Below are 61,461 nucleotides of genomic sequence, written 5' to 3'. Positions count from 1 at the left end.
GTATGGCCATGCTGAGTCAGAGCAATGATCCACCTAGCCCAGCGTTCTGTCTTCCAACAGTGGCCAGTGCAAGATGCTGCAGAGGGAATGAACAGAACAGGGCAATTTATCAAGTGATCCATCCCATCATCTAGTCCCAGCTTCTGGTAAAGATTTAAGGACATGCAGAACATGAGGTTGTGTCCCTGGCCGTCCTGGCTAATAGCTATTGATGAACCTGTCCTCCTTGAACTAATCTAATTCTTTTTTGAACTCAGTTATACTTTTGGCCTTTGCAACATCCCCTTCTACAGGTTGACTTCTGCCCTGTGTGAAGAAGTGCTTCCATATGTTTGTTTTAAACTTGCTGCTTATTAATTTCATTGGGTGACCCCGCATTCGGGTGTTATGCGAAGTGCTAAATAACACTTCCTTATTCACTTTCTCTGCACCAGTTATGATTTTATAAACCTCTATCATAGCCCCCTTAGTCATCTCTTTTCTAAGATGAACCGTACTAGTCTTTTTAATGTTTCCTCAGATGGAAGCTGTTCCATATTCCAAATAATTTTTGTTGTCCTTCTCTGTCCATTTTCCAAGTCTAAAATATCGTTTTTGAGATGGGGCGACCAGAAATGCACACAGTATTCAAGATGTGGGCCTATCATGGATTTGTACAGTGGCATTATATTTTCTGTTCTATTATCTATCCCTTTCCTAACAGTTCCTAACATTCTGTTCGCTTTTTTGACTGCTGCTGCACATTGAGTGGATGATTTCAGAGAACTAGCCACGATGACTCCAAGATCTCTCTCTTGAGTGGCAACAGCTAATTTAGACCCCCTCATTTTATATGTATAGTTGGGATTATGTTTTCCAATGTGCGCTAATTTGCATTTATCAACACTGAATTTCATCTGCCATTTTCTTACCCAGTCACCTAGTTTTGTGAGATCTCTTTGTAACTCTTCGCAGTCTGCTTTGGACTTAACTATCTTGAGACATTTTGTATCATCTACAAACTTTGAAATCTCACTATTTACCCCTTTTTCCAGATTATTTATGAATGTGTTGAACAGCACTGCTCCCAGTGCAGACCATTGGGGGACACGCAATTTACCTCTCTCCACTGTGAAATTCTCATTCAATTGCAGCAAGGTCTGGCTAAACCTCTTCTAAGGACACATCTGCCTAGGGAAATTGGACCATTCCATAACACATTTGAGGCATGTACATTTTATGTCCCAGTCTCCCAGTGCAGCTAGTCTGCCTGTGAAGAGAACCCAGAAGTCAACTCTGCCTCCTTGTTGCTACAGATCAGTGGCACTTGGCCTTGGAAGCTCAGTCTGACAGGGCCTTCAGTTTTCCTGAATGTAGGGAGGGTGGTCCTGGAGCAGAACCATACCTAGCAACTGCAAAAGCAATTCGAAAGACAAATTCCAATGTCTGATTTCCCACCCCTCACTCCTCCTTGTAGAAATCTGCTTGTTCTAGTCAGGTTTTCAGAAGAAACCTGCAGGTGCAAATGAGCCCATAACCCAATGCCATGTTAATTAGCACACGGCCACAGCAAAGCCCCTCTCTGGGAATGGGAGAGCTGAAAGCAAGGTGAGGCATGATGCTCTCCTGGCTTGATCATTGGGCGATTTAAATGGAAGAGAAGAGGCCTGTATGTTTCTCATTTCCACCCCATCTTGTTTTCACAAGATGCAGCCTCCAGACCCTGAATGGACTCGAGTGAGGTCAATTTTGTGATCATTGGTTTTCACTTGCAGGTGTGCATCAGCAGGGAGCGAAGACCCTAGATTCCTGGCCAAAGCCTCCAAACTGCCAGTGTTTTGTTGGAACCAAACCCAGATACTGAAGATCTGAAGTGCTCAGGCGCTAAAGTGATGGGAAAGCTATAGAAACCAAGAGAGAGTGGAACAGAAACCCTTTTCATGGGCACCATGAAGGGCAGAAACTGAGGCTGGAATCTAGGTCTCTCCTGACATCAAAATCCCTCTCACTCTCTGTTCCTTGACACTCTGAAGGACTCTACCAAATATAAACACCTGTGCTGTGTCTTCCCACAGAGCAGCTCTCCCAGTCCCCTTTAGCCAACCCTTCCAAGGAGCTCACCTTGCGCGGTTAAGAATAGAGTGTCATGCTTGCTCCCTGCATCTCTTGGTTGAGTTCCAGCTCGGTTGTGAAATCCCCGTGAAGTGTCCTTGCAGAAGGATTGAGGCTGTCATTGATACAGGAACCTGTTCATAGCCTCAGTCCTTATTAGGCACAGAGGATTTATCTCGCAGATCAGATTTTCTACTCTGCCCTGTTGCGCCCAGTGGTTGGTACCCAGAATACACTTGTGCAATGCTGCAAATGGAGCAATACATTCCTTCTGACCCCTGTGAAGGTCAACTGAGATCATGTGGGGAGAGCTTTGATTCATTGTCTTAAACAGCATAGCCACAAATGAGATTAGCAGCTAGAAAATTATCCAGCCCTTTTGATTTAAACTGCACCGGTGGTATCTGACTCTCTGACCTCCTGCTGCCATGAATTGCATTGCCTGGCTTCAAGCTGCAAGAAGTAGTATTTCCTCTGAATGGCTCTGAATGTACTGCCCTTTAATTATATGAGATGACCTCTGCTACAGCAATACAAGAAAGAGATGGTCACTTCTCGTTAGGCCCTTTGTGACCCTAAATGCCAGTTTATCCCTTCCCCAGGAGAAATAATCCTCATTTTGGCAGTTGCTCATTTTAAGAGATCTATCAGCAGAGCTGTGTGGGGAGCCCAGGACTGGATTAGAAGAGGGGCTGCAGGTTGGGCTTGGGGACATTGTCAGAGCTGGGGATCCCAACACTGGAATAGAAGTGGGTTAAGATTGTGGGGCATCATCAGAGCTGTGTGCAGGGAGCTAAATTCCCTCTAAGCTGCATGGCTGTGCGGCCACGCAGCAGCCTATTAAGCTCCGCACAGGCATTCAGGCTGTGGCGGGGGAAGATGCCTGCTGCAGCCGGGGAAGATGTGCCTCTCCCCGCAGGCCCCAGCTCAGCCCTGGCCCGGACCTGCTGTGGCGAGAGGTCTGGGAGGAGTCCTCTCTCCCTGCCGTAGCCCCAGGGCAGCTGCACCCCAAACCCCTCCTCCCCGACCCACCCCAGAGCCCGCCCCCCCAGTTGGAGCCCTCAACCCCTCACCCCAACCCTCTACCCCAGCCCTAAGCCCCTCATCCCTGGCCCCAGCCGGAGCCCCCATACATCACTTCCGTATTGGTGCACATAACACAATTCATTCCGCACATGTGTGGGAACACTGGTGTGGAGCCCAGCAGTAGAAAAGCGGCTGGCGCTAAATGTCTGGCTTGTGGCATCCTAGCAGAGCTATCAGTATCGCCCAGGTGGCACAGCCCTCCATTTCCGTCTTGCTCTCCTTTTCTCTCCCTGCCCCTTGACACTTTTTGCCCCTGTTCCTTTGATTAAATGAGTTGTCTCTGAACTCTATGATGATCCCAAACCCTCCTGTCCTTACCCATTTACCATCAGCCCGTTACCTCTCTGTTCAGAGGGCACTTCATTCCTAGCCAGTTAACTCCCACCTGTCTGCTGGCTCCAGTAGCGTCCTGGTATCACACAGACCAACGAGCTTGCTGCTGCTTCTGTGGCAGAGGGTGTGTGGATGGCACAGTTACTGCAGGCAAAGGAACTCCTTCCTCCTGCCTTCCCTGACTGCTGAGGGGCCTGGGCTGGAGCATCCCTGACAGAGACATAGGGTTCTCTTCTGCAAAAGTCTTCATGCTCTGCTTCGGCCCACCTTCCTACCCATGCTCCTGACCCATTCGCTGCATTTCTCCCTCCAGCCTGGCCCCTTGCCCCTCCCACTACTGTACCTGAGTCTGCCCCACTGCTCGCAGGGAATGCATCTCTCTGAAGTCTTCACTCTGTGATATACAAAGGTTTATACTGCCATGACTTCCTCCCTGCTATAATCCAACTCCCAGACAGTGCCTGGAGCAAAGCACAACTGTGTTACAGGGGAATGGTGTTCCTGGTGTGGGTTCAGAATGGTTGAAGGGTGAAATTTGTAGCAGGGCTGGCAAGAGAAATCACAAACAGGCTGTCCGTTTCAAAATACTGAGAGTTTTACACTGACCGCTGTCCAATAGACGTACCCCATATCTGAGAAACAGAGGTGTCAGAGCTTGTAATGTTTCTATGCCATACAGTACGGTACAGTGTCCCAACTGTACGGTATGCCATACAGTATGGTACAGTGTTCTTCCAACACTTACTAATTGGTTTCATATTGTCACTGTAGCAATTATTCAGACATTTGTTCAAATTAGAGAAAACTGTCACAGTTCCTAGACACATGTCTCAGATTTTGCCAGACAAATCTGCTCTCCTACATTGTCCATCAGGAATAAGACGCTGATCATTTCTGCCCAAGCGACTCAATGCAGCGTCTGGGAGATCACAACCTCTTAAGTCACCAGTGAGCTGCTGCCGAGCAGGTAAAACAGTCGGCAATCCCCATGTCATGGTGTATTCCTTGCTCTCTCACAAACTCATGCAACCTCATGACCCAGGAATTGCCCAGAATCCACGTTGGCAATTCTAGCAGTGCACGTGTTCCTTTTCCTTCAGCCGTCCAGGTACCTGCGCTGTCTGGTCCAAACCCCCATGCTGTGCATCTTGGGAAACACCACATTCATCTGCCCTCAGATCAGGAAGTAACAACTTGTGTTCCCCCCTCCAGGGACTAGTAAAATACACATTTTCTCCAACAACCAATCCAAGGTTTGATTACCATAGGCGCTGACTCTGTGGGTGTTCCAGCCCATGGAAAAAAATTAGTGAGTGCTTAGCACCCACCAGCAGCGAATCTCCCTGCCCTCTCCCTCCCCCTCCAGCACTTCCCGCCCACCAGCAGCCCCACTGATCAATTCCTTCTTCCCAGCGCCTCCTGACCACCATGGATTAGCTGTTCTGTGGCATGCAGAAGGCACTGGGAGGGAGGGCAAGGAGCGGGGGAGGGGGTGGAACTGAAGTGGGAAGAGGTGGGGATGAGGCAGAGCAGGTATGGGGACTTGGGGGGATGGGTGGGGTGGGGGCAGGGCCTGAGGTGGAGTTGGGACAGGAAGTGGCGGGGTGGAGGTGAGGGCTTGGGGGAAGGGGTGGAGTGGGGGCGGGGCCTGGGATGGGGATGGGGCATGCTCAGGGGAGGGGTGGAACTGGGTGGGAAGAGGTGGGATAGGGGCAGAGCAGGTGCAGGAAGAGGCAGGGCGAGGGTGGGGGTTGGAGGAGGAGGTGGAATAGGGGTGGGGCCGGGCATTGAGCACTCCCGGGAAAAGGAGGAAGCTGGTGCCTGTGGTGGGGGGAGCTGGCTGGTGGTGGGTGCTAAGCACTCACTAATTTTTTTCTGTGGTATGCTCACATCTTGAATACTGTGTGCAGATGAGGTCGCCCCATCTCAAAAAAGATATATTGGAATTGGAAATGGTTCAGAAGAGGGCAACAAAAATGATTAGGAATATGGAACAGTTTCCATATGAGGAGAGATTAATAAGACTGGGACTTTTCAGCTTGGAAAAGAGACGACTAAGGGGGAATATGACAGAGGTCTGTAAAATCATAACTGGTGTGGAGATAGTAAATAAGGAAGTGTTATTTACTCCTTCTCATAACACAAGAACTAGGGGACACCAAATGAAATTAAGAGGGAGCAGTTGAAAACCTTTAAAACGAACATAAGAAAGTCTTCTTCACTCAATGCACAGTCAACCTGTGGAACTCGCTGCCAGAGGATGTTGTGAAGGCCAAGACTATAACAGGGTTAAAAGACACCTCACTTGTTTACCCCTTTTTCCAGATCATTTATGAATATGTTGAATAACACTGGTCCCTGTACAGCCCCATGGAGGACACCACTATTTACCTCTCTCCATTCTGAAAACTGACCATTTATTCCTACCCTTTGTTTCCTGTCTTTTAACCAGTTACTGATCCATGAGAGGACTTTCCCTCTTATCCCATTACAGCTTACTTTGCTTAAGAGTCTTGGGTGAGGGACCTTGTCAAAGGCTTTCTGAAAATCTAACCACACTATATCCACTGGATCCCCCTTGTCCACATGCTTGTTGACGCCCTCAAAACATTCTAGTAGATTGGTGAGGCATGATTTCCCTTTACAAAAAACATTTTGGTGCTTCCTCTTCAAATCATGTTCAGTTATGTGTCTGATAATTCTGTTCTTTACTATAGTTTCAACCAGTTTGCCCAGTAGTGAAATTAAGCTTACCAGCCTGTAATTGCCAGGATTGCCTCTGGAGCCTTTTTTAACACAAGCTGTGTAAACGTTCCCACTTAGGCTGGTGCTTGGGGTCTGACACCTCATCCAGCTAGGTTTCAGAGCACAAACAGTAACCTCTACCCGCTATTTTCAGCCCCAAGTGTGAGTCCCAGTCTGTAGGCCCAGGCTCTGAGACTTGTTGCCGCTGGGTTTTTGCAGTGTAGCTGTACCCTCAATTCCCAGCCCTGGGTCTTAAACACTATTCCCTACCGCTTTCCAGAGAAATGAGGTGAAAGCTGGCTAGTCAGGGCCCCAGGCAGGGTGAGTGGGGTGTGTTCAAAGTTCCATCCCTGTTTCCTACAGCCATTGCTGGAGAGCACCCTGTCACTTGGCTGCTCACAAGGCAGAGCTCGTGGGCTCTGGAGGGGGCACTGATGCGTATGTGGGCTTTTGAGAGAGGGGGAGATACAGGGGAACTATTTGAGCATGCCCCAAAATCCCATGGCAGTAAGCCCTGAAATGAGAGGAATTCAGCTATGGTGAGCCATGCACCAAGGAGTCCTGGGGGGTCTCCTGGGAGTTGGAATTGGAAAAGACAGACCAGTCTGTTCCACCCTCAGGAGGATGGGACATGAATTGATATCATAATGGTGATGTGGCCAGATCCTATACAAACTCTGGCTCAGATCTGAAAGCAGGCTTGCACCAACTTTACAAGGCCAAAGAATAGTTTGCACCTAAATTCTAAGATTTTAAGAGGAGAAGGAACTGCTGTGAGTATCTAGTGAGTCTGCTTGTCCTCCTGCATAACACAGGCCAGAGAACTTCCCTGCACCTGGTTTGCTCGCACCCAGCTTGCCAAGCTATCCAGATCACTCTGTATCAATGACTGTCCACAGCGAGATTTACCCCTCCCCCAATTCTGATGTCATCTGCACCGACAATATTACACCTTCCTCCCAAGGATCCCAAAGCATGTTACAAGCATGAATTAGTCCTCTGGTGAGGCTGGTCAGCACCATTACCAACATTTTACAGGCAAGGAAACTGAGGTGCAGGGCGGGGACAGGATTTGCCCATCGTCACATGGTAAGGAAATGCTAGTGTTGGAAATAGAATCCAGGGCTCCTGGTCTATCTGCTAGAGTCCAGACACACCATCCCTGCTCCTCAGCTCACCCTCTGGCACTCCCTTCCAGCGCGGGGAACAGAATTCGCCAAGCTCCCTGCTCTAGCCACAGCCTGAGTCCAGAGTCTCTGTTTCATTGGCAAGAGCTGGAGATCATAATGCCACCAAGTGCAGAACTCAGTCAGAACAGCTTCATGCCCTACCCTGTGCCTGCTGAGCAGACTAGTCCCATAGCCCTGTGTCCAGGCCTCTCCAGGTCTCCTCCACTCCTCTCACAGGGGGCTTTGTCTCCTCCCAAGAGTCTGTTACTTGTTTGGGATCTGAGATGGCGCTTTCCGCAGTACTTTAACCCAAACTGCTACACTTTGCCTGCAGTGAGCTTTGTCTGGGGCCAGATCTACAGGTCTTGAGCTAAGCCACAATCTTTGGGGCTGCTCATAGCCTTTGGCACTCCCTGGGCTCCCTGAGCTAGGCACTGGTAGAGGGAGATGGGGTGCATGGGCTTTGAGGGCAGCTCTGGCGCAGTGGAGGGCACTGTCCCAGAACTGGGGAACCCCCCTCCCTCCACACCGTCCTTGGTGAGAGAACCCTCCACCCCTCTGTATGGTCTGGAGAGGAGGCTGGTACCGGTGCTCTGGGGTCCCCTTTATATGGGCCTGTCCAGTGTGTACTGGCAGGAGCTGGGGCTTGTGGCTGGGCGTGGCAGGACCTCGAGGCCAAGGGGCTGGGGCTGCTTTGCCTGGAGTCTCACCCCTGCCAGTCTTGCATTGCAGGGGTCCCTGTACATGTCAGGCAAAGCTTCAGGTCCACAAGTGGGGGTGGGAGACCTGGCAGGGCCGGCCAGGCTGTTGAAGTTCTCCAGGGCCGGGATCCTGGGCATGGAGGCTGTTGACACCCCCGGGAACATGGCTTGTGGGGAGAAGGAATTGAAATCCACTGCACTGAAGAGCTGGAAGCCTTTGCCGGGGAGGGGGCTGGCCTGGAAGTCCTTGGGGGCCCAGCTGTTGTAGGAGTAGCTGGGGTAGAGGTCTTCATACGGGCCCCTGGGCAGAGCATTCAGCTGGGGGCCAAAGCCCCCCTTGCACAGCTCGGTCTGCAGGTGCCGCTCCTTCTTCCGCCACTTGGCTCTGCGGTTCTTAAACCAGACCTTCAGAGAGAGAGAGTGGGGAGGGGAGAAAAACCTGCTTTGAGCTCAGTGTCACAGCAGCCAGCATTGCAGCTAGTCAACCTGCCTCCCACTTCTCAGCAGCTTGTGCCGTCCCTGCCTCAGCCAGGAGAGACTCACGGGCATCCCCAGCTGGGGGCTGTTTGGTGGGACTCGGCCCAGCTGCTAGCAGGTGAGCCCAGATCCCCCAAAGCACCCTCCTTCCCCAGTTAGCAGAGGGACCAGGGACTAAATGACCCCTGGAGGCTGAATCCCTGTCTCCAGTACAAGCATGGGGCTTGCCCGGGCATTGCAGACATGGTCCCTGCTCGGTGAATAAGGCTCTAGGGATGCCAAGCTGGCATCTTCGCAGCACTATGTGGCCCCATCCAATCTGGTACCACCTTTCAGAGCTCAGTGGAGCTGCACCGGCTCACACCAGGTCTGAATCTGGCCCAAACAGCAGCCGTAGTCATCCCAGCACCTGGAATGACCCAGACAGTTTTGTCTCCCTCTGTGACGAATTCCTATGCCCCAGTACGGGGGTCTGTCCCGAACCCACAGACTCACTCAGCCCCTGTGATGAGCTTTGCCAGTCTCTGCCCATGCAAGCCCTCCAAGCTGCACACAGGGCTGGGAAAGCCCAAGATCTGTGGCACCAGAGGGATTATGGCAGCATGGCAGGAGTCAAAGGGCTGCCCCTGCATTCCACTCGAGCCCCAGGAGACATGGATAGGAATTGCTTCCTGACTCGACAGGAGTTGCTGAGAGATGTCCTCTTCCCACTGTTACCAGGCCTGTCCATCAAAGGGTTCCTGGCCCTGCTGTTGGCACTTGTAACATACTGGCACAATGTGCACTGTATGCTTCTGTAGTGGAGGACCTCCCAGAGGACAATGGTCTACTACTGCTACCAGCTAATGGAGCAACTCCTTCAGCATATGACTGGAATTCTGTGCTGCCATGCTTCTCTGGAGGCTCTCACACAAACCCCACTCATCTGAAGGCCCCGCTCTGTAAAAGCTACATTTGGAGGGGAAGGCAGACCGTAGGCTGAGCCATTTCAGCCCATCAGGCCTGGACTGCCCCCTGCTGGAGTATCTGAGGAGGCACCTGCTTACCCTGATCCTGGGTTCCGCCAGGTTGGTCCAGCCTGCGATCTTCTCTCTGGTGCTCATGTCTGGGTAGCGGTTGCGCTGGAAGGTGGCCTCCAGCTCCTGCAGCTGCTGGCTGGTGAAGTGAGTCCTTTGCCTCCTCAGCTTCTTCTTGCCCGGGTTCAGCTCCTCTTCGCCACTGGAGCCAGATGACTTGTACCGCGAGTTCTCTCCATTCTCTGCTGCAGAAAGCCAGAGGGAGAAGGGGTTCAGTGGGAGAACCACAATGTGGGCGAGCCCAAAGCTAAACACAGGAGGCCCTGCAGCATGAGCCAAGGAGCCTGGGGTGCTGTCACAGACCCCAGGCCCCTGAGGATGGGCCCACAGGGGACGTGTCACGCATCCCTGGGTTCCATTAGCACATACAGCACTGGAGTGTCCTTCTCTGCCATGACAGCAGGGCTCACTCAGGCCAGCAGAGGCTTCGGAGAAGAGGTCGGGGCTTGTGGTTATGGAATGAGTCTGAGAGCTGGGTTGAGCCTTCTACTGGGTCAACCTCCCACTCCCAGAGGCAGGGGCAGGCACACCCCCCCCCCCCGAAAGAAGTTATAGCCAGGTCTGTCAATTAATCGCAGTTACCTCAAGCAATTAACGCAAAACCAATTAACTAGATTTAAAACATAGTCACGATTAATAGCGGTTTTCATCGCACTGTTAAACAAAAATACGACACCAATTGAAATGAATTATTAATATTTTGGGATGTTTTTCTACCTTTTCAAATATATTGATTTTAATTGCAACAGAGGATGCAAAGTGTGTAGCATTCACTTTATATTAATTATAAACATTTGCACAGTAAAAAAAAGATACGGTATTTTTCAATTCACCTCATGCAAGTACTGTAGTGCAATCTCTTTATCATGACCCTGCAACTTACAAATGTAGAATTATTATTTTTTTACATAGGTGCACTCAAAAACAAAACAACTTAAAACTTTAGAGTCTGCAAGTCCACTCAGTCCTACTTCTTGTTCAGCCAATTGCTCAGACAAACTAGTTTGTTTACATTTATGGGAGATAATGCTGCCTGCTTCTTAGTTACAATGTCACCTGAAAGTCAGAACAGGCCTTCACATGGCACTGTTATAGCCGTTGTTGCAAGGTATTTATGAGCCAGATATGCTAAACATTCACATGCCCTGTCATGCTTCGATCCCCATTCCAGAAGACGTGTTCCATGCTGAATTGGAATTGATGTTCTGTTATTGTTTAACAGTGCGATTAAAACTGTGATTAACTGTGACTGTTTTTTTAAGTTTGCAATTAATTGGGATTCCTTTTTAAAATCATTTGACAGCCCTAGTTTTAACCACAACCCCATGGCCAGCTCTCTAACGCACAGAGGACACAGGGCAGAAGAGCTTGGAAGCCAGCAGCTTCAAAATCGAACACTGCAGGGATGGAAGAATTGTATCAAAAAGAAGATTGAGAGGTGACTTGATTACAGCGTATGTAGATGGCAGGTTTATATAATTTTTGGTGGTGCCCAAAATGGTGGTGCCCTCCCACCCGCTCCTGCCCTGTAAGCCGATATAAAATGAAGCTACAACGCATCAGCACCACAAGATTACAAGGGTCAATTTAAAGTGAAAAGTCAGAAGCAGCACTTGCCTGCTTCAACATACGGTATTATATTTTGTTGCACCTGTTGTGACAAAGTGGGAATGTTCTTAATGTTTTCTCTGAATACTGTGTGGGTGCCTCAGTTTCCCCTGCAAGGTGCCAACTGAAGGCGTTGGGGACAAAGAGATCAGGTGGCCTCCTTGTCCAGAAGAGACACAAAGGCTAGAGGAGGGAGTGTCAGTTTGGAGCTGGCTGGGGAAATGGGGAGAGGCCCAGAACTTGGGTCTAGGCTCCGCACCCTCCAAGATGGACCTGACTGAGGGGTCCTGTTTTCTGTACCTACAAGCTCTGTTTTAGACTGTGATCCTGTCATCTAATAAACCTTCTGTTTTCCCAGCTGGCTGAGAGTCACGTCTGACTGCAGAGTTGGGTGCAGGGACCTCTGGTTGCCCCAGGACCTGCCTGGGCAGGCTCGCTGCGGAAAGCGCACAGTGTGGAAGGGCATGTTGAATGCTCTGAGGTCAGACCCAGGAAGGTGTAAGCTTCTTGCCCTGGAGACAGTATGCTCAGAGAGAGGACGCTCCCCCAAAGTCCTGACTGGCTTTGTATGGAGTAGTTCCAAAGCATCCCAGCATCCCCTTCCACACCATGCGCTGCCTGGAAGTCCGCACAGGCACTGACACTCTCTCCTCTGGCTTGTCTCTTTTCCAGGCATTAGGAGGTGACCTGATCTCTTTGTTCTCCAACTCCTTCAGTTGGTACCTTGCAGGAGGGCGGCCCAGGCCATCAGCTGCCCGGAGACAGGGTTTCGGCCATTCTCTGTGCAGACGGCATCACACTGGCACTCAAGGGTTCTACAACAATCACACTTCCTTATCCCACCATCTAGATCCTTGAGAAATGCATAGGGGAAACTGAGGCACCCACACAGTATTCAGAGAAAACATTAAGAACATTCCCACTTTATAACACCTGTATATGACTATATACTTTAAAGGGTATAAAATAATCAAGTATTGTGCTAAACACAATGTGTCACAGAGTCACCGGGTGATGCTCTGGAACTCCTCCCTACCAAGCCAGGCAGGACTTTGGGGAGCCTCCTCTCCCTTGGAGCAGACTTGTTCAGGGCAAGAAGCTCACACAGCTTCACCTCCTGGGTCTCTCCTTGGAGCATTCAGCATCCTCTGCCCCTCCGTGCGCTTCCCACAGCGAGTCCACCCCAGCGGGGTCCTGGGGAAGCCACCGGGTCCTGCACCCCCACTTTGCAGTCAGACGTGACTCTCAACCAGCCAGTAAAACAGAGGTTTATTCGATGACAGGAACAGGGTCTAAAACAGAGCTTGTAGATACAGCGAACCGGACCCCTCGGCTGGGTCCATTCTGGGGGGCAGTGAGCCAGACCCCCAGGTCTGCCCTCCACCCTTGACCCCAGCCAGCTCCAGACCAACAACCCCTCCCAGCCCCTCCTCTCTCCTCAGCCCCTTTCCCGGGCCAGGAGGTCACCTGATCCCTTTGTCTCCAACACCTTCAGCTGGCACCTTTGCAGAGGAGGGGCCCAGGCCATGAGTTGCTAGGAGACAGAGGGTCAGGCATTTAGGTGCACTGGCCCTTTGCTCTGCCAGATACTTAAGAACTGCCATGGGAACACTGAGGCACCAACACAGTACTCAGAGAAAACATTAGGAACTTTCCCAGTTCGTCACATCTCTCCCCCCTTCGAGACCGAACTGAGCGAGGTCACTCCTGCCAGTGACCTGGGGAAGTTCGAACCCACCAGCGTTCCCATGGATGCCCCAGCATCTCTCCCATTCCTCGGTGTGAGTTACACCAGGACAGTCCAGTCTCACGCCCTCCCTTAGGTCGGGTGTGCTTGATGGCACTTGCAGGCCGCATGTGGGAAGGTTTATGCGGCTTGAACCCTTTTGCTACCCCAATACCTCTGGGGTCCAAACTGGGACGGGGTCTTCTCCCAGCACTTAAGAGCCCCCATCTTGGCCTTGGCAAGCTCTGGGCTTGGGCAGCCGCTTCCCACTTTGTGGCCCAGACACAACACCTCTGCCGTCCCCCCTTACACTTTCCAGCTTTTAATGTCAGTCCCACCTCCTTGAGGCAGCCCAGCCCCCTCTTCACCTGGGACACCTGTTCCTCCCAGGTCTAGCTAAAGATGCACATGTTATCAGTGTCTGCCAGGGCCAAGTTCTCCATCTCCCTCTGCTTGTCTAGAATCTCCCCAGGCCTAGGCATGGGGTAGGCATCGGACACTGTGATGGCTTTAAGCTTCTGATAGCCCCCATAAAACCAGATCTTCCTGTCTCCCTTGGGGATCAGCCCCATGGGTGAGGCCCATGGGCTATAAAACGGCTGGATCCCATCTAAAGCCAGCATGTCCCTGACCTCTATCTCCAGGTTCTGGGCTGCTTTCCCAGTGACTCTGAACGGGGAACACCTGATGGGGAGATTGGCTCCCACCTCAGGGAAGAGATCCCCCTGGGGGTCTTCCCCCTTCTCCATCCACTCCTCCCTCTTCAGGTCCAGGGGTCCCCTCACTCTCCTCCCATCCAGCAGCTCAAATGGGAAGAGCCCTGTGGATTCCTGGAGCACCACCAGCTGCCGCCCGATTCCCCCCAGTTCTACTTCCCCTTGGGGAGCCCATTCCCAGTACAGGAATCCCTCCTCCTGCAGGACTCTGTCCCTGCAGCCTTCCCCACGGAGGTTTGCAGCGCTGTGGCCAGCAAGTTCCCTCAGCTTCTCCAAGGAGGGATCCTTTTGCAGCTCGGTCTGGGATTCAGCAGCTGGGGCAGGGAGTGGGACCTGCTCCCTCTTGCTGGCTGGGCCTGGGGTCACAGCCCCCCTGAGCCCTGTCCCTGGTAGCTCCCTTCCTGCTGTGTAATCACTTCCCAGCAGCACGTCTGGACCAGGCAAACCTGTTTGGCAGCTGACCTGCCCTGCCTGGGTGTCCCTGCACTCAGCTGGGGTCTCAGCTCCCCCCGTGCTCAGCACTGCCCTTGCTGTCCCACTGGGGGCAGGCTGCGAGCTCTCTGCTCTGGTCACAGCATCAGAGCCAGCCTGAGCCCCGTCTCCGGTGTGCAGGGGGGCGGGGAGCATCTCTCCCTCCCACTCAGCCCCAGGGGGCTGGTTATAGGTAGGCAGGTATCCTGAGCCCAGCAGCCCCTCCCCCCTGCCAGCCAGGTTATTTGCATTTTCACTGACCATTTCCATCCTAGCCAATTGGTTCCCTGGATTTGAATTCAAATCCTCGGCCGTTACAGGAGCGGGGCCTGGATCCTGTCCCACGGGGAGATAGTCATCCCCCAACAAGGCCTCCCAGCCGATATCCTGGAGAACCCCAACTACCAGCCAGCCCGACCCCTTCTGGGACTGCACAGGGATCTGGGCCATAGGCAGGGTGAGGGGCTTCACCCCAGGGAACTTCACCCAGGTTCCACAGTCCCTCAGCATCTGGGGCTGCACCACCACAGTTCTCTCTGTCCCAGGGTCTCGCCCCCGCAGGCGTGTTTTCCCACTGACCCCTGGGCAGCCCCCTATGTCTCTCTGCTCCACCATCACCAGTCCATGCTGCTGCTGCTTCTCATGCAGCTTTTCCTCGGGCTCTTGCTTTCTCTCACGGTCCTCTCGCTCTCTTGGGCTCTGCTCCCATCCCATCCGTCTCCAATCTCCTGATGGGGAACCCAATCGTGAAGACCCTCGTCTGATTGGGGACCAGACTCCTGGGGATGCCTGGCTGATGCTCCAGCTGCTCTCAGATCCTCTTGTAGCCCCATCTGGGCCAGGAATCTGCTCCTCAGAGCGGTGCGTCTCCTCCAACTGCACGATTAACTGTGCCTTGGTGAACGTCCCCATGCGTAACCCTCTCTTTGTGCACAGGATCACAATGTCCTTCTCAAGGAGATGGTGATAGGCCATCACTTCACCGTTCCCAAGTGGCTCTGGACTCACAGGCCTGTGTGCTCTTGGCTCCCCCATGGTTTCCAGGAAGAACCCCTGGTGTGCCAGCCCTTCTCGTGATCACCACCTCTTTGCCAGGGTCGAGCTGCAGACTCCTCCGCCCCTGGGACTGCTCCTGCAATCCCTAGGGGAATCCTGCTACTGCAAAAATCCTTCTCTCTCCCAGGGTCGAGCGGCAAGCTCCTCCGCCCCTGAGACTGCTCGCTGCAATTCTCAGGGGGACCCCGTTACTCCAACAGTCCTTCTCGCTGGTCACACACTCCCAGAGGTTAACTGCCCCCTGAAACCGTGCCTCTCTGAGCCTTCAGCACACCTGGTCCTCATTATCCCTCCTTTGTTTTACTGCTCCCCAGTCACTTACTGCAAGCAGCGCCATTCATGGGGTGCAGTTTGTCCCACCACTGCCACCAGTTGTCACGGAGTCACCGGGTGATGCTCTGGAACTCCTCCCTACCAAGCCAGGCAGGACTTTGGGGAGCCTCCTCTCCCTTGGAGCAGACTTGTTCAGGGCAAGAAGCTCACACGGCTTCACCTCCTGGGTCTCTCCTTGGAGCATTCAGCATCCTCTGCCCCTCCGTGCGCTTCCCACAGCGAGTCCACCCCAGCGGGGTCCTGGGGAAGCCACCGGGTCCTGCACCCCCACTTTGCAGTCAGACGTGACTCTCAACCAGCCAGTAAAACAGAGGTTTATTCGATGACAGGAACAGGGTCTAAAACAGAGCTTGTAGATACAGCGAACCGGACCCCTCGGCTGGGTCCATTCTGGGGGGCAGTGAGCCAGACCCCCAGGTCTGCCCTCCACCCTTGACCCCAGCCAGCTCCAGACCAACAACCCCTCCCAGCCCCTCCTCTCTCCTCAGCCCCTTTCCCGGGCCAGGAGGTCACCTGATCCCTTTGTCTCCAACACCTTCAGCTGGCACCTTTGCAGAGGAGGGGCCCAGGCCATCAGTTGCTAGGAGACAGAGTGCCAGGCATTTAGGTGCACTGGCCCTTTGCTCTGCCAGATACTTAAGAACTGCCATGGGGACACTGAGGCACCAACACAGTACTCAGAGAAAACATTAAGAACTTTCCCAGTTCGTCACACAATGATACTCCAAACTGACCACCAAATTTAAGTTGCACGTTTTTCCCCTCAAGTGAGGGCTCTGGGGTGGGGCTGGGGATGAGGGGTTCACAGTGCAGGAGGGTGCTCAGGGTTGGGGTGCTGGGGGTGCAGGCTCTGGGGTGGGGCAGGGCTGGGGATAAGGAACTTGGAGTGCAGACAGGCTGCCGGGGCTAGGGCCAGAGAGGACTCCCCCCCCTTACTGGCAGCAGCAAGCTCCAGGGGAGGGACCCCTTATCTCTCCCCTCTCCTACCCGGCAGCACACTCACTCTGCACCGTGGTCACTGCCCATGCTCCTAAGGACTCTCTCAGGTCCAAAAAGTCCACTCGCCTCCCCTATAGTGGGTACTGCGGGGGAGGGGGTTGCCATCATGTGTGGCCTCCCCTGCTGCTGCCCCTCACCATAGCCTCACTGGGGATGGGGGATGGTACTGCCCCTTGCCCAGCATGGGGCAGGAGTGGGGACTGGAGGGTGGTGGCTGGGGGGGAGTAGGGTGTCACAAAATTCACCCAAGCCCCAACTGCTCAGGTCTAGGACGCTCCCCTCCCCCATCTCCCCCGTGGTGGGTGGGTGGGTGCTGAGGGGCAGGGGAACTGCCAGCACAGGTGGCTTCCTTCCTCCCCTGCTGCAGCCTGCTGCCCCTCACCCTTGTCTCACTGGGGGTGGGGCTGCCCCTTGCCCAGCATCAGGCAGGAGTGGGGGCTAGAAGGGGAGGGGGTGGATCACAGGGTCAGACCTCCCCGAAGCCCCAGCAGCTGCTCAGGTGAGTGAGGTCCACCCCAGATGTCCATCTCCTGGCCGGAATCCTCCTTGGCGTCTGTTCCAGGTGGGTGCCAGGGGGGCGGGAGAGAGAGCTCCCAACCACATGGGTGCCTCCTCCCCCCTTCTCTCTCCCCCTCCCCCTCCTGAGGTGCTCCAACAGGCTGCCGGCTGCTGATCTCTATAGCCTTTAAAGCAGCAGGCAGCACAAGGAAGGGAGAGAAGCACAGGCTGTTTGTTTTAATTCAGTTAGGGAAGCTCCGAGGCAGGGGGAGGGTGGGGCAGGGCCTGCTCCAGACAGGGCCAGGAGAGAAACCCAGCTCCAAATATTGGCGGAGCACAGCCCTCAGCCTTGAATATTCCTGGTGCTCGAGCACTTTGAGCCCGTATAACCTGCCACCCCTGACAGTGTATATGTAGATGGGGAGGAAATACCAGGCACTAAAAGGCTCTTTCGTTGAGCTGAGAAAGGCAGAGCAAGACCCAGTAGGTGGAAGCTGAAGCCAGACACATTCCAATTAGAAAAAGCACCAATTGTTAAGAGTGAGAGGGAATGAACTCCAGCTCCTAATGGAAGCCTGGCTGCCTTTCTGCAAGATGTGTCAGTCAAACACATGTCATTGGGCTGAGTGCAGGGGGACATTGTCTGGCCTGTGCTATATGGGGGCAGACAGGATGATTTAATGGTCCCTTTGGAGCAAGCCTCACCCTGGCACTGGCACCTGCTGCAGCAGTGATGCAGTAGCACCAGTGTGCTGCCCTGAGGAGAGAGATGGCCAGTGAGGGCAGCTTGAGCTGAAGAGGGGGCGAAGAATCAAACTGGTGAGCTAGTGGATGAACCAGAGTGTGGATTGGAAGTGAAGTGATCAAATAAAAGACAAGCAGGAGACTAGAGTAGGGCATGGGAAGTGAAAAGGAGGAAAGAAGGCAAATAGGGAAAGTTTCAGGTCAGGAGAAGCAGAAAAAAACTGACCTGGGCATGTGAGCAGACACGGTGAGAGAAAGGAGGTAGAAGAAAATAAAATCTACAGACTCACCGGGGAGAATATCCAGGAAAAACCCTGAAATTGGTGAAAAAGGAAATTGATCAAAAAGCTGTTAGATATAAACAGGTCCTAAAACCAGTAAAAAAGATGCCCACCCAGAGAGGACCTAAGTCCATGAACAGAGAGAACGACCATTTGAACAGCTATTGACAGACCAAAGGTGCCTAGTGGACAAACGAGCGCGCAGCAGATGACAAAGCCCTGCTCATGGATGAACTCACTGCAAAGAGGTACAACCCCAGGACCTTCGAATCTAAGGAGCACGTCAAGGCAAAGAGAAGCAAAGTGCAGGATGGCAAGAGTGGCGCTGGAGCTACGGCCAAGGAGGGGAAAAGCTGATTCTTCTCTGAAGTGATACAGTCTATTTTGTTGAGTAATCTCTTGTTTGTTAGTACCAGTGTGTTTGGCACTAGCTGCTCAGTCAAAGGTTACTGAGTTGGTAACCGAGAGTTTATTATTTTATGTAGTAAGTCATTGGGAATGTCCTACATTATTTATCCTCCTCATACAACTTGGGGGTTTTCCCTTATAAAGTTCGACAACTTTAAAATCACCCCTTTTGTCTTGGTTTGCCTCTGCCTTGCCTCCCTGTTAGCACCGCCGAGCCTAGCTGGGTCACTGCACCTGCTGGCCTTAAATGCTATTAATCTAGACAGAGAAAGAGATTCCCTACCAATAGAATGGATGGATCTAGCTTTGCAGGGACTTGGGGTTTCCTCCAGCTCTTAACCTACTGGCTTCCCCACATGCTCCACAGACTGATCATTTCCTTCCTCCAGGATGAGGGTGGTTTGAAGCCATGAAGTGGCCCTTCTCCGGCTGAGTGACAGGGCAGGTGAGCCAGCCGTCCTGCAGGCAGGATGCTCACATGTGCGAAGGCTCCTAGTGTAGTGGAATGCTAAACTGTGTTATACTGTTCAACCACTAGGTGGCAATGTGCATAAAAGACCTCATTTAAATGAACCTCAGACATGCCTGGCAGAGCATTAAAGGATCTTATGATGAACACATGTAGTGTGTACAAGCAAGCTCTGTAGCCAGTCCATATCTGGTACAGGACTATGACATGGTGTCAGGAGTAAACTAAGAACAGAAATAGCAGGAATACAGCAAAAAAGGTTGCAAACAGAAGGAACAAAGCAACAAAGGTTGCAGGATCTCATCAGCATGCCTTCAACGCCCCTCTTCAGTGCCCCCAAGAACATCAGCTTCAACAAACCTTCAGAAGAGACAGACTGGAAACAATGTTTTGCAAGATTTAGCACTGCTATTCAACTCCACAAAGAAACTGGATATAGAGATATCATCTTTAATATATGCTATGGGGAAGCAGGCAGACCCTATCTTTAAATGGTTTGACTTTACTGAGGACACAAGTCACAAAGATGACTGTGAAAAAGTTCTGGCTATGTATGATGCATAATTTATACCTCAGATAAATGGGGTTTGTGAACGTGCATGTTTTCACCAGAGAATTCAAGAATGAGGGGGAAATGTTGAATGTTTTATAAGAGCTCTGCATACATTGGCTGAAAACTGTGATTCTGGGGATGCAAAACATGAAAATATTGGTGACAGGCTGGGTATTTCACAGCAGTTACAGTTGAAGAGAGATTTAACCCTACATACAGCTATGCCGGTAGCAAAGCCGTCAGAATTAGTCAAACAGAACAAAGGGCAGGAGCAACTTGAAAAATCTGAAATTAGCTGAAAAACTACAAACAGACACTTGAATGTTAAAAGTCAAGATCATAAAACCCCTGAGGCAAGGAGGGAGAACTTCCAGGCTAAGAGGGACCAATTCCAGCCTACATGCACAAGGTGTGGAAAAAGTTATATCCCAAGAGATGATACATGTTTAGCCAGAGGCAAACAGTGTAATAAATACATGAAACATGGACATTTTGTAGTTGTTTGCTGTGTGAAAGCAGTCACAGAGTTGATTCATATTACAGACAATCAAGAGCCATTATTTCTGGGATTTGTCTCTGGTGATGCCATAGAGCCTGCCTGGAGAGTGAAATTGAATAATGATGGCAAGACTATTGACTTTAAAACTGATTCAGGAGTTGATGTCACAGTCAGCTCCCAGAGCTGAAGTCACCTAACACAGCCCTGACTTGCCCTGGACGGATTCTGAATTGCATGGACTAGTTGATCACAGAAACAACCTACAAAGACAAAAACTATGAATTCAGAGTGTATATGATCAAGGAATCACAGACCAACAGCCTTCTGAGAGCCACAGCATGGACATCATGATGGGCCTAGTGAGAAAGGTGGAAGAACTTGAGAGAGGATTTCATGATATTGGACTTTTGAAAGGAGATCCAGTACAACTCCACTTAAGAGACAATGCTGTACTATGCAGTGTACAGACACCTCTACCGGAGAGACTTTGGAAGAGCCTAGCTGCAGATTCATGTGAATTCAGAGAATCAAAGGATTTTATGATGAACACAGGTGGGGTTTATAAGCAAGCTTTGTAGCCAGTCCACATCTGGTACAGGAGCATGACACTTAGGGAGGCCAAATTTTCTCATGGAAACAGGGTCCTGGGAATCGGGATTGTAGGCCCACCTCAGCACGCTGTGATTCAGAATTCCTGGGTTCTGTCTGCAGTTCTGCTACTGCCTCACTCCATGACCTCAGGCATGTCCCTGCCCTTCTCTGTGCCTCGGTTTCCCCAGTTGTGAAATGGCTGATGATAATCCAGCAAATCACAGGGCTTGGATTGTCTGTGGCTTTCTTTGTGGGATTTGTTACTCTCCCATCCCAAGTCTAGGGCTCAAATGATCCTCAAAGCAAACATGGCAGAGTTGCCCACTGCAGAAAGATATCCCCCTCTGAGAAGCCTAGTGGGGGGGGTGAGTTTGCTCTCAAGTTAGCCCAAGCTGAGGGGCTTGCAAACTACAGGCAATCTTTCAGCCCAGCCAGGACAAGGGTGGAACCCTAATGATACCCCTATCTCCCAGGCCAGTGTAGAATGAACGTATCTGTTGTCGGCTGGGAGAGCTTGAGTGCTTTGGGATCCCCAGATGAGAGGGCTAGGATGGAGATGGGCAAAGTGCTGCTTGAAATGTCCACCCAGCCTCTGCTGGGGGTCCCTTGGCCATATCTCAGGGCAAACAGGATGTCTTCTCTTATACCAGCCTTACCGTCAGCAGGTGCAACCCCACTGGCTCCAGAGGGGTGACACTCCATCTCACCAAGCTGGGTCTCAGCACAGGGCTGTGTTGGGCTGCAAGCACTGGGCACAATGCCCACAGGCAGAACATTTCTCCCACACTTCGTGCAGCTGCCCTCATCTCCTGGCCTGGCTCTGCAGGGCTCAGGCCATGTCCTTGAGTAGGCATTGGGTGGTGGATGGCAAGAGCAGGGAGGAGTAGGAAGCCAGGGGAACCCACATTAGCTTGGCACCTATGCCTTGATCAGCTAGAGAGCGGATCTCCGACCACCGTCTGGGCAGGCGAGAACACTGGTACTTGGCACTGCAAAGGGCAGCACCTTTACTAAAGTGGTTCAGAGGAGCGACCCTACAGAGTTTGCTTGCCTGTGTCCAAGGGGCTGCGGTAGGGCTTATTGGCAGCAGGAGGCCTAGCCAGGTATCCTCAGGGAGAATTACAGTGAGGGGCAGGGCCCAAGAGAAAGGAGAAGAAAAGGGTGAAGGGGGCAGCATCGGCCCGTTTGTTGGCTTGTCCCAAGGGTTTTGCATGGGGAGTTTCTAACAATTAGTGTTACTGGTCCCAGTTCTGAAACGCTCACTCCAGCCAACCAGTCACTGACTCCAGGAGAGGATTCTACACAAAGGGAGATATCAGGATTGGGCCAGTTAACAATACAGTCTCTGTTAATACCCAGCTGGTTCCGTGCTCCATTTCTAGGATGTGGTCCTGCTTGCTCGTACCACCAAGGAGAACACATGCTACCACCGGTAACCCTCACAGGTGGAGCTGCTCCCAGTTGGTGTAACAGTCTCTGGGAAGAACTACCAGGATCGGGCTGTGCCCCAAGGACCTCTGGATGCCAGTGGGCACGGGAGTACATGGCGGGACAAGTATCGGGGGTAGCCATGTTAGTCTGTATCCACAAAAAGAACAAGGAGTCTGGTGGTACATTAAAGACTAACAGATTTATTTGGGCATAAGCTTTCATGGTTAAAAAACTCACTTCTTCAAATGCAAACCTTATGCCCAAATAAATCTGTTAGTCTTTAAAGTGCTGCCAGTCTCCTCATTGTTTTTATGGGGGGACAGGGATCCCTAGGTTCACCAAAAGAATGTTATGTAAGGTCTCTACGGAAAGCATGTGTCACACTGATCATCCTACCCACTGCAGGATGTACATATGGATGTTATGTAAGGAGTTATGGATATACCCAAAAATCGTGTTCTTCAAATCTATGACTAAGGACTGGTCACCAGAAAGATGTAAAGCAGGTTTTCTGTCAGGCAAGAAACATTTCTCTGTCCATCTGTTCACATGTAAATCCAGGGTTATGTGGCTCAGAACAGGCCTCCTTTGGCAGTCTATGCTGGGGCTAATGAAGGCAATTTGCAGAGAGATTTAAGGAAAAAGTGAACCAGCAGAGGAGAGCCCGATTGGGAAGGACATAAGGACCTAAGAACATAAGAACAGCTGTACCGGGTCAGACCAAAGGTCCATCTAGCCCAGTATCTGTCTACCGACAGTGGCCAATGCCAGGTGCCCCAGAGGGAGTGAAGCCAACAGGCAATGATCAAGTGATCTCTCTCCTGCCATCCATCTCCATCCTCTGATGAACAGAGGCTAGGGACACCATTCTTTACCCTTCCTGGCTAATAGCCATTTATGGACTTAGCCACCATGAATTTATCCAGTTCCCTTTTAAACATTGTTATAGTCCCAGCCTTCACAACCTCCTCAGGTAAGGAGTTCCACAGGTTGACTGTGCTCTGTGTGAAGAACTTCTTTTTATTTTTTTTAAACCTGCTACCTATTAATTTCATTTGGTGACCCCTAGTTCTTGTATTATGGGAATAAGTAAATAACTTTTCCTTATCCACTTTCTCCACATCACTCATGATTTTATATACCTCTATCATATCCCCCCTTAGTCTCCTCTTTTCCAAGCTGAAGAGGCCTAGCCTCTTTCAGCTTTCCTCGTATGGGACCCTCTCCAAACCCCTAATCATTTTAGTTGCCCTTTTCTGAACCTTTTCTAGTGCTAGAATATCTTTTTTGAGGAGAGGAGACCACATCTGTACACAGTATTCGAGATGTGGGCGTACCATGGATTTATATAAGGGCAATAATATATTCTCAGTCTTATTCTCTATCCCCTTTTTAATGATTTCTAACATCCTGTTTGCTTTTTTGACCGCCTCTGCGCACTGCATGGACATCTTCAGAGAACTATCCATGATGATGCCAAGATCTTTTTCTTGATTGGTTGTAGCTAAATTAGCCCCCATCATATTGTCTGTATAGTTGGGGTTATTTTTTCCAATGTGCATTACTTTACATTTATCCACATTAAATTTCATTTGCCATTTTGTTGCCCAAGCACTTAGTTTTGTGAGATCTTTTTGAAGTTCTTCACAATCTGCTTTGGTCTTAACTATCTTGAGTAGTTTAGTTTCATCTGCAAACTTTGCCACCTCACTGTTCACCCCTTTCTCCAGATCATTTATGAATAAATTGAATAGGATTGGTCCTAGGACTGACCCTTGGGGAACACCACTAGTTACCCCTCTCCATTCTGAGAATTTACCATTAATTCCTACCCTTTGTTCCCTGTCTTTTAACCAGTTCTCAATCCATGACAGGACCTTCCCTTTTATCCCATGACAGCTTAATTTACATAAGAGCCTTTGGTAAGGGACCTTGTCAAAGGCTTTCTGGAAATCTAAGTACACTATGTCCACTGGATCCCCCTTGTCCACATGTTTGTTGACCCCTTCAAAGAACTGTAATAGATTAGTAAGACATGATTTCCCTTTACAGAAACCATGTTGACTATTGCTCCACAGTTTGTTTTTCTATGTGTCTGACAATTTTATTCTTAACTATTGTTTCAACTAATTTGCCCGGTACCGACGTTAGACTTACCAGTCTGTAATTGTCGGGATTACCTCTAGAGCCCTTTTTAAATATTGGCGTTACATTAGCTAACTTCCAGTCATTGGGTACCGAAGCCGATTTAAAGGACAGGTTACAAACCTTAGTTAATAGTTCCACAACTTCACATTTGAGTTCTTTCAGAACTCTTGGGTGAATGCCATCTGGTCCCGGTGACTTGTTAATGTTGAGTTTATCAATTAATTCCAAAACCTCCTCTAGTGACACTTCAATCTGTGACAGTTCCTCAGATTTGTCAGCTACAAAAGCCAGCTCAGGTTTGGGAATCTCCCTAACATCCTCAGCCGTGAAGACTGAAGCAAAGAATCCATTTAGTTTCTCTGCAATGACTTTATCGTCTTTAAGCACTCCTTTTGTATTTCGATCGTGAAGGGGCCCCACTTGTTGTTTAGCAGGCTTCCTGCTTCTGATGTACTTTAAAAACATTTTGTTATTACCTTTGGAGTTTTTGGCTAGCCGTTCTTCAAACTCCTCTTTGGCTTTTCTTATTACACTCTTGCACTTAAGCTGGTAGTGTTTGTGCTCCTTTCTATTTGCCTCACTAGGATTTGACTTCCACTTTTTAAAGGAAGTCTTTTTATCTCTCACTGATTCTTTTAGATGGTTGTTAAGCCACGGTGGCTCTTTTTTAGTTCTTTTACTGTGTTTCTTAATTTGGGGTATACATTGAAGTTGGGCCTTTATTATGGTGTCTTTAAAAAGGGCCCATGCAACTTGCAGGGCTTTCACTTTAGTCACTGTACCTTTTAACTTTTGTTTAACTAACCCCCTCATTTTTGTATAGTTCCCTCTTTTGAAATTAAATGCCACAGTGTTGGGCTGTTGAGGTGTTCTTCCCCCCACAGGGATGTTGAATGTTATTGTATTATGGTCACTATTTCCAAGTGGTCCTGCTATAGTTACCTCCTGGACCAGCTCCTGCACTCCACTCAGGATTAAATCTAGAGTTGCCTCTCCCCTTGTGGGTTCCCGTACCAGCTGCTCCATGAAGCAGTCATTTAAAGTATCGAGAAATTTTATCTCTGCATTTTGTCCTGAAGTGAAATGTTCCCAGTCAATATGGGGATAATTGAAATCCCCCACTATTATTGGGTTCTTAAATTTGATAGCATCTCTAATTTCCCTTAGCATTTCATCATCACTATTACTGTCCTGGTCAGGTGGTCGATAATAGATCCCTAATATTATATTTTTATTAGAGCATGACATTTCTATCCATAGCAATTTTATGGAACGTGGTTTCGCTTAAGATTTGTACTTCATTTGAATCTACATTTTCTTTCACATACAGTGCCACTCCTCCCCCTGCACGACCTGTTCTGTCCTTCCGATATGTTTTGTACCCCAGAATGATTGTGTCCCATTGATTGCTCTCAGTCCACCAGGTTTCTGTGATGCCTATTATATCAATCTCCTCCTTTATCACAAGGCACTCTAGTTCACCCATCTTATTATTTAGACTTCTAGCATTTGTGTACATGCACTTTAAAAACTTGTCCCTGTTTATTTGTCTGCCCTTTTCTGAGGTGCCAGATTCTTTTTTATGTCACCGTTTATCATCTGATCTGGCCCTTACATTATCCTCTTCCATCCTCTGTTCCTGACTATAACCTGGAGATTCCCTATCATCAGACTCTCCCCTAAGAGAAGTCTGTGTCCGATCTACATGCTCCTCTGCAACAGTCGGCTTTCCTCCATCTCCTAGTTTAAAAACTGCTCTACAACCTTTTTAATGTTTAGTGCCAACAGTCTGGTTCCACTTTGGTTTAGGTGGAGCCCATCTTTCCTGTATAGGCTCCCCCCATCCCAAAAGTTTCCCCAGTTCCTAATGAACGTAAACCCCTCCTCTCTACACCATCGTCTCATCCACGCATTGAGACTCTGAAGCTCTGCTTGCCTACCTGGCCCTGCGCGTTGAACTGGGACCATTTCTGAGAATGCCCCCATAGAGGTCCTGGATTTCAGTCTCTTCCCTAGCAGCCTAAATTTGGCCTCCAGGACATCTCTCTTTCCCTTCCCTATGTCATTGGTACCTACATGTACCACGACCACCGGCTCCTCCCCAGCACTACACATAAGTCTGTCTAGATGTCTCAAGAGATCCGCAACCTTCACACCAGGCAGGCAAGTCACCATACGGTTCTCTCAGTCATCACAAACCCAGCTGTCTATGTTTCTAATGATCGAATCTCCCATTACTAACACCTGCCTTTTCCTAGCAACTGGAGTTCCCTCCCCCAGAGAGGTAACCTCAGTGCGAGAGGCAACCTCAGCACCATCTGGAAGGAGGGTCCCAACTATGAGAAGGTTTCCCTCTGCTCCCATTGACTGCTCTGCTTCCCTGGGCGTCTCTTCCTCCTCAATAGCACAGAGGCTGTCTGAGCGGAGGTGGGACAATTCTACAGTGTCCCAGAAAGCCTCATCAACATACCTCTCTGTCTCCCTTAGCTCCTCCAGTTCCGCCACCCTGGCTTCCAAAGTCTGTACGTGGTCTCTGAGGGCCAGGAGCTCCTTGCACCGACTGCACACATACGCCACCCTCCCACAAGGCAGGTAATCATACATGCTACACTCAGCGCAATAAACTGGATAGCCCCCACTCTGCTGCTGGGCTTCTGCCTGCATTGTCTCCTAGTTTATGAAAGGGTGGTTTAAAGAAAGGGGTTTTGGAATATGGTTTGGATTATAGGTTTTAAGGGGACTACAGGGGAACAGGTAGGACCGACAAGGGACCCCCCCCCTTCCCAACTCCCTTGCAAAACTCCCTGTTAGCAGCCCCTGGTCGCAAGCTCCCTGGTCGCTTGTGCGCAGCTTTATAAAGCCCTGGCCTGAGTTAATGCCCCGTCTACTGATTAAGGCTCAGCCAATTACCAGAGGCTTCGAGCTTTCAAACCTTCCTTTGAAGCTCACGGCCTTCAACTGCCAGCCACAGTTGAAGGACAATGAGAATTTGGGGGTATCACTAGGGGGTATGGTGGTACACCCTCCTTCCTTCCATCTGAGAGGACAAGCTGTCAGCGCGCTTGATCTTATGAAGGGGGGATCTCAGCCAAAGTGGTGGAAAATGCTGGGGAAAGCACGTGGGGTAAACTGTCCTGTAGGAGTCAGGGGACTGTCTTGTCAGTTAGGCCCTAGGAAGCATGTGATGATTTTGTGTTCTATGTTTCCCACATTCTTACTCACAACCACTTGAATCTCTGCTCTTTGCTAATACATGTATTTGTGGTTTCACTAAACCTGGCTCTCCGTGCTGTATGTTAAGTAGAGCTGGGGTCCCGAGCTGAGTCTTGCAAGCTGGAGTGTGCTGTTCCTGTGGGAAGAGCGGATCTGAGAGTTCTGCAGTAGCTCGGGGCCTGGGCACTTTGGAGGCATGCTCAAGAGACTCAGGGTTTGTGATGTGCCTATCATTACCCGTACGGAGAGTGGGAGGCCTGGGAGGCTGTACTTGTGCTGCCGGAGGCTGGTGGGGACAGGCGCTGAACCTGACGTCTGCTCACAGCCGGCGAGGAGACTCCTGTTAGGAGTGTGTTGCTATCTGCAGCCCTAAAGTAAAAGGGCCAGACTACACAACCAGCTTGAAAATGGATTGCGATGCTTAAATATGAGGTGGTGTGATATGTACAGATACACACTATACCCGTATACACTGCACCATGTCCATATATATTACCTGGGAGTGCCCCCAAGGCTCAATCATAAAACTATATTCCTCAGTCAAAGTTCCAGACCTAACATAAGAACATAAAAACGGCCGTACTGGGTCAGAGCAAAGGTCCATCTAGCCCAGTATCCTGTCTTCCAACAGAGGCCAATGCCAGGTGCCCCAGAGGGAGTGAACCTAAGTGATCTCTCTCCTGCCATCCATCTCCGCCCTCTGACAAACAGAGTCTAGCGACACCATTCCTTACCTATCCTGGCTAATAGCCATTAATGGACTTAACCTCCATGAATTTATCCAGTTCTCTTTTAAATGCTGTTATAGTCCCAGCCTTCACAACCTCCTTAGGCAAGGAGTTCCACAAGTTGACTGTGCGCTGCGTGAAGAAGAACTTCCTTTTATATGTTTTAAACCTGCTGCCTATTAATTTCATTTGGTGGCCCCTAGTTCTTGTATTATGGGAACAAATAAATAACTTTTCCTTATTTACTTTCTCCACAGCACTCATGATTTTATATACCTCCATCATATCTCCTCCCCTCCCCCCTTCGTCTCCTCTTTTCCAAACTGAAAAATCCTAGCCTCTTTAATCTCTCCTCATAGGGGACCCATTCCAAACCCCTAATCGTTTTAGTTGCCCTTCTCTGAACCTTTTCTAGTGTCAGTATATCTTTTTTGAGATGAGGAGACCACATCTGTATGCAGTATTCAAGATGTGGGTGTACCATGGATTTATATAAGGGCAATAATATATTCTCAGTCTTATTCTCTATCCCCTTTTTTATGATTCCTAACATCCTGTTTGCTTTTTTGACCGCCTCTGCACACTGCGTGGACATCTTCAGAGAACTATCCATGATGATGCCAAGATCTTTTTCTTGATTGGTTGTAGCTAAATTAGCCCCCATCATATTGTCTGTATAGTTGGGGTTATTTTTTCCAATGTGCATTACTTTACATTTATCCACATTAAATTTCATTTGCCATTTTGTTGCCCAAGCACTTAGTTTTGTGAGATCTTTTTGAAGTTCTTCACAGTCTGCTTTGGTCTTAACTATCTTGAGCAGTTTAGGATCATCTGCAAACTTTGCCACCTCGCTGTTTACTCCTTTCTCCAGATCATTTATGAATAAGTTGAATAGGACTGGTCCTAGGACTGATCCTTGGGGAACACCACTAGTTACCCCTCTTCATTCTGAGAATTTACCATTAATACCTACCCTTTGTTCCTTGTCTTTTAACCAGTTCTCAATCCATGAAAGGACCTTCCCTCTTATCTCATGACAACTTAAGAGGCAACATTCCCAGGCCCGGCATAAGGGACTAAAAACAATTGGAAAATAAAATCTGTCCACCAGTCGTAAGCGGGAATTGCAGACTAAGGGACAGATGGGGTATGAATGTGCGGATGGTAAAGTAAGGTGACCACATAACAGGGTTTAGCCCACTGGGTCATCTTCAGTCCATGCGTTATGGCGGGATGACGGGCAAATATCCTCCCCATGAAAAGAAAAGGTGGGGACATATAGTAGAAAAAGAGCCTGAGACATGATGAGGCCTTGTATCAGAGGCCCGATGTGAGGCCTGAGGCCTGAACTAAAGTAGTGGTCAGGTCCTGCTAATATAAAGCAAAGTGAGGAGAAGTCAGGCTGGGAGCGGAGTCAGGCTCACAGAACCTGGCAAGCACAGGGCTGGCATTGCAAACACACACACGCTCCTGAGACGTGCTAGGCACAGGACACTCACGCAAACACATTCCACAAGAACACCCCGATACAGGGTCATGATGTAAACAGACTCCCTGAAGATGATACAAAGACACGCCACCCCCACCCCCTCCCAGGTCTGGATGACAGCATGATGGATGGAGATGTTTTGAGCAAACCAACATGTACAAGGTAAAGGGTGGTAACGAACCATGTCAGAGGGGCAACACGTAACTTGTTTGTGTCGGGGTATAAAAAGGAGTGTCAGAGGGAGTAGCAGGGAAGGGAAACTCCTGCCATTCACTAAGCTGTGTCCATTGCAACAAACATACTTGTGCTAGTGTAACTGCAGACATTGATCTGGGGAGCTAGGACCATGCTTCGCTGACAATAAACCTGGTCGGGTGCCTTCACTACAAAACCATGTCTTGTGGTCTTATTGGGCAGTGTGTTTGGAGCCTGCTATCCAGGCTATCTGGCCAGAGCCATTGCAGCACGCAGAGAGAACAAACACACGCAGCCAACAACTAACAACAGCGAGGTGCCCCACAACCCTGGACACCCCCGGGAAGCATCACACCAGCCCTGATCCTGGAAGGAGTGGAGCCTTTTTATCTGCATGCTGTCTGCTTGAGTTGTGATGGACTTAGAGAGGGAGGAATGTGGTTTAAACCAGAATGAAAGCATCCCAGCAGCCGCTAAGGGAACTCCTGGCTTATGCAGCACATTTGCCTTCGGGGAGGGCATCCGGAGGAAAAGCCTGCCTTTTCCAGACCTCGCTTTGAAAAGAAAAGTAAAAAATGTGCAGAGATCAGAAAAATGTGCAGAAATTGGGGCCTTAGGATGAACTTCCCAAGGAGTTTGTGTTCTGCTATTTCTCTGTTAAAACTATTACTAATTGCCAGGACTGCTGCAAAATGAGCAAAAGAACGAAAAACATTTTTTTCCCAAATATGTTCCTAAATTTTAAAAAAATTCTCAAAATTAAAATGAAACTAAAATGTTCCACAATGAATGTCATTTAGAAAAGGGACTCGTTTTCAGCCAGAAAGAAATGAAGGAAAATGTTGAAGCTTCTCTAATAATAACGCCTGGCTTTCCCGGGGGAGCGACATTAACCCTGTGCCTTTTCTCCCGACCGACTCCAGCCTGAGCACTGCTCACAGCCCATCACAGTAGCACCGAAATGGGGGATTCATGCTGAACCCGCAGCTTTTGGGATCAAAGGCAAAGTGCGGCCTGGGGGGAGCCTTTGCCTTTGCCATTCTGCTTGCCTGTACCAAGTTGACAGTTTCCATTAGGGATGGGATTTTATAGTGCTGTGGGTACCCATACAGCCCCTGGTGTGGGCACAATTATCCTGGCCTACGGTGCTGTCCCCCACCCTCAATGTAGAGGAACGAGTCTCCTAGCATAACCCCTTGCTAACAGCGTGCACTAGGAGTTGTGTGTCTTCACAGCCATACAGATTTTGTGTCTGCACAGGCCTAATGGCGCCATTGAAATCTCAGCCTCAGGGGCCAGAGCTTCAGCTGGTGTAAATGGAGCGATGCTGATTTGCACCCTCTGGTCAAGCTATGCAGTGAACCTGCAGTTTCGCAGGTTTCCTTGGCCCCCTTGCCTGCCTCATCAGCATTAAATGAAACCTGGAGGGGTTGGGCTTCTCCTAGAGTGGGGTTGGGGCTTTCGAGACAACCCACTGGGTTCTGGCCAAGGGAAGGCAGCAGGAGCTCTGCGGTGCAAACCAAACACTCCACGTTACCGGCAGGAGGGAATTCGGCCCAGCAAGGAAAGTGCTGGTGACTTGACCTCCCTGCGGGAGGGGTGGGGACAAGTGTTCTGTGCACTGAAACACAGACGGCTCCCGTCGATGTTTCCACACACACCCGCACACTGCTCCTCGAGCCTGGAGAGAGCACCCCCAAACCCAGGAGCTCTCGCTCCAGCCCCAGTCCCCCATCCCTGAGTGCATCCCTTAGCTCACCCTGTTGTTCCTTACCTCCACGCTCAGTGCCGGGGAGCCCCGCTGAGGGCAGCAGCGCCGACATGCTCCCCGGTCCGGGGCAGTACCCTTACAGAACTCCCAGAGCTTGGGAGAGGAATCCAGCGGGCTGGCTGCCGGTCCAGGAGGGCCTCAGGCGCTGAGCTGATGTGCCGGGCTGAGGGGATTAGCAGTCGACTGACATGGCACGGATGGTGTGAGCCGTCCACAGGGATCTCTCCATGCCTGCCAGTTATCTGACAGACAGAGCTGCTCCTCTCCAGCAAATAAATAAACCGTGTGTCACCAACCACTGGCCAGAGGGATCGGGTTCCCTGACCCCACGCGCCCCCCAGCACCACGTGAGGCTTGTTAGAAGGTAACTGGCTCCCTGGACCTGGCAATTTAGCCTGCGCCCCCCTTGTCCATTGATTTCCCCTTTCCAGGCAAGCGGGAGCGCTTGGGAAGGAGGCGGGATGGGGAGGTGTGTCGAGTGTCAGGGACAGCTGAGTGCGAACAAACCAGGTGCCAATCAGGGAGGCTCTTGGCATGCCGGGGAAGTGGGACATGAGGACAGACAGCAGCTGGGAGTTGGCTACTTGCCAGTGCTCAGCCCTGTGGTGAGACGGGGCAGAAACTCACCAACAAAGGGAACGTCCCCTGCCTTTACTGCTGGTGTGGGAGCACGGGGTGCACCTCGGAGCACCCTCAAATTCCTTTGGCTGTAGTGAAAGCAGAGTGTATCCAGCCCTGGGCAGGACCAGGCCCCTCGTCTGATCTGTGCAGCTGCTGCTCCAGGCAGGAGTCAGATTCGCTCCCTCCAGCATCCTGCTGTGCTGATAAACTGGATAGTCGGTTGCTTGACAGCACTTTGGTTCATTATTTCGTTATGAAATACACTCCAGAGACCAAATGCCCCGTGTCAGTCAGGTTTATGAATCTGGCCCAGACGTTCTGTACAATCCCAGACTCGGAAGAGCAGTTCCATGCACTGGCATGCAGTGCTGTTCCATTTACCTTCTGCAGAAGGTGGCTCCTGCAAGTGACACCTTGAAAGCCAGCCCTTTATCCCCTCCCTGTTCACCCAGAAAAGGTCCCAGGTACGTTGTTTGAAATGGAACGTAATTAATCACTTTTGTACCTTGTCTATTTCTAGTACTGAGGGCACCCCTTTCTCTTTGGCTCTGAATCCAGCATGCAGACAGGTCATGATGCCCCCTTACCTGTGTTCTGAGACACGCATGCCAGTGCATGGACATGCCTCGGTTTCTGTGGGCAGCTGCTTGCTTGCAGCCCTGAGGAAATAAAATCGTCTGTCCTGTTACGGACAGTTTTCCATCTACTCAGGCCAAGGCTGACTGCAGCTACAACAAGGTGTTCTGGAGGACTTGCCATAAGCACACAGGGTTATAACAAAGGTACAGGCCAATCCGGGCTATAGAACTGCTATGCTAATACTTCATAACATACACGCTTAAACACATGGAGTACCTATATTGTGGGCAGTATTACCAGCATACTATGTGTATGCTAGCCAGCGTCTATTAGCCAACACGTTGTCCCCCCAGGGGTTATCAGTCCATTTTGGGGACACCCACAGCCTGAGCACCCAGGGCAGCTTGCCCACCCCCATAGAGCTCAGCCTGATGTCCCATGGATCTCTGCAGCAGCCCTGAGGCTGGGTCTCCCTTGAAGGATGAACAGAAACTGCCCCATTTGCTCCCAGGGATTCAGACCTGCCCCCAACTGGCCAAGATGTCACCCGGGGGTGTAGGGAGAGCTTAGATGGGGAAGATCACATGCAGACCCCCAAATCCGACCTGCTCCACTAGGACATCCCTTGGCACCTTATATCATGGGCTTCCCCACACTGCTATTCGACATGCTATGTTCTGTCCGGCTGCTGCTGCCCCACCCAAGAGGTGGCTACATTTCACAGATGCTGGGGGAGAGAATCTGCAAAGCACCATGAAAACTCAGGGCAGGAGGTTCTAGGAGACATTGCAGATGATGGATTGTGGGGTCCCTGGAGGTGGAGCTCTGGGGCTCTTGCTGTTCATGAATAAGGCCCATTCCATTGAGGGTGAAGCAGGAAGGATGCTTGTCCCAAAGATGGGTTTATGGAAATAAACTGGCAAATTGCTGCTTCTCCAGCATGGGCCCACATTGTCTGCAGAGAGCCCCTGGCATTCTGCAGGAGAACCCTAGCAGGTACCGAAAGGGTCCGGTCTCTTCACTGCGCCTGATGACTGACCATTCTGTCCTGGAGGCTGCAAGAATCACCCAGCTCTTGGGGGATTGACTATAACCTCGAGAGTGTTTGCAAAGGAGGGTGCAGTGGTCTGGGCACGAGCCTGGGCCTCGGGACACCCCAGGTGCAGTGCAGGATTCCCTTGGCCACAGCCTTTCTTGGGCAACTTCTGAGGGTCTGTCTGCACTGCAGAAAGTGGTGTTCTGATCTGAGCTAAGAGCCAAGCTGCTGGGGCCGCCTGCTATTCTAACCCAAGTGAGATCACCCCTTTTCTGGCTGTGCAGCCAGACCTCTCATCATGGCCTGAGCGCCGATTCGCACCAAGGGTGTGAGGGGCTCAGTTACTAGAAGGGTTTGGCTGGAAGAAAGGCAGGCCAGTGGAGGTGGCTGAAAGGCTTAGCCAGGCATGGCTGGCTGCTGTGAAATGAGCTTGCTGGATCTCGGTCCTGTGTCTAATGGGCAAGGGTCCAGGTCAACACCCACCCCCACACCTGGCCCCAGCTCTTCCCTCAGCAGGCAGGACAAGGACTGATGGGTCCTCTCGCTCCCTGAGGGTTCCTGCGCTGGAAAACACTGGGGTAGGGGGGCTGTGCCTGCTTCGTGGAGAGCTGGAAGATGTCACCCCCAGCTGTCAGGCCAGGACCAGGGAAAAAACCTTGGAACCCTGTAGGGAAATCCCTGAAACTGACCCACAAGATGAGCGAGCCCCTTGCAGATTTCCTGCGGTCCCCTCCAAGTTCTGGGGGCACAGGCTGCACCCCACTTAGTGCACTGACTGGCTTTGCGCAGCTGGGGGCTAGGGATGGCAGAGGAGCTGGGCTGGACTCCCTCATCCCCTGTGTCAGGGGTTGGGGTGCAGGAAGGGGTGTGGGCTTTGGCTGGGGGTGTGGGTTCTGAGATGGGGCCAGGATGAGAGGTTTGGGGTGCAGAAGGGGGCTCAGGGCTGGGTCAGGGAGTTGGGGTGTGGGCGTAGAGCAGGCTCCAGGAGGGAGTTTGGGTGTGGGAGGGGACTCCGGCCTGGGGTAGGGGGTTGGGGTGCAGGAGGGGGTTGGGGTGCGGGATCGCGGCAGCGCTTACTATGGGTCCCAGGAAATGGCCACCAGTGCCCTGCAGCCCCTAGGCACATGGGTGGCCAGAGAGACTCTGCACACTGCCTGCAGGTGCCGCCCCCACAGCTTCCATTGGTCATGGTTCCCAGCCAGTGGGAGCTGTGCAGCCGGCTCTTGGGGTGGGGACAATGCATGGAGCCTCCCTGGCCACCCATGCGCCATGGGGCCGCAAGGACCTGGTGGCTGCTTCTGGGAGCTGCGCGGAGCTAGGGCAAGTAGGGAGCCTGCCTTCGCCCCAGGCTCCCACTGGATGCCTGGCAACCCTAGGGGCACAGCTATAGAGAAAGACTTTGAGGAGCGGGGGCAGCTCAGGGAGGAGCAGCACGAATGAGCAGAGTCTGAGGGACCAACCAGCCCAGTTTGGCTGAGGGACTGAGGTGGGGGGGAGCAGGCAAAGAGCCTGTGAGTGCCTCACATGGGGGCACCAGGAGGGATTATTGAGGGGATTGGCAGCAGGAGGGGCTTACACAGGGAACATTGAGGCGGTACTCAGGGCCAGTGAGATCAGTTTGACTGTGGAATCGCCTTCCAGGCTGGGCAAAGCTCTGGAGACAATCCTGCAGGGTCCCTGGGGACTGCACTAAGCCTGGGGCGGTTCACAGGCCCTGGCCGCCAGTCAGCTACAGACACCCCCTTCCCCCACCGCACACACACATTGTCTCAGACACGGGCTGCTTCACGTCTTGCCTCCACAGAGGAGCCAGTGGGAATGGCCATCTTTAGAGCTCTGGCCCTGGAGCCTGTTTTGTGGCGGGTTCCCAGCAGGTTGCAGCTGTCTGTAGATTCCAGCTCGGAGTCTGCCTCAGCACAGCTGCTGGGGTGGGAGGCTCCGAGACAGCTGTGGGGATGTCAGGATGTCATTGATATCCTGTGGACACTTGGCAAATGGAGGGGCATGACAGGAGAGGGCAGGGGAAGGGTAAAACTCGGGGTGGGGGGAAAGGGTGAGGGGTAAGTATTAACAATCAAATAATAACTCAATGCACTTCAATCTGAGGGTCCCGAAGCAGGGCACAAATGTTCATGAACACAGCTGCACAGGTTTCCCAGCAGGAAACCAGTGTCCAATGGTATGACCTGTTTCTGAGTCACTGATAAGCTGGAGGAAAATGAACTTGAATGCTTATGGATCAATGTTCTAATTGGTAAAGCACAAGATGTGATATTAGCTGGTGTCTGCTACCAACCGCCAAATCCCACTAGGGAACAGGATAACTGGAATAAACAATCCAGGAAGTTTTTGCAAAGTGTAGGGGACAATTTCCTGGTGCAAGTGCTGGAGGAACCAACTAGTGGTAGAACTCTTCTTGACCTGCTGCTCACAAACTGGGAAGAATTAGTAGGGGAAGCAAAAGTGGATGAGAACCTGGGAGGCAGTGACCATGAGATGGTCGAATTCAGGATCCTGACACAAGGAAGAAAGGAAAGCAGCAGAATATGGACCCTGGATTTCAGAAAAGCAGACTTTGACTCCCTCAGGGAACTGATGGGCAGGATTCCTTGGGAGAATAACATGAGGAGGAAAGGAGTCCAGAAGAGCTGGCTGTATTTTAAAGAATCCTTATTGAGATTGCAGGAACAAACCATCCCAATGTGTAGAAAGAACAGTAAATATGGCAGGTGACCAGCTTGGCTTAACAGTGAAATCCTTGCTGATCTTAAACACAATAAAGAAGCTTACAAGAAGTGGAAGATTGGACAAATGACCAGGGGGAGGTATAAAAATATTGCTTAGGCATGCAGGAGTGAAATCAGGAAGGCCAAATCACACTCAGAGTTGCAGCTAGCAAGAGATGTTAAGAGTAACAAGAAGGGTTTCTACAGATATGTTAGCAACAAGAAGGTGGTCAGGGTAAGTGTGGCCCCCTTACTGAATGGGGGAGGCAAAGTAGTGACAGAGGATGTGGAAAAAGCTAATGTACTCAATGCTTTTTTTTGCTTCTGTCTTCATGAACAAGGTCAGCTCCCAGACTATTGCACTGGGCAGCACAGTATGGGGAGGAGGTGACCAGCCCTCTGTGGAGAAAAGTGGTTCAGGACTATTTAGAAAAGCTGAACGAGTGCAAGTCCATGGGGCCAGATGCACTGCATCTGAGAGTGCTAAAGGAGTTGGCGGATGTGATTACAGAGCCATTGGCCATTATCTTTGAAAACTCCTGGCGATCGGAGGAGGTCCCGGATGACTGGAAAAAGGCTACTGTAGTGCCCATCTTTAAAAAAGGGAAGGAGGAGGATCCAGGGAACTACAGGCCAGTCAGCCTCACCTCAGTACCTGGAAAAATCATGGAGCAGGTCCTCAAGGAATCAATTCTGAAGCACTTAGAGGAGAGGAAAGTGATCAGGAACAGTCAGCATGGATTCACCAAGAGCAAGTCATGCCTGACTAACCTAATTGCCTTCTATGAGGAGATAACTGGCTCTGTGGATGAGGGGAAAGCAGTGGGACATGTTGTTATTCCTTGACTTTAGCAAAGCTTTTGTTACGGTCTCCCACAGTATTCTTGCCAGCAAGTTAAAGAAGTATGGGCTGGATGAATGGACTATAAGGTGGATAGAAAGCTGGCTAGATCGTCGGGCTCAACGGGTAGTAATAAATGGCTCCATGTTTAGTTGGCAACCGGTTTCAAGCGGAGTGCCACAAGGGTCGGTCCTGGGGCTGGTTTTGTTCAATATCTTCATTAATGATCTAGAGGATGGCGTGGACTGCACCCTCAGCAAGTTGGCAGATGACACTAAACTGGGAGGAGTGGTAGATACGCTGGAGGATAGGGATAGGATACAGAAGGACCTAGACAAATTGGAGGATTGATTCAAAAGAAATCTGATGGGGTTCAATAAGGACAAGTGCAGAGTCCTGCACTTAGGACGGAGGATCCCATGCACTGCTACAGACTAGGAACCGAGTGGCTAGGCTAGTTCTGCAGAAAAGGACCTAGGAGTTACAATAGACGAGAAGCTAGATATGAGTCAACAGTGTGCCTTTGTTGCCAAGAAGGCTAACGGCATTTTGGGCTGTATAAGTAGGGGCATTGCCAGCAGATCGAGGGATGTGATCATTCCCCTCTATTCGGCATTGGTGAGGCCTCATCTGGAGTACTGTGTCCAGCTTTGGGCCCCACTCTACAAGAAGGATGTGGAAAAATTGGAAAGAGTCCAGTGGAGGGCAACAAAAATGAGTAGGGGGCTGGAGCACATGACTTATGAGGAGAAACTGAGGGAACTGGGATTGTTTAGTCTGCAGAAGAAAGAATGAGGCGGGATTTGATAGCTGCTTTCAACTACCTGAAAGGGGGTTCCAAAGAGGATGGATCTAGACCAAGAGTGGGCAAACTTTTTGGCCTAAGGGCCACGTCGGGTTCCAAAACTGTATAGCGGGCCGGGTAGGGAAGGTTGTGCCTCACCAAACCCTAACCCTATCCGCCCTGTCCCACTTCCCGCCCCCTGACTGCCCCCCTCAGAACTCCCAGCCCATCCAACCCCCCCACTCCTTGTCCCCTGACCATGCCCTCCTGGGATCCCCTGCCCCTATCTGTCCTCTTGGAACCCCACCCCCTATCCAACCCCCCCGCTTCCTGACTGCCCCAACCCCTATCCACACCCCCACCTCCTATCCAACCCCCCCTGCTCCCTGACTGCCCAACCCCTATCCACACCCCCACCTCCTATCCAACTCCCCCTCTAAAGCCCCTTTCAGAATGTGACCCTGTGAACGCGGGCGGAGGGCTCAGGAGGAGCAGGGGCAGCCCCTCAGCTGGAGAGAAACGGCCATTTCCCCTTCAAAGCGCTGCTTCTCGCCGGCTGTGCAGCTGCCCACTGCTCCTCGTGAGTCCTCCTCCTGCATTCTCCGTGTTGCCACCACCCACACTGCCCGCCTGTTCCCCTGAGACTGCAGGTGAGCCTCCCTCCCTGCTCTCCCCTGCCCCCACAGTGCAGCCCCCTGCCCCGCTGATATTCTATTCTATGATTCTATTAACTGCTTCCTTATGCATCTGCTACAATGTGTAGCAGGAAAAAAAACAACGTTATTCTGGTGGACTTCAATGTGAGTCATGTATGATGGGATCTCATGCCGCCAGTACTAGAGCATCCTTGGAATGGCTAAACACGATAGATGACAATTTCCTAACTCAAAAAGTGCTACATCCCACATGGGGGAATTCGCTATGAGTCATAGACTCTAAGGGCAGAGGGACTATTCTGATCATTTCATCTGACCTGCACATTGCAGAACACAGAACCTGGCCCACCCACTCCTGTAACTGACCCCTAACCTCTGGCTGAGTTACTGACGTCCTCAAATCTTGCTTTAAAGACTTCAAGTTACAGAGAATCAATCATTTACTCTAGTGTAAACCAGCAAGTGACCCTTGCCAACGCTGCAGAGGAAGCAAAAAATGACCAGGGTCTCTGCCAATCTGACCCAGGGGAAAATTCCTGCCCGACCCCAAATATGGGGATCAGGTTAGATCCTGAGCATGTGTGCAAGACCCACCAGCCAGACACCTGGGAAAGAATTCATTGTAGTAACTCAGAGCCATGCCCATCAAGTGTCTGATCTCTGGCTATTGGAGATATGTGCTAATATCAGTCGAGGATGGGCCATTACAGGCAGTACCACTATCCCATTCCCGTCCATACATTTATCAAGCTCAGTCTTGAATCCAGTCAGGATTTTTGCCCCCACTGCTCCCCTTGGGAGGCTGTTCCAGAACTTCACTCCTCAGATGGTTAGAAACCTTCATCTAATTTCAAGACTAAACTTGTTGATGGTCAGTTTATAGCAATTTGTTCTTGTGCCAATGTTGACCCTTAACTTAAATAACACCTCACTCTCCCTGTTGCTTATCTCTCTGATGTATTTATAGAGAGCAATTTTATTTCCCCTGTTAGGCTACACAAGACAAGCTCTTTGAGTCTCCTCATAAGACAGGTTTTCTGTTCCTTGGATCATCCTAGTAGCCCTTCTCTGCACCTGTTCCAGTTTGAATTCATCCTTCTTAAATACGGATACCAGAATTACACACATTATTCCAGATGAGGTCTCACCAGTGCTTTGTCTAATGGTACTAACACTTCCCTGTCTCTACAGGAAATACCTCATCTGATGCAACCTAGGACTGAATTAGTCTTTCTCATGGCCACATCACATTGGAGACTCATAGTCATCCTGTGATCAACCAGTACACCCAGCTTTTTCTCCCCTCTGTCACTTCCAATTGATACGTCCCCAGTTTATAGCAATAATTCCCGTTGTTAGTCCCCAAGTGCATGACCTTGCACTTTGCACTATTAAATTTCATCCCATTTCTATTATTCCAGTGTTCAAGGTTGTCCAAATCAGGGCTGCCCGGGGGGGGTGGGGGGGGAGTGAGGCAATTTGCTCCTGGCCCCGGGCCCTGCAGGGGCCCCAATGAGAATATAGTATTCTATAGTATTGCAACTTTTTTTTATGGAAGGGGCCCCCAAAATTGCTTTGCCCCAGCCCCCCTGAATCCTCTGGGAAGCCCTGGTCCAAATCTTGTATGATATTGCAGTCCTCCTCTGGACTGGCAATACCTTCCAATTTTGTGTCATCTTCAAATTTTATTAGCACACTCCTAGTTTTTGTGCTAAGGTCATGAATGAAAATAAGTAAGATTGGTCCCAAGACTGATCCTTGAGGAAGTCCCCTAGGACCTCCTTCCAGCCTGACAGTTCCCCTTTTATTATGACCTGTTTAAGTCTCCCCTTTAATCAGTTCATTACCCACCTTTCGATTCTTGTATTAATCCCCATTTTCTTCAATTTAACTAATATTTTCCCATGTGGAATTATATCAAATGCTTTACTGAAATCCAGGTAGATTAGATCTACTGCATTTCCTTGCTCTAGAAAACCAGTTATCTTCTCAAAGAAAGAGATCAGTCTGGTCTGGTACCTTTTGTAAAACCAGATTGGATTTTATCCCAATTAATGATTATCTCTCTGTTCTTAATGATGCCCTCTTTCTAAATTTGTTCTAAAACCTTGCATACAATTGAGGCTTGTAGTTCCCCAGATCACATTTTTCCCTCTTTCTTAAATATAGATGCTGTATTTACAATTCTCCAGTCATAGGTACGACACCCGAGTTTATGGATTCATTAGAAATCATTGCTATTTGGCTTGCAATTTCACATGCTAGTTTCTTGTTTCTTTAGCAGGGGCAGCTCCAGACCCCAGCACGCCAAGCACGTGCTTGGGGCTGCATGCTGCGGGGGGGCACTTCTGCCGGTCGCCGGGAGAGCGGCAGGCAGGCAGCCTTCGGCGGCTTGCCTGCGGTGGGTCCGCTGGTCCTGCGGCTTTGGTGGAGCCGCGGGACCAGCTGACCCTCCGCAGGGAGGCCTGCAGGAGGTCCACTGGAGCCGCGGGACCTGCGATGGGCAGAGCGCCCCCCGCATCATGCCGCCGTGCTTGGGGCGGTGAAATGTCTAGAGTTGCCCCTGTTTAGTATTGTTGGATGGAGACTATCCAGGACTCCAGTTTGGCCCTATTATGCTGTTTGAGTTTGGATATGGTAATTTCTACTTCCCTATCCTTTTCCCCATTAGCCACCCTGCTACTGGCCCCAAGTTCCTCATTACATAAAAAATGAGGCAAAGTATTTGTTTAGGCATTGGGTCATAATTAGATTATCTTTAATCTCCACTCCACCACTTCTTCCTTTCCTATATTATACCTTGTCCTAACAGATGAGGAGGAACTGATCCCAAAGCTAAAAGTTACTGCTATCTTACTGTGATGTGTCATTCCATATTCTGTATGAAAACATGCTTATGATAGAATATGACATAACAGAGATACTTTATGCAAGATGGCTCATGTGTAGATATCATTGGAAAGGTTCTGATTTATTGAATGTGATTATCCAATTTGTGTGCCTGTATCATTTCTGTATCTGAAGTTAGGAATAGTGACTATGTATCTGTATTTCAGCTATGCTACTTTGGGTGACACCCACTGCCAACACTTCAAGTATAAAATGTAAAAGCCAGACAGGGTGGAAGGCCCATCAGCGAGGACAATGATCTGTGAAAAGGTTTGGCCTTCCTGCAGACCCTCCATGCTGCCACTGACTCATGGATGCTGTGATACTACAGAGTCAGGTGGTCTGTCACCTGATATTAAACCTTACCTGGGACTTCTTGTAACTTTCCACTGTAAGGGAAGGGGGATCAAACTAGGGAAACAAAGGATTCCCGCCTTATGCACATCCTATTTAAATATAGGGAGTGAGGAAATCCTGGTTGTCAGAGGTCTCCTGCTGCCCCACCCAAGATGACTGCTGGAAACAACTAAGACTGACCAGGGGGAAAGAACTGGGCCCAGGCTGGAAGGGCGTCTGGCCTGTGAAGAAGATGATTAGAACCACATTTAGGGTGCAAACTCACATGTAACCAGTTTCTTTAGTGTATTAAGCTTAGTTTGCATGCTCTCTTTTATTTTCTTAGTAATCTGCCTTGTTCTGTCTGCTACCTCCTTAACTACCTAAAATACACCTGTTATAGCTAATACATTGATTTCTGGTTCATAATATAACCCATTTTATGTGATTTCTTCCACATTGAGAGAGGGGGCAAATTTCATACTATACCTTTGGGTCTGCACTCCAAGGGATGGGGACGTCTGAGTGCTGGAGCAAGTCCCTTAAACGGAGTCTTCCCAGAGCTGATCTGCAGCTGGGTATGGCCCTGCCTGTGTGTGTTAGAGGAGGTTTTAAGAGCTTGGCTCAGCAAGACAGGTTAAAGAGACCCGTGCTGGCAGAACAGGTAGACTCAGTGGTATCTCAGCACATCAGGTGACTTCCCTAGGGGTCCAACTCATCACACTTACATACAAATGATCATGACTTGATCACATATATAATGTGCAAGCAGAATATATTCCAGACAAGTAATATATATACTTGGTGCTTTAATAGGGCCAAATTCACAAAGCTGAATACAATTATGAGCCAAATCACCTGAGAGAAAGAATTTAATCAGAAAAATGTGAACAACAATTGGAAATAATTTAAGAATGCCTTACTAGAGGCCCACAATCAAGGAAGAAGGCTGCGCTGGTTAAAAAAACAACCTGGTTTAGAAGGAAAGAGAAGGAAGCTATAAAAAATATATCTAACAAATGTAAGAAAGGAAAAGCTGATAGTATTGAATATAAATTAGGAATTGTAGAAAATTGGTAAGAGAAGCCAAGGGACACAAGGAGAAACCTATGGCCAATGGTGATAAGGACAATAAGGAGTTTTAAAAAAAATATTAGGAGCAAAAGGAATCCTGACAATAATATTAGTCTGTTACTAGATGGAAATGGTAGAATTATCAATAATAATGCAGAAAAGGCAGAAGTGTTCAATAAATATTTTTATTCTGTATTTTAGAGAAAACAGATGATGCCGTCTCACACTTTCCATTCCACTAGCATCTCTGGAATACGTTAAACAGAAACTACTAAAGTCAGACATTTTTAAATCAGCAGGTCCAGAGAACTTGCATCCAGGAGTTTTAAAAGAGATAGCTGAGGAACTTGCTGGACCATTAATGTTGAGTTTGAGTAAGTCTGGGAGCACTGGGGAAGTTCCAGACTGGAAGAAAGCTAATGTGCCAATTTTTAAAAAGAGTCAACCGGATGACCAATGTAATTATAGGCCTGTCAGTCTGACATCGATCCTGGGCAAGATAATGGAGTGGCTGATAAGAGACTCAATTAATAGTGAACTAAAGGAGAGTGATATAATTAATGCAAATCAACATGGGTTTCTGGAAAATAAATCCTGTCAACCTAACTGGATATTTTTTTTTGAGCAGATTGCATGTTTGGTTGATAGAGGTATAGTGTGATATAACATAGTTAAACTTCTGTAAGGTGTGTGACTTTGTGCCATAACCATCATGTCTCATGGCCCTGGTCTACTCTGAGGTGGGGAAGAATCGATCTAAGTTATGCAACTTCGGCTGCATGAATAACGTAGCTGAAGTCGACGTAGTCAGATCGACATCACGGTGTCTCCACTACGGTGAGTCGACTGCTGCCGCTCCCCTGTCGACTCTGCCTGCACCTCTTGCAGCGCTGAAGTACGGGAGTCAACTGGAGAGCGCTCGGGGATCGATTTATCATGTCTAGACTAGATGTGATAAATCGATATGTGCTGGATTGATCTCTGCCCGCCGATCCGGCGAGCAGTGGAGACATACCCTAAGTGTTGCACAACATTTTGATTAAGAAACTAGAATGATATAAAATTAACATAGTTGTCGTAGTCATGTTGGCTACGGGATATTAGGGACAAGGTAGGTGAGTTTTATATTTTGTTGAACCAACTTCTTTTATTGTTCTGTGCAGCTCGAAAGCTTGTCTCTTTCAGCAATAGAAGTTGGTCCAATAAAAGATTTTACTTCATCCACCTTGTCTCTATAAAATTAATATAGCACACATTAAATGGATTAAAAACTAGCTAACTGATCAGTCTCAAAATGTAACTTTAAACAAAGCATCATCATCAAGCAGGTGTGTTTCTAGTGGGTTTTGCAGGAATTAGTTCTTGGCACTATGCTGTTTAACATCTTTATCAATGACCTGGAAGAAAACATAAAATCACCCCTGATAAAGTTTGCAGATGATGCAAAAATTGGGGATTGATAAATAGTGAAGATGACAGATCACTGATTCAGTGCAACTGCAAGGGTGGTTTAGGTTGGTGTAGCGATGCAGGACTCACCTCTGGGCGCCCCCTGCTGGTCTTCCAGGGAATTAGCTTGTCCAGCCATTGGAGCTCCCTCTGCATGTCAATGTCGCATTGTTGCTGGCCCTGTGTCCCTCCTGGACCCCAGTGCCCCTCTCCTTTGGGTGCTGCCCTCTGGCAGTACCCCCACTCTCTGGGGTCAACCTCCCAGCTAGTGTAGACCTGGCTCAGTGTTCACTGCCAGGCCTTATCTAGCCCCCGCACTTCGGGGCAGACTGCAGCCCATATCACACATCATCGGCAAGGGGGGTTTGAACCTGCTGCCTCCACCTACCCCCAGGCTGCACCTCTGCAACCCCAGTACCTTTTCAGGCCTTTGGCTAGGCCTGCAGCCAGGGGGTTTTCCAGGTGGGAGCTCCCCAGCTCCCTTGACCTATTCCCCAGCACTGCTCTATTCCAGTATCTTACTCAAGTCCCAGGCAGCCAGGCCCTTCTCTCTCTCTGTGCCTAGAGAGAGACTGCCTGTGCTCCCAGCCCACAGCCTCTTATAGGGCCAGTTGCAGCCTGATTGGGGCTTGGCCCAGCTGTGGCTATTTCCCCAATCAGCCCAGGTTTTCCCCTATCACAGCCCTCTCCCAGGGCTGCTTTAAGCCCTTCAGGGCACGAGCGGGTGGCCACCGCGCTACAGTTGGATATTAGGAAAAACGTCCTAACTGTCAGGGTGGTTAAGCACTGGAATAAATTGCCCAGGGAGGTTGCAGAATCTCCATCATTAGAGAGTCTGAAGAATAGGTTGGACAGACCTATCAGGGATAGTCTAGATAATGCTTGGCCCTGCCTTGAGTGCAGGTGACTGGACTAGAAGACCTTTTGAGGGCCCTTCCAGTCCTAGGATTCTCTGATTCTATATCTCTTGGTGAACTGGATGTAAGCAAAGAATATTTGTTTTAATGTAAATATATACATCTGGAAAAAAAGAATGTTGGCCATACTTACAGGCTGGGGGACGCTACCCTGGGAAGCAGTGACCCTGAAAAAGATTTGGGGGTTGTGGTAGATAATCAGCTGAACACAAGCTCCCAGTGTGATGTTGTGGCGAAAAGAGCTAATACGCTCCTTGGATGCGTGAACAGGGGAATCTTGAATAGGAGCAGAGAGGTTATTTTACTTCTGTATTTAGCACTGGTGTGACCGATGCTGAGCTTGCTGGAATCCTGTGTCCAGTTCTGGTCTCCACAATTCAGGAAGGTTATTGGTAAATTGGAGAAGGTTCAGAGAAGAGCCATGAGAATGATTAAAGAATTAGAAAACCTGCCTTACAGTGAGAGACACAAGGAGCTCCTATTCATTTTAACAAAAGGAAGGTTAAGGGGTTACAGTCTGTCAGTACCTACACGGGGAACAAATATTTAATACTGGGCTCTTCAGTCAAGCAGAGGAAGGTCTAACATGATCTAATGGCTGGACATTGAAGCTAGGCAAATTCAGACTGGAAAGAAGGAGTAAAGTTTCAACAGTGAATGTAATTAATCATTGAAGTCTCCATCACTGACCATTTTAAAATCCAGATTGGATGTTTGTCTAGCAGCTATGCTCTAGGAATGACTGTGGGGCAGGTTTCTGACCCGTGCTCTATGTGAGGTCAGAGCCTTAGAGTCCCTTCTGGCCTTAGAGTCTATTACTCTATTTTAGATGGGGAAATGGAGGCACAGGGAAGTGAAGTGACTTGCCTGGGGTTACACAGTAGGTCAGGGACAGAACACAGGAGTCCTGGCCCACAGCCTCTTGCTTTAGCCACTGGACACCATTCCCTCCACATACTGGCTCTTCTTGCCCCATAAGTGTGCTCATGCCATGAAGACTCCTAGGCCTCTGCAGAACCACAGCCCCCCAGCAGGCCAGATGGCCCAGCAGGAGTGGGGCTGGCAGATGGCCCAGCAGGCCAGGAGGGGGCCCAGTCCTTGGGACAGCAAAGCAGGAGACATGGAATGCAGCAACTTTCAAAGGTTTGCCCAACCTCCCCATCACCAAAAAACCCACAGTGCATTCTCCCAGTGCCCCTCCTCTGACATAACACACCCACGGCCCTGCCCCCAATAATAACTCACCCACTGCTCCGCCCCCATTAACTCCTCCTCCTTCTGCCCCCAACATTAAGCCATCCACTGCCTGCCCCCAATATTAACCAACCCACTGCCCCGCCCCCAACATTAACCCACCTTCCTTCTGCCCCAACATTAACCCACTAACCACTTTATACAGAGTAAAACGGATTTATTTGGGGTCTGGATCCCATTGGGAGCTGGGTATCTGGGTGCTGGAGACAGGTGACTTGCTGAGCTGTTTTCAGTTAAGTCTGTATCTCTGGGGGCGTGGACCAGACCTGGGTCTGTGTTGTAACAGGCTAGCAGGTCTGGCTCAACAAGGCAGGATTCTGGAAGTCCCAAGCTAGCAGGGAAAACGGGCTCAGAGGTAATTTCAGCACATCATGTGACAGTCCCAAGGGGGTCTCTGTGACCAAACTAGTCACAAAGTTATCTAGCCGATTGCCCTACTTTCTCAGTTTGAATCAAGAGGCCTGCCCTGTTGCACCCTCCTCCTTGTGTTTCTTCCCAGTATCCCACTCCCACACTTACCTCTGAGCTTAGGTCTCCATCCCCCTGGTGAACCTAGTTTAAAGCCCACCTCGCAAAGATGCCTGCAAAGATGCTCTTCCGTATCTTCATTAGGTGGATCTCATCTCTTCCGAGCAATTTTTCTACCTGGAACAACATCCAATGGTCGAAGAATCCAAAGCCCTCTCTCTGACACCACCTATGTAACCACATATTTACCTCCACAATTCGATGGGCCCTACCTGGGCCATTTCCTTCAACAGGGAGGATGGAGGAGAACACCACTTGCGCCTCAAACTTCTCTATCCTTCTTCCCAGAGCCACGTAGTCTGCACTGACCCACTCAAGGTCATTCTTGGCACTATCATTGGTGCCCACATGGGGAAGTAGGAACGGGTAGAGGTCCAAAGGCTTGATCAGTCTTGGCAGACACTCTGTCACATCCTGCATTCTAGCTCCAGGCAAGCAGCACACTTCTTGAGTTTCCCGGTCTGGATGGCAGATGGTATTACTACGTCTCTCTTAGAAGGGAGTCCCCAACCACCACTATCCATCTCCTCCTTTTGGGAGTGGTGGTCATGGAACTCCTATCCCTAAGACAATGCATCCCATGCCTTCCAGCCAATGGGTTCTCCTTCTGATCCTTTCCCTCAGATGACTCTTCCAAATCATTCTCCGCTGTAGTACCTGTGCAGAAAGCCTGAAAACGGTTTCTTACCTCTGTCTGCATTGAGGGTATGTGGGTTCTCCTCTTTCTTCTTCTGAAGGTCACATGCTGCCAATTTTCTTCCCCATTTTGCACTGCCCTCTCTGATTCTTCAGCATGCTGTGCCTGCAGAACCAAACACTGACTTCTATTCAGAAAGTCTTCATTTTCTTTGTTTCAGCGCAGAGTTGATACTTGAACCTAGTCCTTGAATCTTCTTTTCCAATATGGAAGCCAGCTTGTACTTTGTACAGAGAAGTCGCTTCTATCCTCTGGGAGAAAGACAAACATGGCACATCCTGTGCAGGTCACAACAGCTGTATGTTGTATTTACTGCTCACGGAAGCCTGAAAGACAAAAAACTCTGTGTCACCTCCCCACAGGCAAATTCCCAGGTAAATTCCCTCTGTTTGCTTCTCCTCTGTTCACAGCTCACAGATAGCTGGTCAGCCCAATAAAATCTCTTTAAATGGAACGGACTTGGAAACTCTGTCTCTGTGTGTGTCCTCTAGCGTGTGTGTGTCTGCCTGAGCTTGTATGTCTGGGGGAGCTCCCTGTCACCAGGTGCATCCTTGTGTAGGTGCATCTTTGTATTTATTGCACATGTGGCTAAGTAATGGGTATAATTTTGATCTTGTGTGGCTTGGAGTGAGCTAAGCAGAGTGTGCAGAGTGTATCTTTTTCTCTAGCTGTGTGTCTGATCTGGGTGCGCCTGTATAGATACATCTCACTGTAGCTGCGTTTTTGAGCATTCCTTTGTGTCTGTATGTGACAAGTGTGCATTGTGTGTGTTTTCCTGTGTGTGTGTTTGTGTACCTGTGTGTTTATGTAGAGTCATAGGTGTGTGCTGCTGAGCAGCTGTGGCTGAGAGGTTATATTCACACCAGAGGGGCAACAGTTTCTGGTTTTAGCCAACCACCCACTGAGGCAATGCTGAGTCCTTATAACTCAGCACACCCAAGAGCCCTGGTAACAGAGTGCACTTTGTGATGCCATGGGCTCACCAGGCCTTTAACAGAAAGTGAATTGAGGGGAAGGGGCAGCTCAAGACATCGAGCTGAGACCTTGAGCCTGGGGATGGGGGAAAGCAGATAGACCAAGGCCTCCTGTTCCAGCTTGAGCAAACGCCTACCTTCAGCTGGGAATGCCAAAGACAAGGCCCAAAAGCATCCTGGGATACGTGGTCACCAGCGCTGCCTGTGCTTTCCCTGGGGCTGAGAACCAGAGTGACATTCCGTTTACATGCAGAACTGGGCCTGAGCTGGGAAGTTTGGCTCTGAGTTTGAAATTCTTGTAGCACCAGGTCCAGACCCACAGCTCCAGCCTCCAATGTCCCCACGGCTCAGGGAATGGAGCCTGTGTTCCAGGACCAGCCCAGAGGCAGCAGAACTGGCAGTGGCAGGGAGGAGGTGATGGGAATTGATCCCGCATTTGGGCCAGACTGCATTGGTCCTGCCCCTCCTCTGGCCTAGCTCCCTGGGCACCAGGAGAAGATGGTGCCAGGAGGCAGGGGTTGAAGAAGGGGTGGCCAGGAACAGCCACGTCATTTTAAAGGAACCAGAAGTGGGGTGGCCAGTTGCGTGATGAGTGGCTGCTGTGGGTGCCCAGGGAGTGGAATGCGGGGGAGGGGAAGGGGGACACTATGCCACCTCAGCCTCCCCTGACTCCATCACTTCCTCAGTCTGCTATGCGTCCTCGAGCCCAGGGCGAGTGCCTGCCCCATGCCCACCCACGCTGCTGCCAGAGCCCCAGGTGCTGCCCGACCTCCCTTTGTACTGTGGTGTGATCTCAGTGCCACTGAGGTGCTGGGCTGGCACCTGACACTCGCCTACCTGCCATGGCCCTACAGCCCCACTGACCCACTGGGGATCTATTCCTGCTTCTCCCAGCGGCAGCATAGCCAAGCAGAGAGCAGGCTTTGGGGAAGAGGACAAGACCCTACCCCAACCTCCTTCAGCCATCATTGCACCGCCCGCCCTGCCCACTCGCAGGCCAAGTGAGACTCAGGAATGAGAACCATTTTAATGGAAGGTTATTCACTGCCACTCTGACCTTCTGTCTGGGCTAAATTTGTTCTTTTGCAAACAAGTTGCCTTATTTATAGCTGTGATGACAGGCCTCGGGGGCAGCAAGAGGCTCCTGTGCAGGACCGTGCCTGCCTGGCCCCTGTAAGCTGATTGGCCCAGGCGGTAATGAATTGTCGTTGGCAGTAATCCCAGATAAGGAGGGTGGATTAGCTGGCTGTCGTTACCGATAGACCCTGGTAACTCGACCCTCTCTGCTGGCTTGATATATGAGGGGATCTGTGTGCTTCGAAGTCTGGGCACCGCCTGGCACAGCAGGAAGGCCGAGCATTGGCCTCAACATAAACAAACCCATGAAGGTTACTCAGCAGCACCGGGCTGTGCTGGGCTCTAATCCTACCCTCCCCCAGGCTGTAAATATACCAGCTGCTGTCACGTTACTCCACGCATCCCCACCCCCTTGGTACAGCCTGTGCATCAAGGAGACACGGCCTCCTGAGATGGGGCGGTCCCCTCAGGACAGAGCTCAGGGTCTGCTGGGGGGGAGTGGGAGTGGTTAGAGGAACACAATGGGCTCAGGGGGTTGTGGAAACTCAATCTCACCCAAGTCAGACAAAGCTGGGGCCTCATGGTGGGGGCAAAGGAACCCTAGAAGAACCTGAAGATGGAATTCACCCCTCATCCCAGGACAGAAAGGACCCAGGACAAGGTCAGGGTCCATGCCAGGCAAGGATGCCAGGGTGAGGAAGGCAGCAGGGGTGGAGAAGCCCCAGGCCAGAGCTGTCTGGGGATTGTCCAGTGCTGAATGAACATCACACACGTTCTCCTCTCCCCGCAACAATGGACAGTCCTCTCCACCCTGTCCAAGGTGGGCTGAAATGGGGAAGCTTGCTGCACTCTCTCTGCCCAGGGGGTAATGGCCACAGGGCAGGGCTGGGGTCTGTGATGGCACTGGCAGCTGTGCTATGGGCGGCATGTGAGAGCTGAATGTATGTGCCCCCTCCTCCCTGGCTACATGTCGACAACCCCGCTGGCACCCAGAGATAGCTGCAGTTTGACAGCCCTTTTGCCCCATCGTGGCTGGGCTCTGCTCTAATGCAGGTGTAAATCCATAGTCGCTCCAGATTTACATCAGTTCTGCCCCAGACTGTCTCCTCAGTGCTTTCCTTGTGTGAGGGCACACGCATTGCAGAGGCTAATGGATGATCAGAGCCAACACCTTGGGGGTTGTGGCGCCAGGGAAGTGTTCTTTGGATCTGTGCTTTGGGTTTCTTTGTCCTGAATGCTATTTACCAAAGCAGGCTGGCAGGGCACTTAACCCTTCACCTGCTATGGGGAAAAAGGTTCAGGCCTTAACACAAATAAACATCCCCCTTTCCAGAGGGTGAGTCCCAATCTACAGCCGGGGAAGATCAGAGAGGTCACAGCTACAGCTCCCCTGCCTTCGGTGCCTTATGTGCCAGCATCTCTGAACACCAGGCCACAATGGCTCCCCGAGCCACCAGACCCAAGCACTGACAGATGGAAAGAGACCCCAGGAGTCCGAACACCCAGCCCACTCTGTTCTAACCACTAGAGCCCACTCCCCTCCCAAAGCCAGGAACAGAGTCCCTGTTTTCCCTCCCTGCTCTCACCCGCTAGATGCCACTGCCTACCCAGAGCAGGACTAGAACTAGTGCGTCCCAACCTCCAGACAATGTCCCTGAAAATGCTACTTTTCTAAGGAAAAATGTCCCCATAACAGCTTGACAAGGGGGGTGCGAGGTCATATCTTGTATTGACCCAACTTCTGCTGGGAAGAGAGGCAAACTTTCCAGCCACACACAGCTCTTCTGCAGGGCTGGGAAAGGCACAGTCGGTGGCAGATTAAGCTTTCGTGGAGCCCTGGGTCAGAGCAAGTGGAGGACCCCTCCCTACTCCTTCTGTCTGTGGTCCCTCCCCCATTCCGCCTCTTCCACCTGCTATTCCACCCACAGCCCTGCCCCGTTCTGCCCTTCCCCTCACCCGTTTCACCCACGGTCCCACCCCATTCCGCCCCCCCCTGAGGCCTCGTAATCCATTTGCTCCTTTCTGCCCCCCACCCCTCTGCAGCCCCAAGACCAGAGAAGCTCTGTTCCCCTCCCTCCCCCCTAGGAGGCCGTGGCAGGGAGTGAGAGCTCCTCCAGTCCCAGGTCCATCCTCAGAGGGACCTGGGAGGCAGATGTGGCTCTGAGTCATGGCATGGTCCCCCTTGCTTGGGGCCTGAGTCAGCCCTGAGCATAGGGTTGCCAACTTTCTAATTGCACAAACCCAAATGCCCTAGTCCATTCCCTTCCCTGAGGCCCCGCCCCTGCTCACTACATTCCCCCTCCCTTGGTGGCTCGCTCTCCCCCACCTTCACTCACTTTAACTGGGCTGGGGCAGGGGTTTGAGGTGCAAGACAGAGTGAGGGCTCCAACTGGGGGTGCAGACTCTGAGGTGGGGCCAGAAATGAGGGGTTCAGGGTGCGGGAGGGGGCTCCAGGCTGGGGCAGAGAGCTGGGATGTGGGAAGGGATGAGGGCTCTGTCATAGTATAATTCCCAATTCTGAACCTGGGTGTCCAAAATATGGGTACTAGCATGAATTCCCCTAAGCTTAATTACCAGCTTAGATCCTGTAGTGCTGCCACCAATCAGGACTTAGAGTAGAGTGCTTGATAAACTCTGGTCTCCCGCAAAACCTTCCCTGGGGACCCCCAAGACCCAAATTCCTTGAGTCTCACAACAAAGGGGAATAAATCATTTTCCTTCCCCCTCCTCTTTTCCATTCACCCAGAGGCAATACAGATTCAAACTCCGTGAATCTAAAACAAAGAGGAAATTCACCTTTCCCTTCTCCCCACCAATTCCCTGGTGAGTACAGACTCAGTTCCCTTGAGCCTCAACAAGGGGAAAAAATCAGACAGGTCTTAAAGCAAAACTTTTAATAAAAAGAAAGAAAAAAGGTAAAAGTTATCTCTGTAATTTAGATGGTAAAAGTTACAGGGTCTGTCAGCTTATAGAAATTGGAGAAACAGCCTCCTCCAGCAGAAATACAATTTAAATTACTTTCAGCCAAATACACATTTGCAAATAAAGAAAAAAACAAATAAAAAGACTATACCGCCTTTCTACCTTTGTACTTACAAAATTGGAATAGAAGATTAGAGAGCCTGTAGGTACGTGTGGTCACTCTCAGAGCCCAGAGAGAACAAAGCAAAACCCAAAAAAACACAAACAAAGGCTTCCCTCCACCAAGATTTGAAAGTATCTTGTCTCCTGATTGGTTCCCTGGTCAGGGGTTTAGTTCCCTGTTTGTTAACCCTTTACAGGTAAAAGAGACATTAACCCTTAACTATCTGTTTATGACAGCTCTGGCTGGGGATGCAGGCTCTGGGGTGGGGCTGGGGATGAGAGGTTTGGGGTACAGGAGGGGGCTCCAGGCTCGGGGGTGAGGCCAAGGGATTTGGATTGCGGTAGGGGGCTGTGGGTTGAGGCAGAGTCTTGGGGTGTGGGAGGGGGTGCAGGCTCTGGGGTCGGGCCAGGGATGAGGGGTTTGGGATGCAGGAGGGGGCTCTGGGCTTGGGCAGGAAGTTGGGATGTGGGAGGGTGTGCGGGCTCCAGGGTAGGGCCATAAATGAGGGGTTCAGGGTGCGGGAGAGGGCTCTGGGCTGGGGTAGTGGGTTGGGGCATGGGAGGTGAGGGCTCTGGGCTGGAGGTGCAGTTTCTGGGGTGGGGCTGGAGATGAAGGGTTTGGGGTACAGCAGGGGGCTCCAGGCTGGGGGGTGGGGCCAAAAGATTTGGAGTGCAGGAATGGGGCTGCAGATTGAGGCAGGGGTTTGGGGTGTGGGAGAGCGTGAGTGCTCTTGGCTGGGGTTCTGGCTCTGGGATGGGGCTGGAGTTGAGGGGTTTGGGGTGCAAGAGAGGAATCCATGTTTGGGAGGGCTCAGGGCTGGGGCAGGGAGTTGGGGTGTAGGCTTACCTTGGGTGGCTCCCGGTCAGCGGTGCAGCACGGCTAAGACAGGCTAGTCCCTACCTGTCCTGGCACCACGCAGCACCTCAGAAGTGACCAGCAGCAGGTCTGGCTCCTAGGCGGGGGGCCAGGAGGCTCCGTGCGCTGCTGTCGCCTGCAGGCACCGCCTATGCAGCTCCCATTGGCAGTGGTTCCCAGACAATGGGAGTGCGGAGCCGGTGTTGGGGCAGAGGCAGTGTGCGAAGCCCCTTGGTGCTGGACCTGTTGCTGGCTGCTTCTGGGGTGTGGCACGATGCCAGGACAGGTTGTGGCTAGCCTACCCTAGCCCTGCTGACCGGATTTTAACGGCCCGGTCGGCAATGCTGACTGGAGCCACCAGGGTCCCTTTTTGACTGGGCTTTCCAGTCGAAAACCAGACACCTGGCAACCCTACTCAGCGCTGAGTCTGGGGCCTTCCGGTGTGGTCAATAGGTGCTGCCTTTCTCCCCCAATTCTGTCCTTCCCTCCAGCCCCTCCCCACATGGTTCATTTCTCTACATCTCCCTGTGACAGGTTGCCACCTCAGGGGCAGGCCCCCACCTTCCCTCGGGAATGTGTTACACAACTGGATTAATCTCTCCTGCCTGTGGAGAGCTGTCCCCTTGACACCCCAAAGTGACTTGTCATGACTCCAGTCTCCCCTTTGACAGCTTTAATCTCCCTGACACCTTCGCTCCCTCCACTTTGATCTCAGAGTTATGGGAACCAACTGCAGGCCGGGCCAGGGGGAAGACACAAAGGTAACGGGACCGGGACCCGTGGGCTCTGAGCTGTTCAGGGAGTTGGCAGGCACTTTGTATTTAATCACTGAGCCTAACTGGCCTCAGAGAGCTGTAAAAAACCTCTCTGTAGCTTTGCAGTCCCCTGTGGAAAGGATTTAGACCGCTTCTATTCAGGCAGCTAACTCGTAGTGTAGACATGATTTGAACTAGTGAAACTTGTGTTCACACCACCGCAGCCATACCAGTGACTGAGACCCCCCAGCCAGCCCCACAGCAGATGTGACTTGGCCTGGCTCCAGTGAAGTCAAGAGAGTGATACTGGATTTACATCAGGGGAAGGTTTGGTCCCCAGTGAGGACAAGGCCTTAGACATGTTAAAGAGCCGCAGGTCTGGCCCCTGGAATTCAGCACTCTAGGTGAGCGGTTAGGTGGAGGTTTGCGTGTACCGTAGCATAGCAGTTTGCCTATGTTGCAGCAGCATCGTTCAGCATGAAGGCACCCAAAACCCGTTGTAGAAGGGCCGTCTCCATCCTTTGCACAATTCCACTATGCTTGTTGCAGGGATGAACTTGGCCCGGCAGAGGCAGTAGTCACAATTCTCACTCATGAGCTGCAGTCCCCTCCGTGGCAGGGCTGAGTCCCCTTTGGCGCATACCAGTGCAGCTCAATGGGAAATTATTGGTTCCGTTCTAATAGGATTTGGAATTTGTCAACAAACGCAAAAAGTCTGTTGTGGTCAGGTTAACAGTCAGCTTCAGAAAGCCCTGTGCGTGTGTTGGGGTGCCTGCCTGGGAACTTGAACCCCAAGCACTGCCTTTATAGGGGAGCAGCCCAGCCCGGAAGCTGTTTCTGGGCCAATCTACTGGGATCTAGGGTGGTGTGAACACAAGTTTAACCAGTTCAAATCATGTCTACACTAGATGTTAGCTGCTGTGACAGTTCTGCCCGTGGGAGGTCACTCAGTCAGGGTGAACTGCAAACAAAACAGGGCAGACAAACCCCAAACTCTGGTGATTATTCCACTACTTAGATTTACCAAGCCAGTACAAAACAGCTTCTATAGTACCTCACTGGTTACTTAGAAGTCCAAACCATGCAGTTCCCTTAAAGTGCCCAGCCTCAGGCCTCCATCCAGACACACCTGTCAGATATGGTGATGATTCCTGAAAATCTTACTTCATCATATAAAAGAAAAGGTTCTTCTAATCCCAAAGGATCAGCCACATACCCAGGTCCAATTATAACTTAGATCTTACCCAAAATACATGCTATAGCCAATTCTTATTAACTAAGCTAAAATGTATTAGAAAAGAAAAGACAGAGAGTGTTGGTTAAAAGATCAATACACATACAGACTTGAATTCAGTTCTTGAGGTTCAGATACATAGTAGAGATAAGCTTGTAATAGCCAAAAGTCCTTTTAGAAATAGTCCATAGGTTATAGTCCAATGTCCATATTCAGGGTGGCTCCAGTCAATGACTGGGGATCTCAGTCCTTGTGGCTTAAGGTTTCCCCCTCTCGAAACCCAGAGCAGATCTGAGATGAAAAAGGATCGTGTCTCAGGCTTATACATTTCTAGCAGCCTTTCGGCCTGAGAAAACAATAGGCTTAACTTCTGCCAAACATCCTGGCAATTAGCACAGAGTAATTTATCCATTAAACAGTTCAGATACAGGTTACCAGAACCTTCAAAGAGACACATAGACAATAATACTATTTCACCTGAGTATCATCATAAATGCTAATATTCCTTTTTTGATCTTTGAATTAAAACTATAGCAATAGACAAGGCTTGTTTGCTGACATCCCAAGACTGAGCAAACATTCTACCTCCAACAATGCAGACTTGCATTTCAAAGCTCTATTCATTTACATATCTTGCTAACCAGTTCTTAAGGTTCACCCATGGGTCAGGTCAGTCGGTGAGGTGAGTTAATTAACTCTTTCTGGCCCTGTCACCTTTCAGTGAGATATTATATTATATAGCTGCCTGAATAGAAGAGGTCTAAATCCTTTCCCCATCTCCCAGATAAATGCGTTAATCACCAGGCTGGAGAGTCACTCTCGCTCTTTGGCCCAGTGACTATTTAGTATTTATCCAAAATGGGACAGCATCAGCAGGACAAATTGAGAGCAGCCCACTCCAGAATAGCCTGCAGCCTGGTGGGTAGAGAGGGGTGAACATTCTGCCTGGGACAAATGGATATCAGGACAGTGTGCTCTCTTTCCAGAGCCAAGGCATGACATGTGACTCTAAGATTGGATGGGCTTCTGAAGTTGACTGGAAAGGATCCATTGGGGATGGTTCATATCAGCACTCGGGACAAGGGATTGTGGGACAGATGACTTCAGGGAACCCAGAAGTGTGCTGAAGAAGAAAAACAGGCAAGTGATCCTGTCCCCTGAGCAAAGGAAGACAGAATGCAGAAGATTCTGCAAGTGAACCACTGGCTAGGTAAGTGGAGGCGGGTTTGGGTTTTGTGGAACATTGGCATCTTCTAATGGGAAAGGGAGCTTTACAGTTTGGATGGCCTCCACCTCAGTAGAAGGGGGAACAATCTCCTCAGGGACAGGCTGGCTAGAGTAGTCAGGAGGGCATTAAACTAATAATAAAACAGGAAAGTAAAAAGAGGGAAGTTATGAGCACTCAGCACACTCCTGAGATTGTGAGAACAAAGTTAATCAGGGAACAAAGGGACATGAAGAGAAGAAATTCTTTATTCTGAATGATAATTGGGAATTGTTTAAGAACACTTTACTAGATGCCCAAAAAGACACAATCAGGGAAGAAGGCCATATTGGTTAAAAACCCTACCTGGTTAGAGGGGAACTAAAGGCAGCTATAAACAATTTAAAAATTATATATAACAAATAGAAGAAAGGGAAAGTTGGTAGTAATGAATACAATTCAGAAGCTAGGAACTGTAGACAATTGATAAGGGAAGCAAAGTGACACAATTGGAAATCTATGGCCAGCAGACTTAAGGACAATAAGGAGTTTTTTAAGACCTATTGGCAAAGGGTTCACTGTTCTTTGAAAAGAATTCTCGCCTCAGAACTGACAACCTCAGTACAAGGATGTCTTCCAGGAAATTTATCCATAAAGGATAACATGTAAGGGATCTACAAAAACAAGGTAAATTATAAAGATTCATAATCATTGCAAGATGTATTTACAGGTAATATTTAAGGAATAATGGAACTATACTGACAGGCTGCTTTATGGACTTGGAGTAAAAGTTAATCACCCGGGAATATGTATCAGAGATAGCCCATTCAAGTAGGTGGGAGCTGTACCCCTCCTGGGTTAGCTGTAATGCCAGGTTCAGTTATCTAGCCTTGCTCCATCCCAAGACTAGCAATGGAAACCATCAGAGAGAACTGCAAACAATCAAAACCACTCGGAGGTGAAAAAGGGACAGAGAATTGTCTGGTCTGTGAATAAAGACATACTTGATAGGGACTCCATTCTGAAAGATATCTTTCCTGAACCCCCTTTTCTGGCCTTTAAATAACCCCCACAACCTCTCCCAGCTCATCCTCAGAAGCACCCCACAGACCAGGACACATCAAATAAACCTACTTTTGTTTTATTAGAAGTGCTTACAAGGGCTGTGTGTTGTACAGGAACAGTGATTTATGGTCAAACTAATTAACTGGGCTACCCTGCTCCTTTGGGGGCAGAGGAGCTGGAATTCTGTAAGTAGCCAGTGTTAGGTGCTGAAGATCGCAGGGGAACAATTCAAAGGGACTTGGTATTAGGGACTGGGCTATGGGTAGTCTTGCCTAATGGCCAGGGTGGAAGGCTGGCCTAATGGTTGGAACAGAATTGCCTAGGCCTAGTGGCCAGAGGCCAAATCAGAAGCCAAGTTGCCAAGTCCAGGAAGTGAGTCAGAGCCAAAAGCCAGGAATCAGGAGCCAAGGGTCAGAGCCAGAGTATCAGCTGGAGCCGGGGCAGGAACCAGTAACAAGGGGGAAGAAAACAGGTGTGAGAGTCAGGAACAGGAGGTAGGACCAGAAACACAGCTGGGGGTGTGGAATGCTATTGAGCAGCCAGGGACCCAGGCCTGCTGCAGGGTTTAAGAATTTGCTTGCTGTAGTCTACAGACAGGAGAGCAGGTATTAAGTTTTAACAGGGAGAGAAATTATTCATTGGAACAATGTACCAAGGGTGGTGGTGCATTCACCATCACTGGCAAGTTTTAAATCAAGACTGGATGTTCTTTAACAGATCCGTGCTTGCTAGTCATTACTCTGGGGCAGGTCTCTGACCTGTGCTATGCAGAAGGGCAGACTAGATGATTACAAAGGTCCTTTCTAGCCTTGCAATGTATGAACCTGGGAGGGTGGAGATCTGACTTCAAGTGTCTGCCCCAGTGAGGGAGTTCAAAACCTGGGTCTCCCACATTCCAGCACGTGCCCTAGCACAGACAGGGAGTTTGCTGATGCTGACCCAGAGAAGTTTTTCTAGACAAAACTAATTGGGTCAAATTCACAAAGTTTCGGTTGATCACAACTGCAGTTTTCAATGAATAAATCATTTATCTGCCAGATGTCATCAGCTATAGCCAGCAAACCTCTTCCTGCCAAGCAGAGAGCCCCAGGACTGAAGTTTGCACCTTTATGATGCAATGCCCAAGTCAGCAGTGATCAACAATGGGAACATACTGGGTCTGCGCTCGCTCAGTGGAGAACCCAGAGTATCTGCACACAGACAGATGTGAAGAAAGTGAGGGAGCAAAGCCAGCACCAGACAGCTACATGCTCTGGTTGTGTCATGGCAAGAGAGAAAAGCCCCAAGGTCTAGCAAAGCTGAAACCCAATTCCTCTTTAGCTCACACTGGGAAATGAGGAGGAATTCCACCGACATTGCTCTAGTGTGACTGAGGAGAATCACTGCAACTCACCAACTTTGTCTGAAAATAGAGGACAGGGCAAAACAGAATCAGATGAAAAAGTGAGACTTACCTGATACAACTGCTCACCCCGTGAGCCAGGGACCACTAGATGTCAACTGGCAGAGGGCTGCGTAGGATTGTACAGGGTTCCTGGAGTCAGGTATCTGCATAATAGCTCACTAAAGGGAGGAGCGTGAGGTCTCTATGGAGAGCCAGTTGTCCACTGGTCATCATAATCCTTGTGAAATGTATGTACGGCTCATAGTTAAGACGTTCTGTATCTTGACTGCAAATGATGTTCTTAAGGTCTGTGAGTTAAGGTCCCCAGGAGCAATACACCTTGGAGATGTCCCTTTCAGGCAGGAGGCATCTATCTCCCTGTCTGGCCGTTTGTGTACTGTGTGTTGTATGCCTCACACCGTAGGCCTGTTTGCACATTGAGCCAGGTGTGAACTGAGACATTGCAGAATCTACAGAAGGGAGTGAGTGACTGTCATAAACAGATAGCTAAGGGTTAATGTCTCTTTCACCTGAAGCACCTGACCAGAGGACCAATCAGGAAACCGGATTTTTTCAACTCTGGGTGGAGGAAGTTTGTGTCTGAGTCTTTGTCTGTCTGCCTGCTTTCTCTGAGCTTTGGAGAAGCAGTTTCTACTTTCTAGTCTTCTGTTTCTAAGTGTAAGGACAAAGAGATCAGATAGTAAGTTATATGGTTTCTTTTCTTTGGTATTTGCATGAATATAAGTGCTGGAGTGCTTTGATTTGTATTCTTTTTGAATAAGGCTGTTTATTCAATATTCTTTTAAGCAATTGACCCTGTATTGTGTCACCTTAATACAGAGAGACCATTTGTATGTATTTTTCTTTCTTTTATATATAAAGCTTTCTTTTAAGACCTGTTGAAGTTTTTCTTTACTGGGAAATTTCAGGGAAATTGAGTCTGTACTCACCAGGGAATTGGTGGGAGGAAGGAATCAGGGGGGAGATCTGTGTGTGTTGGATTTGCTAGCCTGATTTTGCATTCCCTCTGGGTGAAGAGGAAAGTACTTTTTGTTTCCAGGATTGGGAACAGAGAGGGGGAGTCACTCTGTGTAGTTTCACAGAGCTTGTGTCTGTGTATCTCTCCAGGAGCACCTGGAGGGGGGAAGGGAAAAAGGATTATTTCCCTTTGTTGTGAGACTCAAGGGATTTGGGTCTTGGGGTCCCCAGGGAAGGTTTTCAGGGGGACCAGAGGTGCCCCAAAACACTCTAATTTTTTGGGTGGTGGCAGCAAGTACCAGGTCCAAGCTGGTAGCTAAGCTTGGAGGTTTTCATGCTAACCCCCATATTTTGGACGCTAAGGTCCAAATCTGGGACTAAGGTTATGACAGTGACCTGTTTAGGAACAGAGAAAAAGGATTGGCCTGGTGCAAAGAGACACATGGAATCCTTCACCTAGGTCCTAGGAGGTAAACAGGCAGTGTGCACATCTCCTGAAAGGAGGGTCACATCACAGGTAGCCAGGCTGCAAAGCACAGCATGGATTTGGATAGTTATACTTTAATTAGACATGTATCTAGTTAACTGAGTCTAGGCTGTAGGATGCTTTGAGCAGGGGATGGGACTAGATGACCTCCTGAGGTCTCTTCCAATCCTGATATTCTATGAGTCTATGATTTTATGCATGTTATGATTTTATTTGCTATGTAATCTTTTGTTTCCAATACTTCTTGCTGTTACCTGGGTTTTGTTAAATAACCTGGCGTCTTGAGTCACCAAATCTCATCCCCATCGCCACCCCAGAGCCCACAACCACACCCCAAATCCCCTGCCTCAAACCACAGCCCCTCTCCC

General features: G+C 50.0%; 1 protein-coding gene across 1 annotated transcript; it reads right to left on the bottom strand.

Annotated features, from left to right (window-relative positions):
• Positions 1-5,505: 5,505 nt before the first annotated feature.
• Positions 5,506-31,684, bottom strand: LOC127043600 (pituitary homeobox 2-like). The gene is made up of 3 exons (XM_050937579.1): positions 31,612-31,684; positions 9,649-9,863; positions 5,506-8,530 (listed from the first exon to the last, which is right to left on the bottom strand). Exons 1-3 carry the CDS (start codon positions 31,658-31,660, stop codon positions 8,030-8,032), a joined length of 765 nt encoding a protein of 254 aa, XP_050793536.1. The 5' UTR covers positions 31,661-31,684; the 3' UTR covers positions 5,506-8,029.
• Positions 31,685-61,461: the final 29,777 nt, after the last annotated feature.

The sequence above is a fragment of the Gopherus flavomarginatus genome, chromosome 2 (genome assembly GCF_025201925.1).
Source record: "Gopherus flavomarginatus isolate rGopFla2 chromosome 2, rGopFla2.mat.asm, whole genome shotgun sequence".
Classification (NCBI taxonomy): Eukaryota; Metazoa; Chordata; order Testudines; family Testudinidae; genus Gopherus; species Gopherus flavomarginatus.
The sequence above is the reverse complement of the archived record's forward strand: the minus strand, read 5'-3'. Positions and strand labels throughout refer to the sequence as shown.

Bases quoted from the DNA above. Each gene is read 5' to 3' on its own strand.
- LOC127043600 (XM_050937579.1), bottom strand. From the start codon at position 31,660: ATGTCGGCGCTGCTGCCCTCAGCGGGGCTCCCCGGCACTGAGCGTGGA. The intron at 9,864-31,611 runs GTAAGGAACAAC...GGCTTTCTGCAG, and splicing joins CCCCGGCACTGAGCGTGGAG to CAGAGAATGGAGAGAACTCG. The intron at 8,531-9,648 runs GTAAGCAGGTGC...CTCTCTCTGAAG, and splicing joins TGGCGGAACCCAGGATCAGG to GTCTGGTTTAAGAACCGCAG.